The sequence below is a fragment of the Lithobates pipiens genome, unplaced genomic scaffold (assembly GCF_037356315.1).
Source record: "Lithobates pipiens isolate NorthernLeopardFrog02 unplaced genomic scaffold, aLitPip1_a1.2 Scaffold_16, whole genome shotgun sequence".
Taxonomy (NCBI): Eukaryota; Metazoa; Chordata; class Amphibia; order Anura; family Ranidae; genus Lithobates; species Lithobates pipiens.
The window spans coordinates 8,721,850-8,786,649 of NW_027507748.1; the positions used below are offsets into that span (position 1 = coordinate 8,721,850).

The 64,800-nt window shown below is 49.0% G+C and overlaps 1 protein-coding gene across 1 annotated transcript; it reads left to right on the forward strand.

Annotated features, from left to right (window-relative positions):
• The first annotated feature begins 9,291 nt into the window (after nt 1-9,291).
• LOC143981500 (V-set domain containing T-cell activation inhibitor 1-like) lies at nt 9,292-59,017 on the forward strand. Its single transcript, XM_077479368.1, has 4 exons — nt 9,292-9,492; nt 41,213-41,570; nt 46,662-46,940; nt 55,567-59,017. The coding sequence occupies exons 1-4, from the start codon at nt 9,292-9,294 to the stop codon at nt 55,608-55,610; spliced, it is 882 nt and encodes a 293-aa protein (XP_077335494.1). The 3' UTR covers nt 55,611-59,017.
• Nucleotides 59,018-64,800: the final 5,783 nt, after the last annotated feature.

A 64,800-nucleotide genomic window follows, 5' to 3' on the forward strand; every position in this document is an offset into this window, starting at 1 on the left:
CTGCTCACCTCTGTACCCCCCTCCATTCATAGCTCACCTCTGTGCCCCCTCCATTCACAGCTTACCTCTGTACCCCCCTCAATTCACAGTTCACCTCTGTGCCCCCTCCACCCACAGCTCCCCTCTGTACCCCCCTCCATCCACAGCTCACATCTATACCCCCCTCCATCCACAGCTCACCTCTGTACCCCTCTCCATCCACAGCTCACCTCTGTACAGCCTCCATTCACTGCTCACCTCTGTACTACCCTCCATCCACAGCTCACCTCTGTACCCCCCTCCATTCACAGCTCACCTCTGTACCCCCTCCATCCACAGCTCACCTCTGTGCCCCCCTCCATCCACAGCTCACCTCTGTGCCCCCCTCCATCCACTGCTAACCTCAGTGCCCCCGTCCATTCACAGCTCACCTCTGTGTCCCCTCCATTCACAGCTCACCTCTGTACCCCCCTCCATTCACAGTTCACCTCTGTGCCCCCTCCACCCACAGCTCACCTCTTTACCCCCCTCCATCCACTGCTCACATCTATACCCCCCTCCATCCACAGCTCCCCTCTGTACCCCTCTCCATCCACAGCTCACCTCTGTACAGCCTCCATTCACAGCTCACCTCTGTGCCCCCTCCATTCACAGCTCACCTCTGTACCCCCCTCCATTCACAGTTCACCTCTGTGCCCCCTCCATCCACAGCTCACCTCTGTACCCCCTCCATCCACAGCTCACCTCTGTACCCCCCCTCCATCCACAGCTCACCTCTGTACCCCTCTCCATCCACAGCTCACCTCTGTACCCCCCTCCATCCACAGCTCACCTCTGTACCCACCTCCATCCACAGCTCACCTCTGTACCCCCTCCATTCACAGCTCACCTCTGTACCCCCCTCCATCCACAGCTCACCTCTGTACCCCCCTCCATCCACAGCTCACCTCTGTACCCACCTCCATCCACAGCTCACCTCTGTACCCCCTCCATTCACAGCTCACATCTGTACCCCCCTCCATTCACAGCTCACCTCTGTAACCCCTCCATCCACTGCTCAACTCTGTACCCCCCTCCATCCACAGCTCACCTCTGTACCCCCCTCCATCCACAGCTCACCTCTGTGCCCCCTCCATCCACTGCTCACCTCTGTACCCCCTCCATCCACAGCTTACCTCTGTACCCCCCTCCATCCACAGCTCCCCTTTGTACCCTCTCCATCCACAGCTCACTAGTGATGGACGAACTTCCGACGGGACGTTTTGCGAACGCGGATCGCGAACGAGGCCGATCGTTCGCGAAACCGAACGTTCGCGGCGGGCCCCATTGACTTCAATGGGAGGCGAACTTCGCAGACCTACAGGCCAAATTTGCAGCCACAAAATAATTAATAGCTGTGCAAACATAGTCCCACCACATGGCCAATGACATAGCACATGTATGAGGTGAATCTGGGATCGACAACTACAAGCATTCTTTTTTTATATGGAAAATTGTTGTGACAATTAAGGACGGTGGAGCGCATGAGAGCACTGACATCAGCAGCGTGACATAAAGCAAAAGAGTAAAGCCTCGTTCGGACTTTGTACAAACTCTTCCGTGGACTTTTGTACGAAGGGTGTGGTCCACAAGTTTGTATTGCATACACACAATCGGATTTTTTTTTTACAACAAACACGAACGTAGTGACGACAAGAACCTTTGTGGAACTAATAGTAACAGCTACTGATTGAACTAACCCTCACTGCCTGACACACTGCTTCCTGCCTGTCCCTATATAAACTGACAAAACAGAGGAGACTGGAACAAAAACTGGAATAGCACTTCTGTGGACCTGATAGTAACAGCTAATGATGATGACTAAACTGACTCTCCCTGCAGCACACAGCGCTCTGTCCCTTTCTCTAAACTGACAAAAGACACTCAGGCTGCTGCAACAATCAGTAGCACAGCAAACCTATATACACCTAACACCTATACCAGTCCTGAAAAGAACTTTTTTGTACCAAATAGCTAGCGATTTGGGTCACTGTAATCTCTCCCTGCTCCACACAGCAACCTCTCCCTATAGTGACAGAAGAAAGAATGTAAAATGGCCGCCGGATCGGGTGTATTTATAAGTTAGGGGGAATGTCCAAGTGTCCATGTGCTGTAATGTCTCAATTGGCTGTCCTGTACCCCATGATTAATGTGTCATCATAGGTCAAAGTTCTTTTACACATTAAACACGAAAGTCCGCCGGGCGAACGACGCCAATAGTCCGCCGAACGAGCGGACCGCGAACGCCCGAAATTCGCCGCGAAACGACCGCCGGGCAAACCGTTCGGCCATCACTACTGCTCACCTCTGTACCCCCTCCATCCACAGCTTACCTCTGTACCTCCCTCCATCCACAGTTCACCTCTATACCCCCCCATCCACAGCTCACCTCTGTACCCCCCTCCATCCACAGCTCACCTCTGTACCCCCCCTCCATCCACAGCTCACCTCTGTACCCCCCTCCATCCACTGCTCACCTCTGTACCCCCCTCCATCCACAGTTCACCTCTGTACCCCCCTCCATACATAGCTCACCTCTGTGCCCCCTCACTTCACAGTTCACCTCTGTACCCCCTCCATCTACAGCTCACCTCTGTACCCCCCTCTATCCACAGCTCACCTCTGTATCCCCCTCCATTCACAGCTCACCTCTGTACCCCTCTCCATCCACAGCTCACCTTTGTACCCCTCCCCATCCACAGCTCACTTCTGTGCCCCCCTCCATACATAGCTCACCTCTGTGCCCCCCTCCATCCACAGCTCACCTCTGTACCTCCTCCATCCACAGCTCACCTCTGTACCCCCTCAATCCACTGCTCACCTCTGTACCCCTCTCAATCCACAGCTCACCTCTGTACCCCTCTCCATCCACAGCTCACCTCTGTACCCCCCTCCATCCACTGCTCACTTCTGTGCCCCCTCCATACATAGCTCACCTCTGTGCCCCCCTCCATCCACAGCTCACCTCTGTACCCCCCTCCATTCACAGCTCACCTTTGTACCCCCTCCATCCACTGCTCGCCTCTGTACCCCCTCCATCCACAGCTTACCTCTGTACCTCCCTCCATCCACAGTTCACCTCTATACCCCCCCATCCACAGCTCACCTCTGTACCCCCCTCCATCCACAGCTCACCTCTGTACCCCCCCTCCATCCACAGCTCACCTCTGTACCCCCCTCCATCCACTGCTCACCTCTGTACCCCCCTCCATCCACAGTTCACCTCTGTACCCCCCTCCATACATAGCTCACCTCTGTGCCCCCTCACTTGACAGTTCACCTCTGTACCCCCTCCATCTACAGCTCACCTCTGTACCCCCCTCTATCCACAGCTCACCTCTGTATCCCCCTCCATCCACAGCTCACCTCTGTACCCCCCTCCATCCACAGCTCACATCTGTACCCCCCTCCATTCACAGCTCACCTCTGTACCCCCTCAATCCACTGCTCACCTCTGTACCCCTCTCCATCCACAGCTCACCTTTGTACCCCTCCCCATCCACAGCTAACTTCTGTGCCCCCCTCCATACATAGCTCACCTCTGTGCCCCCCTCCATCCACAGCTCACCTCTGTACCCCCTCAATCCACTGCTCACCTCTGTACCTCCTCCATCCACAGCTCACCTCTGTACCCCCTCAATCCACTGCTCACCTCTGTACCCCTCTCCATCCACAGCTCACCTCTGTACCCCTCTCCATCCACAGCTCACCTCTGTACCCCCCTCCATCCACTGCTCACTTCTGTGCCCCCTCCATACATAGCTCACCTCTGTGCCCCCCTCCATCCACAGCTCACCTCTGTACCCCCCTCCATTCACAGCTCACCTTTGTACCCCCTCCATCCACTGCTCGCCTCTGTACCCCCTCCATCCACAGCTTACCTCTGTACCCCCCTCCATCCACAGCACACCTCTGTACCCCCTCCATCCACAGCTCACCTCTGTGACCCCTCCATCCACTGTTCACCTCTGTGCCCCCCTCCATACACTGCTCACCTCTGTACCCCCCTCCATTCATAGCTCACCTCTGTGCCCCCTCCATTCACAGCTTACCTCTGTACCCCCCTCAATTCACAGTTCACCTCTGTGCCCCCTCCACCCACAGCTCCCCTCTGTACCCCCCTCCATCCACAGCTCACATCTATACCCCCCCCCATCCACAGCTCACCTCTGTACCCCTCTCCATCCACAGCTCACCTCTGTACAGCCTCCATTCACTGCTCACCTCTGTACTACCCTCCATCCACAGCTCACATCTGTACCCCCCTCCATTCACAGCTCACCTCTGTACCCCCTCCATCCACAGCTCACCTCTGTGCCCCCCTCCATCCACAGCTCACCTCTGTGCCCCCCTCCATCCACAGCTCACCTCTGTGCCCCCCTCCATCCACTGCTAACCTCAGTGCCCCCGTCCATTCATAGCTCACCTCTGTGTCCCCTCCATTCACAGCTCACCTCTGTACCCCCCTCCATTCACAGTTCACCTCTGTGCCCCCTCCATCTACAGCTCACCTCTATACCCCCCTCCATCCACAGCTCACATCTGTACCCCCCTCCATCCACAGCTCACCTCTGTACCCCCCTCCATCCACAGCTCACCTCTGTACCCCCTCCATTCACTGCTCACCTCTGTACTACCCTCCATCCACAGCTCACATCTGTACCCCCCTCCATTCACAGCTCACCTCTGTACCCCCTCCATCCACAGCTCACCTCTGTGCCCCCCTCCATCCACAGCTCACCTCTGTGCCCCCCTCCATCCACAGCTCACCTCTGTGCCCCCCTCCATCCACTGCTAACCTCTGTGCCCCCGTCCATTCACAGCTCACCTCTGTGTCCCCTCCATTCACAGCTCACCTCTGTACCCCCCTCCATCCACAGCTCACCTCTGTACCCCCTCCATTCACTGCTCACCTCTGTACTACCCTCCATCCACAGCTCACATCTGTACCCCCCTCCGTTCACAGCTCACCTCTGTACCCCCTCCATCCACTGCTCACCTCTGTACCCCCCTCCATCCACAGCTCACCTCTGTACCCCCCTCCATCCACTGCTCACCTCTGTGCCCCCCTCCATACATAGCTCACCTTTGTGCCCCCTTCCATTCATGGCTCAACTCTGTGCACCCTCCATCCACGGCTCACCTCTGTACCCCCTCCATCCACAGCTCACCTCTGTACCTCTTCCATCCACTGCTCACCTCTGTACCCCCTCCATCCACAGCTTACCTCTGTACCCCCCTCCATCCACAGCTCACCTCTGTACCCCCTCCATCCACAGCTCACCTCTGTACCCCCTCCATCCACTGCTCACCTCTGTACCCCCTCCATCCACAGCTTACCTCTGTACCCCCCTCCATCCACAGTTCACCTCTGTACCCCCTCCATTCACAGCTCACCTCTGTACCCCCCTCCATTCAGAGCTCACCTCTGTGCCCCCTCCATCCACAGCTCACCTCTGTGCCCCCTCCATCCACAGCTCACCTCTGTTCCCCCTCCATCCACTGCTCACCTCTGTGCCCCCCTCCATCCACTGCTCACCTCTGTGCCCCCCTCCGTTCACAGCTCACCTCTGTGCCCCCTCCGTTCACAGCTCACCTCTGTGCCCCCCTCCATTCACAGTTCACCTTTGTACCCCCTCCATCCACAGCTCACCTCTGTACCCCCCTCCATCCACAGCTCACATCTTTACCCCTCTCCATCCACAGCTCACCTCTGTACCCCTCTCCATCCACAGCTCACCTCTGTACCCCCTCCATTCACTGCTCACCTCTGTACTAGCCTCCATCCACAGCTCACAACTGTACCCCCCTCCATTCACAGCTCACCTCTGTACACCCTCCATCCACAGCTCACCTCTGTGCCCCCTCCATGGACAGCTCACCTCTGTGCCCCCCTCCATCCACTGCTCAGCTCTGTGTCCCCTCCATTCACAGCTCACCTCTGTACCCCCCTCCATTCACAGTTCACCTCTGTGCCCCCTCCATCCACAGCTCACCTCTGTACCCCCCTCCATCCACAGCTCACATCTGTACCCCCCTCCATCCACAGCTCACCTCTGTACCCCCTCCATTCACTGCTCACCTCTGTACTACCCTCCATCCACAGCTCACATCTGTACCGCCCTCCATTCACAGCTCACCTCTGTACCCCCTCCATCCACTGCTCACCTCTGTACCCCCCTCCATCCACAGCTCACCTCTGTACCCCCCTCCATCCACTGCTCACCTCTGTACCCCTCTCCATCCACAGCTCACCTCTGTACCCCCTCCATCCACAACTTACCTCTGTACCCCCCTCCATCCACAGCTCACCTCTGTACCCCCTCCATCCACTGCTCACCTCTGTACCCCCTCCATCCACAGCTTACCTCTGTACCCCCCTCCATCCACCGTTCACCTCTGTACCCCCTCCATTCACAGCTCACCTCTTTACCCCCCTCCATTCACAGCTCACCTCTGTGCCCCCTCCATCCACAGCTCACCTCTGTGCCCCCCTCCATCCACAGCTCACATCTTTACCCCCCTCCATCCACAGCTCACCTCTGTACCCCCCTCCATCCACAGCTCACCTCTGTACCCCCTCCATTCACTGCTCACCTCTGTACTACCCTCCATCCACAGCTCACATCTGTACCCCCCTCCATTCACAGCTCACCTCTGTACCCCCTCCATCCACTGCTCACCTCTGTACCCCCCTCCATCCACAGCTCACCTCTGTACCCCCCTCCATCCACTGCTCACCTCTGTGCCCCCCTCCATACATAGCTCACCTCTGTGCCCCCTTCCATTCATGGCTCAACTCTGTGCCCCCTCCATCCACGGCTCACCTCTGTACCCCCCTCCATCCACAGCTCACCTCTGTACCCCCTCCATCCACAGCTTACCTCTGTACCCCCCTCCATCCACAGCTCACCTCTGTACCCCCTCCATCCACTGCTCACCTCTGTACCCCCTCCATCCACAGCTTACCTCGGTACCCCCCTCCATCCACCGTTCACCTCTGTACCCCCTCCATTCACAGCTCACCTCTGTACCCCCCTCCATTCACAGCTCACCTCTGTGCCCCCTCCATTCACAGCTCACCTCTGTGCCCCCCTCCATCCACAGCTCACCTCTGTGCCCCCTCCATCCACTGCTCACCTCTGTGCCCCCCTCCATCCACTGCTCACCTCTGTGCCCCCCTCCATTCACAGCTCACCTCTGTGCCCCCTCCATTCACAGCTCACCTCTGAACCCCCCTCCATTCACAGTTCACCTCTGTGCCCCCTCCATCCACAGCTCACCTCTGTACCCCCCTCCATCCACAGCTCACATCTTTACCCCCCTCCATCCACAGCTCACCTCTGTACCCCTCTCCATCCACAGCTCATCTCTGTACCCCCTCCATTCACTGCTCACCTCTGTACTACCCTCCATCCACAGCTCACATCTGTACCCCCCTCCATTCACAGCTCACCTCTGTACACCCTCCATCCACAGCTCACCTCTGTGCCCCCCTCCATCCACAGCTCACCTCTGTGCCCCCCTCCATCCACTGCTCACCTCTGTGCCCCCCTCCATTCACAGCTCACCTCTGTGCCCCCTCCATCCACAGCTCACCTCTGTACCCCCCTCCATCCACAGCTCACCTCTGTACCCCCCTCCATCCACAGCTCACATCTGTACCCCCCTCCATCCACAGCTCACCTCTGTACCCCCCTCCATCCACAGCTCACCTCTGTACCCCCTCCATTCACTGCTCACCTCTGTACCCCCCTCCATCCACAGCTCACCTCTGTCTCCCCCTCCATCCACTGCTCACCTCTTTACCCCCCTCCATCCACAGCTCTCCTCTGTACTCCCCCTCCTCCACCATCTCTGTACTTTCCATCCACATTCACCTCTGTACCCCCCTCCTCCACCACACCGCTGTACCCCCAATTCTCTGCACATGTGAATCCTCTTCTCTCCATGGTGATTTTTATCACCTGATGACACGGCAGTGCAACACAGTCTCTGCCTATTAGACCCGTAGCACAAAGCCGGAACACTTCACTTGGCTGTGTGCTACACAGGTCTGTCAGGTGGTGGTGGGGGGCAGGAGGAACAGGGAGGGCTGCTCTGTCATTCCCTGTCACTCCAGTCCGCACCTCCTGGCAGAGGGAGAAGCGGGATGAGCAGGCTCAAACACATGAAGCCCGCAGCTGTCCCTCTCTCTTTTCATATTGTGGCCGACACTTGGGACAGCAGGAGAGGGATTGGCTGCACCCGCTACTCTGGGAAAACTGCGGGCAGCGCAGGGCTTAAGTGGCAGCTGCTTTGGGCCCCACAGCAATGACAGGGCCCAGGGCAGCTGCCCCTTTTGCTTTGCGTTAAAGGCAGCTCTGCGATCGCCGCATGCCGGCTCGTTATCCTGAAAGACGTTATATGATGTCCAGTCAGGATAACAGAACCACCGCCTGGCTGTCATTCTGATATAGGCCAGGCAGGAAGTGGTTAAAGCACCTGAACATAATAAGCAAATATGGGGATTTAGTCACCCCATTATCCCCCCCAGTACTTCCAATTAGAAGTTATAGGAGTCCATTTAGTTCTCTCATAAAGAGGAGTGTATAGCTCCATGGTTGAGAAGTGGGATCTTTAATTCTATGAATAGTGCAGGACAGGGGTCAAGTCCTGGGTAAAAATGTGTGGGAACTCCCCCAAGACCCCCCCACTTCAAAAATAAAAGTGTGTGTGTGTAATATATAAATATATTATATACACACACAGTTTATATAATATGTACCCCATGTGTGGACACACTACAGGAGATGGTTAGAGAGTGTGCAGACATGATACAAGAGACAGTCAGAGAGTGTGTTGACATGATACAAGAGATGGTCAGAAACAGCAGACATGATACAAGAGATGGTCAGAGAGTGTGCGGACATGATACAAGAGTTGGTCAGAGAGTGTGCAGACATGATACAAGATATGGTCAGAGAGTGTGCAGACATGATACAAGAGTTGGTCAGAGAGTGTGCAGACATGATACAAGAGTTGGTCAGAGAGTGTGCAGACATGATACAAGAGTTGGTCAGAGAGTGTGCAGACATGTTACAAGATATGATCAGAGAGTGTGCAGACATGATACAAGAGTTGGTCAGAGAGTGTGCAGACATGATACAAGAGTTGGTCAGAGAGTGTGCAGACATGATACAAGAGTTGGTCAGAGAGTGTGCAGACATGTTACAAGATATGGTCAGAGAGTGTGCAGACATGATACAAGAGATGGTCAGTGAGTGTGCAGACATGATACAAGAGTTGGTCGGAGAGTGTGCCGACACGATACAAGAGTTGGTCAGAGAGTGTGCCGACACGATACAAGAGTTGGTCGGAGAGTGTGCCGACATGATACAAGAGTTGGTCGGAGAGTTTGCCGACACGATACAAGAGTTGGTCGGAGAGTGTGCCGACACGATACAAGAGTTGGTCGGAGAGTGTTCTAATGTTGTATGACACTAGTAATAATTATATTTATTAATTATTATTACTAGTCAACCAACATTAGAATTCTTCTATAGCCTATGGGCGGAGCATTTGACCATAAATGTCCGCTCGCGGCGATTGTTTTGTCGAATCTTCATGTTGAATCTTTTCTCTCTATGTCGAATAATCTTGGACTAATAGAGGTAAGGTTAGGCACATTCGACCACAGGTTTCGATGGACACCGATCGCTATTATCAGCGTCATCTCAAATCTCTTATCTATATCGAACTGCTGTCGCAACAAAATATGATAATAAAGCATTTGTTTATGTCAGATCTTTCGGTTTTCGGATTCTGCATGTCCGTTATCATTTGTTAAAACGATAACGAAAATACCCGAAATTTGGACGAAAACGAATGCAGATGTCTAATGGTCAGAGAGTGTGTTGATGGTTTAATACATAAGGCACAGAGGGTATAGATAGGCGCAGCAGCATTTGCACTTTTTTTTTTACTTTTTACTTTTTTTTTTACTTTAATTTGTGGGGACACAATTAGGTTGGATGCAGCCACACATTTATTAGCCCAGCCGTACGTTTTTTTTAGGTAGCGTGGGAAAAAATCTTTTTTGCCACTTATTTTATCTATTATGTCTCCTTTCTGTGGCTGTTGTATGATACTGGGGTTTGTTTCCGGTATTTACCATACATAATTGTTTAGTCAGTAAGACAATAGTCTGGTATCTGGAGGGTTCTCTGATGAGACTATAAAGGAATTTTAAATTGCTCTGATGTAATGGATGAGTTTCATTTACAAGAAAACCAATAAGACCAATAAATGCTCCTCCCACAGGAAGTTAAAGATTGCAGCTATATATATAAGTTACCAAGTATCTTGGCTTTCATTTCAGCTTTTAGAACATCGGTCCACACTTACCATTTAGGAGGGTGAGTCAGTTTCACTTTCATTCCCTATACAGGAATTCAATTAAGATACAATGTTACTCTTCACTCTCTTCTGTGTCTTTATGTCTTCTATGTCTTTATTGTATCACATGGCTTTATGTCTTCTATGTCTTTATTGTATCACATGGCTTTATGTCTTCTATGTCTTTATTGTATCACATGGCTTGTCTTCACATTAGCAGGACAATTCAGACTGCATGACCTACTATGGGGTGGTGACTGATGCAAAACGGGTGTGGTTTGTTATAGTTATGAATGGGGCTTAGCATAATGCATGGCTCACTTAGTAGTGGATACCATTGAAAATGGGTGTGGTTTATTATAAATAAGGTGTGGCTTAACATAATGCATGACCCACCAATGGGCGGATGCCAATGACAAATGGGTGCGGTTATTATAAATAAGGACATGGCTTGATATAATGCATGACCCACTAAGGGTTGGATGCCAATGAAAAATGGGTGGGGTTTATTGTAAATATGGACATTGCTTGACATAATGCATGACCCGCTAATTGGTGGATACCAGGCCTGGACTGGGACAAAAAATAGGCCTGGGCATTTTGCATTGAGCAGCCCATGACATGTTAACCAGCCCCTTCCCCACTCTCCTCCCTGACAGATCTAAGAGGGGGAAGAGGGAACCCACCAGAGGTGTGGGGGGGGGGGGTGAGATGGGACCAGGAAAGAGCATGGGGGGTTGGGGAGCACAGGGAAGAACCTTGAGCACAGGGGAGAGGCAGAGAACACAGGGAAGAAGAGGAGAACAAAGGGGGGCAGCGTAGAGCATAGGGGGAGGTGGAGAGCACAGGGGGGCAGTGGAGAGCATGTGGGGAGGTGGAGAGCACAGGGAAGACGGCAGAGAGCACGGGGGTGAGGTGGAGAGCATGGGGGGCAACGGAGAGCATGGGGGATGTTTAGAGCACAGGGGGGAAGCGGAGAGTGGGGGGATAATGTGGAACACACGGGGGGGGGGGCAGCGGAGAGCATGGGGGTGGCAGAGAGCATGGGGCAGAGGTGGAGAGCACAGGGGGCAACGGAGAGCACAGGGGGCAATGGAGAGCATGGGGGGCAACAGAGAGCATGGGGGATGTGGAGAGCACAGGGGGGCAAGCGGAAAGCGTGGGGGTGATGTGGAGAGCACAAGGGGGCAACGGAGAGCATTGGGGTGATGTGAAGAGCACGGGGGAGAGGGAGAGTATGAGGGGATGGCAGAGAGCATGGGGGGGTGGTGGAGAGTATGGGAGAATGGCAGAGAGCATGGGGGGAGGTGGAGAGTATGGGGGGATGTCAGAGAGCATGGGGTGGAGGTGGAGAGTATGGGGGGGAGGTGGAGAGTATGGGGGATGGCAGAGAGCATGGGGGATAGAGAGTATGGGGGAATGGCAAAGAGCATGGGGGGGAGGTGGAGAGTATGGGGGGGAAGTGGAGAGTATGGGGGATGGCAGAGAGCATGGGGGGAGGTGGAGAGCATTAGGGGTAGAGAGTATGGGGGAATGGCAAAGAGCATGGAGGGAGGTGGAGAGTATGGAGGGATGGCAGAGAGCATGGGGGGAGGTGAAGAGTATGGGGGGATGGTAGAGAGCATGAGGGGGGGAGAGTATGAGGGGATGGCAGAGAGCATGAGGGGTGGAGAGTATGGGGGGGTGGCAGAGAGCATGGGGGCTGGAGAGTATGGGGGGAGGTGGAGAGTATGGGGGGATGGCAGAAAGCATGGGGGATGGCAGAAAGCATGGGGGGTTGGAGAGCATGGGGGGATGGCAGAGAGCATGGGGGGATGGCAGAGAGCATGGGGACTGGAGAGTATGGGGGGGGAGATGGAGAGTATGGGGGGATGGCAGAGAGCATGGGGGGGAGGTGGAGAGTATGGGGGGATGGCAGAAAGCATGGGGGGAAGGGCAGAGAGCATGGGGGGATGGCAGAAAGCATGGGGGGTTGGAGAGCATGGGGGGTGAAGAGTGTGGGGGGATGGCAGAGAGCATGAGAGGTGGAGAGTATGGGGGGGTGGCAGAGAGCATGGGGGGTGGCAGAGAGTCTGGGGGGAGGTGGAGAGCCCAGGGGGAGCAGCAGAGAAAACCAGGATAGGAGGAGCGGTGGGGGCGGCTGCATATAGAAGAACAATTCTCTCCATCTTCCTCCTGCAGTCTCCTGCTTCTCCTCTCCATCTCGCAGGCATTCCACTACTGCAGGAGGAAGATGGAGAGAATTAATCTTCTATATGCAGCCGCCCCACCCCTCCTCCTATGCAGTTTACAGGGGGGCTGAACTCACGTTTTCTTTTCTGGCACTTCTCGACAGAAGACCGGCTCCATGTGTCTGCTCTGGCTCCTCCTTCCGGCACCGGCGGCTGACCTATACAGGCGGCCATGCAGCCGCGCAGAGGCCGAAGGTGTCTCATCTAGCTCCTCCCCCTGACGCTGATGGCTGAGCTTAACTGACCGAGGAGAGGCTGGATGAGTCAGCAAGGACTTGCAGCCTGGCGGCCCACAGGTTTGCCCTATGGCCAATCCGGGCATGGTGGATACCAATGATAATGGAGGGGGGGTATTTAAAAATAAGGGGTGACTTGACATAATGCATGACCCACTAAGGAGTGAATACCGCTGAAAAATGGGTGCGGTTTATTATAAATAGGCAAAAAGGAAGTTCTGGACAGCCGCACTCCGGAATATAGCCTTTTATTTGTAGAAAGTACAAGATACAAGCCACAGCAAAAAATGGGGCAAAAATGAGCTGACGCGTTTCACACTTAACAGTGCTTAGTCATAGCTACCCTACCACCACAAGCAGTGCAATATATATATATATATACTTACTAAAATATTTCAAATATGTGACTCCATGTGCGGTTAATTAATCTTCAGTTGAAAAAAAAAAAACCTTGATTCGCAAACGTGTTCAACGCGTGTGAGTTGGGGGAATGCACATGAATGTGTGAATTCAGTGCAAAGATGAGGCAAATGCTTTTATAATGTTTTAAATTTAATCTAAACCAACTAAAATAAAGTGTTTAAATAACTTATTTTGTTTTAATAAACTATGTCCAATAAATATGTGAACACCTGAATAGTTGGTGAATAAATGAAATGAAATAAAATTTAAAATGTGATAAAAATGTAGCATTTAAATGAAATAACTGGCTGTAGGATAATAATACATCTGTGTTCATAATAATAATGAAAAATATGTATATAAGTGTGCCAAGGTGTATGTAAATAAATTAATGAACAAGCGCTGTCTAACACCAACTGTGTGTGAGGAACATATATATATATATAATCTATCTATCCTGTGTGTATACTTTTATATGGGATCCAGATCTCTGTTGTTGTCTATGCAATAGGTATATCATGAAGTCACATACGTTCCAAAGAATTTATATAAATGTGCGTGTGTGTATATATATATATATATATATATATAAAATATTATATGTATATTTATATAAATTATATATATATATATATATATATATATATATATATATATATATTAGAAATATAAAAAATGTATATATATATATATATATATATATATATATATATATATATATATAAATATAAATGTGTGTGTGTGTATATATGTGTGTGTGTGTGTATATATATATATATATATACATAGATATATACACATATAAGCATAATCCTTGTTTGCACAACTAACTGTGGACGTGCTAGACTCAAAATATAAAATAAACACTTAACCACTTCAGCCCTGGAAGAATTTACCCCCCCCCCTCCCCTTCCTGACCAGAGCACTTTTTGCGATTCGGCACTGCGTCGCTCTAAGTGGCAATTGCGCGGTCGTGCGACGTGGCTCCCAAGCAAAAATTGATGTCCTTTTTCCCCCCCCCCCTTTTTTTCTTTTGGTGGTATTTGATCACCTCTGCGGTTTTTATTTTTTGCGCTATAAATAAAGAAATGAGCGATAATTTTGAAAAAAAAAAAAAAAAACGCAAGATTTTTTACATTTTGCTATAATAAATATCCCCCAAAAATATATAAAAAAAAACATTTTTTTTCCTCAGTTTAGACAGATGTGTATTCTTCTACATATTCTTGGTAAAAAAAAAAATCGCAATAAGCGTTTATTGATTGGTTTGCGCAAAAGTTATAGCGTTTACAAAATAGGGGATAGTTTTATGGCATTTTTATTAATATTTTTTTTTTTTTACTAGTAATGGCGGGGATCAACGATTTTTATTGTGACTGCGACATTATGGCGGACACGTCAGACATTTTTGACACATTTTTGAGACTATTGTCATTTATACAGCAATCACTGCTATACAAATGCTGTGATTCCTGTGTAAATGACACTGTGTAGTGAAGGGGTTAACTAGGAGGTGGCAGTGTAGGGGTTAAGTGTGTCCTAGGGGCGTGTTTCTAACTGTGGAGGGGTGTGGCTGTGTGTGACACATCACTGATCACCACTCCCGATCACAGGGAGCAGAGATCAGTGACTCTGTCACTAGGCAGAACGTGGAAACGCTTGTTTACATTAGCATCTCCCCGTTCTTCCTCTTCGTGAGGCGATTGTGGGTATCCCCATGCCGATCGAGTCTGCGGGACCCGCAATCCGACTCACGGAGCTTTCCACGGGCGCACACGCAAGCTGCCTCTTAACCACTTCCCGACCAGCGCACACACATATACGTCAGCAGAATGGCATGGACAGGCATAAGGGCGTACAGATACCTCCCTTTAAATTTGCCACGCATGCACCGGTCGGGACCTCCGTGAGTCCAGTCGCGGGTCCCGCGGACTAGATCGCCGTGGGAATACCCGCGATCCTCTCACAGGGGGGAAGAACGGAGAGATGCTAAAGTAAACAAGCATCTCCCCATTCTGCCTAGCAACAGTGACACTGATCTCTGCTCCCTGTGATTGGAGCAGAGATCAGTGATGTGTGCAACACAGCCATGCCCCCCCCCCACAGTTAGCAACATGCCCCTAGGACACACTTGACCCCTAAACTGTCACCTAGTGGTTAACCCCTTCACTGCCAGTGTCATTTACACAGAAATCTGTGCATTTGTATAGCAGTGATTACTGTATAAATGACAATGGTCCCAAAAATGTGTCAAAAGTGTTCAATGTGTCCGCCATAATGTCTCAGTCACAATAAAAATCGCTGATCGCCGCCATTACTAGTAAAAAAAAAAAAAAAATATTAATAAAAATGCCATAAAACTATCCCCTATTTTGTAGACGCTATAACTTTTGTGCAAATCAATCAATAAACGCTTATTGCGATTTTTTTTTTTTACCAAAAATATGTAGAAGAATACGAATCGGCCTAAACAGTTTTTTTTTTTTTATATATACATTTTTGGGGAATATTTATTATAGTAAAAAATAATGCTTTTTTTTCGAAATTGTCGCTCTGTTTTTGTTTATAGCGCACAAAATAAAAACCGCAGGGGTGAACAAATACCACCAAAATAAATCGCTATTTGTGGGGAAAAAAAAGGACGTCAATTTTATTTGGGAGTCACGTCGCTACGACCGCGCAATTGTCAGTTAAAGGGACGCAGTGCTGAATCGCAAAAAGGGGCTTGGTCCTTTGGCCAGCCAAATGGTCCAGTTGCTGAAAGTGGTTAAAGGGCCACATACAGGCAGGTACGTAATTCTGCCTGCACGAGTCCTTCTGGCGCACGAGGCGGTCGGCAAGCGGTTAAATATTTATCATCATATAAAAAAAAAAATGAATTAATATCCTATCCAATTAAACACTTATCATCATTGAAAAAAAAAAAAATCTATACATGTTATTATAATCAGAAAATTGTAAAAATATTTCATTTATGTATAAAAGAACTATATCATAGCATAGACACCAGATGAAAATATATATGTATACCGTATATACTCAAGTATAAGCCGAGGCACCTAATTTTGGCACAAAAAACTGGGAAAACGTATTGACTCGAGTATAAGCCTAGGGTGAGAAATGCGCTGCTACAGTAAGTGGAAAAGAGGGTCAACAATGCCCATTTGCAGCCTCACTGTACCCATTTGCAGCCTCACTGTGCCCATTTGCAGCCTCACTGTGCCCATTTGCAGCCTCACTGTGCCCATTTGCAGCCTCACTGTGCCCATTTGCAGCCTCACTGTGCCCAAAAAAAGAAATGCTCCAATTCTCCAATCTACATGTAGCACTGACTCCCGAAGGAGCGGCTGGTTTTGCTGGTTGATGGCCCAATAAACTGTAGAGACCGACACTTGAATCCCTTTTAGGAATTTTTATTTGCATAAATCGTTGAACAGAACTCAGTCTCTCAGTAGGGAATAGAGGGGATGGGTAGGAAAGCTCAGGTACTCTTGGAACTGCTGACACTTGAAATGTCTCTCTCTAGGTGATCCAGGGAATAGCCCTTCGCAACTGGATGTTTCATCTATCGGATAAATCCCCTTCTAGTGAATTTAGCAGCCAACAGTTGATTTAAGAATAGATAAGTCTCCGCCACAGACTTGGTTGTAGAACTTTAGATTAGAACAGAAAGTCTCTCACAGGAACTTAGTTATAACCGAAGATTGAAATTAGGAACTTTCTTACAGTACCAGTATCTTGCAGCCGGTCCGGCGATACCGTAAGAATGCGGATTCACTCTGTGTCCTTTCAGCTCAGCATCCAGGCTCTTACCGAGCAGCCAGCCTCCTGCATGGTCCTCTTCTGAAGAGTCCTCCCCTGGTTGCGTTTTCAGTTGCTGGGCCTCTCCAAACCCGAGACGGCACCGGACCACCTCGGAACCCTCCTTCCAGTTACTGTGCCTCGGGCTAGCCTCGGAAAACAGATGGATCCTCACCCCAGGCCATGAGGGCCTCTGGGGGCTGGTCAGGAGGACCAGGACCATGGAGTCAGAACATACTTCTGTATCAGAACCCAGAACCACGTGACCTCAGCACCTTAACCCCTTGCCGCCGAACGTACGCAGATGTGCATACTCGGCTTCCGGGGATGATGCCCGCACCTGCAGTAAGGTTGCCACCTTTTCTTCAAGCCAAACCCGAACACTTTTGCGGCATAGGGCAATATTTTGTTTATTTTTTCAGTAAACACTATAGGATTATAAAAGACCTAGGATATTTTTGGGTGCCCCAAGGAGAGTAGTAATGTAGCGCACAGATCGCACCAGTGGGTGCGGCCAAATTGCTCTTGCTTACATCATCAACCCACCCTTCAGTGATGCCAAACCTGACCTCAAACAGCCGCCCACAGCGGCAACAGATTTGTGTATGACTATCTGGGTTACTTGGGGAGCCACAGCCTGGTCTGAATAATGTGTCCGGGTTTCAGGTGGACTGAAACCCGGAAACATGATTCAAAACCCGAACTGCCTGAGTGAATCCTGGACAGGTGGCAACCCTAACCTACAGGCATCATCCCGGTACCATTTTTCAGAGCGGGCTATTGGCTTTCCAGCCATAACAACCGATGCGGCTAAAAGCCGCTCGGCTGTTATGCCTGAGGATTTCCCCCCCTTCTTCCGCCTCCCGCCGCTCTTACCTGGGCTCCCATTCAATCGGGACCACCGATAAACAATCCACAGCTTCTGGCGGCTAGGGAGGAACTGGAATTACGCCGTAAGCGGCTTCGTTTCAGTCTCCTAATTGTAAACACGGAAGCGACGTCATGGCGTCACTTCCCATTTACTCGGCTGCCAATGGCGCCGGATTTAAAAATATATACGGTATTCAGAATCGCCGAAAATGGCGATCTGAATACTTTGAAGTGTAAAGGAGGGATCGGGGGGTCTAAAAGATCCCTCCATAAAGAGTATCTGTCACCACCTATTACTGACAAGGGATGTTTACATTTTCTTGTGACAGCAATAAAAGTGATCAAATGTTTTTTTTTTTTTTAAACAATTTATTAATTTTAAAATAAATACTTTTTTTTTTTAAAGCACCCCCCCCCGTCGCCGCGAGCTCGCGCAGCAAAGAAAACGCTTACGTAAGTCGCGCCTGCATATGTAAACGGTGTTCAAATCACACATGTGAGGTATCGCCGCGATCGTCAGAGTGAGAGCAATAATTCTAGCACTAGACCTCCTCTGTAACTCTAACCTGGTAACCGGAATTTTTTTTTAAAGCGTCGTCTATTGAGATTTTTAGGTACCGTAGTTTGTCGTCATTCCACCAGTGCGTGCGATTATAAAGAGTGACATGTTTGGTATCTATTTACTTGGCGTAACATTATCTTTCACATTATGCAAAAAAATTGGTCTAATTTTACTGTTTCTTTTTTTTATTATTCATGAAAGTGTCCCCTTTTCCCAAAAAGTTGGGTTTAAAACACCGCTGCGCAAATACCGTGTGACATAAAATATTGCAACAATCGCCATTTTATTCTCTAGAGTCTCTGCTAAAAAAAATATATAATGTTTGGGGGTTCCAAGTAATTTTCTAGCAAAAAATATGGATTTTAACTTGTAAACACCAAATGTTAAAAATAGGTTTAGTCATGAAAGGGTTAAGATTGAGTTTGAGGAAGTGGTGACATCCATACTGATATGTCATTCAGTAAGTTGGAGATCTGTGAGGAGATTGAGGGTAGGGATGAGCTTCGAGTTCGACTCGAACATTGTCTGTTCAGCGAACAGTGAACAATTTGGGCTGTTCGCGGCAAATTCGAAAAGCCGCAACACCCTATACAAGTCTATGGGAGAAAATCACCCATCGCTGGATCAGATCAGCCATCGCTGGACCCCGGAGAGATGATCATCCATCGCTGGATAGCAAGAGTGGATTACCACCAATGGAATCTTTTTTGAATTTTTTTTATTTTTAATAAAGGAATTTTTCAAAAGTGTGTTTGTCTTATTTAACCATTTTTTACACTTTCTTTGTGAAATGGTAGGGGTACATTTGTATCCCCTTACCATTTCAAACGGGGAGGGGGTGGGATCTGGGGGTCCCCTTGTTAAAGGGGGCTTCCAGATTCTGATAAGTCCCCCGCCCGCAGACCCCCACAACCACCGGCCAGAGTTGTGGGGATGAGGCCCTTGTCCTCATCAACATGGGGACAAGGTGCTTTAAGGGGTCACAGACCAAAGCATCCTCCCAATGCTCAGGGCATGTGACCTGGTACGGTTCAGGAGGGGGGGGGCGCTCTCTCACCCCCCCCTCTTTTCCTGCGGCCTGCCAGGCTGCGTGCTCGGATAAAGGGTCTGGTATGGATTTTTAGGGGGAACTCCACGCCATTTTTTTTTTTTATTTGGCGTGGAGTTCCCCTTAAAATCCATAGCAGACCTGAAGAGTCTGGTATGGATATTTAGGGGGAACCCCACGTCATTTATTTTTTTTTTAATTTGACGCGGGGTTCCCCTTAATATCCATACCAGACCTGAAGGGCCTGGTAATTGAATTTGGGGGAAACCCCACGCTTTTTTTTTTTAATCAATGAATGTCAATGACTTCTCTGTATTACGGGTGCCGACAATTCATTATAGCCGTGAGTGATTTTAAATGACTTTTTTGCCTGACACTTTGTGCAGGGACAGATCTAAGCACGGGAAACATGCGCCCCTTCACAGGCATACTATAGACACCCCCCAGGTACGTAATTTAACCACTTCCCGACCGCCGCACGACGATGTACGTCGACAGCATGGCACGGGCAGGCATATGGGCGTACATGTACGTCCCTGCCTTCCCCCGGGTCGGGGGCCCGATCGGGCCCCCGCCCGGTGCCTGCGGCGGTCGCTATTCGTGCGGGAGAGATCCGGGATGAGGGGGCGGCCATTCATTCATGGCCACCCCCTCGCGATCGCTCCCGACGAATAGAATTGTCCGGTGACATCACTTCCTCTCCTGTAATGTAAACACAGGAGAGGAAGTGATGTAATCTCTCCTCGGTGTCGGTATTTTTCGTTCCGGCACCGAGGAGAGAAGATCGGTGAGTTGCACAAGCACTACACTACACAGTAGAACATGCCAGGCACACTCACACCCCCCCTTTACCCCCCTTTACCCCCCCAATTACCCCTGCCCCCCCAGTCACAGTGACACCAATGCATTTTTTTTTTTTGCATTGGTGTCATTTGTGACTGTAATGACTGTTAGGGCAGTTAGGGTTAGCCCCCTTTAGTTCTAATGTACCCCCCTAACCCCCCCCAATAAAGGTTTAACCCCGTGATCACCCCCCGCCGCCAGTGTCACTAAGGCTGGGCTCACATTGCAGCGGTTTATGAGAACGGATGTGATTCGCACCGCACTGCAGTGCAAATCACATCCGATCTCTGCGATTCGAGTTCAGCCATTCGCCGCACCCGCCGCACCCGCCGCACCCGCCGCAAATTCGCACGGGACCCTTTTTTTGGTCCGCAGCAGAATCGGATCGCATGGGTATTCACACCATGCGATCTGAGTTTGCAGATCACACTGCGATATGCGAACTGATCTGGGGGTGTCATTAACATTTCACTGACACTCCCAGCAGTTCGCATAGGGCAGTGTGAACTGCCGCCGGGAGGCATGCAATGCGGGAACCCGCCGCGGATTCGTGGCGTTCCCGCATCGCTCCAGTGTGAACCCAGCCTAATAAGCGATCGTTTTTCTGATCGCTGTATTAGTGTCACAGGTGACGCTAGTTAGGCAGGTAGGTATTTAGGTTCGCCGCAGCTTTTTATAGCGCCAGGGACCCCCATATACTACCGCATAAAGCCCCCTGATTGCCCCCTAGTTAACCCTTTCACCAGTGATCACCATATAACTGTTACAGGTGACGCTGGTTGGTTAGTTATTTTTTTATAGTTTCAGGGCACCCGCCATTTATTACCTAATAAAGGTTTAACCCCCTGATCACCCGGCGGGTGTCATTTGTGACTGTAATAACTGTTAGGGCAGTTAGGGTTAGCCCCCTTTAGTTCTAAGGTACCCCCCTAACCCCCCCAATAAAGGTTTAACCCCGTGATCACCCCCCGTCGCCAGTGTCACTAAGGCTGGGTTCACATTGCAGCGGTTTATGAGAACGGATGTGATTCGCACCGCACTGCAGTGCAAATCACATCCGATCTCTGTGCGATTCGAGTTCAGCCATACAGATAGTATGGCTGAATTCGTGTCGCACCCGCCGCAGAATATATAGCATGTACAAACACTCAAAAAGGAGGATTGGATTCTGGTGGTGTATGGGGGGTCTCCTCTATTAGTTTCGCAGACCAACCGCTTCTTCAGGAGGAAATTGTAACAATTAACATACAGGTCATTAACAACAATTATAAAAAATACTAAGGACATCATTTAGATAAACGTGTGTGAATACCTAAAAAGGGTATGGAGATCAACTCCCCCGACAATCAATGAGAGACAGAGCCAAAAAGAAAAAAACATATATAACAAGTGGCAGGGACCCTATATTCCCCCTACGGCGGACACAGGGGATTGGTGAAAACAGGTGCTGACAAAAAAGGAGATAACAATTTTTTTATATAAGTTTTTTGAATGAAAAAAGGGGAAACAACCCAACCTATACCCCCATTGATTGGTAATCACTTACCAGGTTTTTTAAGTTTATAAATGTATTGTTTCATTGTATAATACTCTAAGGTGCTTGAGTGGTTCCCATGGTGTACAATTTGGGTACAATAATCAATTTTGCCATAGGGAGTAATGTCGCGTACACACGTAGCCGACTATCCGGCGGACTTAGTCCGGCGGACTTCCTGCCGGACTGTCCGTCGGACTTTTCAGAACGGGATACTTGCCCACACACGGCAGTTTTTCAGCGGACTAATAAGGCGTACTAAGTCCGCCGTACTATCCGCCGTACTATCCGCCGTACTTTTGAAATGAACGGACTCGCCCACACACGCGGAGGAAAGTCCGCTCATTTCGAGCGCGTCTCCAGGTAGGCGGGGCCCGCGAAGGAGACGTCGCTGGTCACGCCACCTGGTATGGACTTAAAGGGGAACCCCAACGCCAAAAAAAATCGGCGTGGGGGTCCCCCCCCAGGTCCACATCAGACCCTTGTCCGAGCACGCTACCCGGCCGGCCAGGAAAGGGGACAAGCGAGCGCCCCCCCCCCCTCCTGAGCCGTACCAGGCCGCGTGCCCTCAACATGGGGGGCGCCTTGGGGAAAGGGGGACCAAGCGGCACCCCCACCCCAAAGCACCTTGTCCCCATGTTGATGAGGACAAGTGCCTCTTCCCGACAACCCTGGCCGTTGGTTGTCGGGGTCTGCGGGCAGGGGGATTATCGGAATCAGGGAGCCCCCTTTAATAAGGGGGGCCCCCGGATACCGGCCCCCCCCACCCTATGTGAATGAGTATAGGGTACAATGTACCCCTACCCATTCACCTGTGAAAAAAAGTACAAAAAAAAACACAACACAGGATTAAAATAGTTTATTGCACAGCTCTGGGGGTCTTCCGTCTTCGGGGGTCTTCTCACCGGACTCCTCCGCTATCTTCTGCTAGCTCTTTTACTAGCGGAGGAGCCCGGCTTTCTTCCTCACCACCGGCCTCTTCTTCCGACTTCGGGGTCTTGTCCCCCTCTTCGGTTCTTCTGCCGGGCCACCGCGCCTTCTTATAGCTCTTTTACAGGCGGTGGCCCGGTCTTCTGTCGCCGCCGCCACTGTCTTCTGTTCTTCTCTTCTTCTCTTCAGATGTTGCCCCGTCGCTCCCTCCGCTCACAATGACAGGGCCCCGGCATGCGGCGACTTATATGGGGACATCACCCGATGATGTCCCCGCCCAGTATGATGTCACAGTCCCAGAGGATGCTGGGACTGTGACATCATAATAGGCGGGGACATCATCCGGTGATGTCCCTATATAAGTCGCCGCGCGCCCGGTCCCCGTCATTGTGAGCGGAGGGAGCGACGAGGCAACATCTGAAGAGAAGAACAGAAGACAGTGGTGGCGGCCACAGAAGACCGGGCCACCGCCTGTAAAAGAGCTAGAAGAAGGCGCAGTGGCCCTATACCATGCATGGCGTTGCTTACATGCCGGAGAAAAATATTTGACTTACTTTTCCCTCCACCTCATGGGGTCTACACTAGTAGTACACTGTACTACTCCAAACCACCTCTACTGCAATCAACACAATAACTTGGTCAGACCATTGCCTCTATTGTCTTATCTGTAGCAGACTTATCATCTACCAGACATAAGCCTGTATGGCGATTGAACCCTTCTTCTGTTGCAACGGGAGGAGACCCAAAAAAAGGTCCTTCACGCTCGACTAATGTAGGGTCGGTTCAAGACCCCTTCATACTATGGAACGTCCATAAGGCGTTTATGAGGGGCATATTGGTACAATTGGTGGGGGGGGGGCAGAGAGAAGAGGCGGAGGCAGAAACAGCAAGAAGATCTCACAAAAAGAAATAACACTTATAGAAGGGCAAAATAAAACAATGTCTACACTCAGGGCCGTCTTTAAGGCAGGGCAAAAAGGGGCAGCTGCCCTGGGCCCTGTCATTGTTGTGGGGCCCAAAGCAGCTGCCTCATACTTGCCAACTATCCCAGTTTAAATTCCCTCGTCCCTTGAAGTTTTAGTCCTGTGCAGTGTCCCGATATCTCAGTGTGAAGTGTTGCTACTAATGCTGCTCAGCTCTGCCCTATTGTTGTGTACAGATGACTCACCTGCAGACCCTGTGTTTACATGTAAATAACCGTCATTCGTATGTAAATAGCAGCAACAGTAAGCAGTAATGATATGCTGTAACCTCTGGCAACCAATCGCAATCGCTGCCTGATCTGATAGAGTAAACTGATTTTAAGTCTAGCTGCTATTTATTGTATGTCTCAGAGGTAGAGAGCGAAATTGCATGGGGGGGCCCAAGAAAATTTTTGCCCAGGGTCCAATCTATATTAAAGACGACCCTGTCTACACCTACCCTTTCTAAAACGTTATTACAGCTTAGACATGACCTTAGACTACTATTACTTGATAACTTTGAAAAAAAAACTCCCGGCGTCTTAGCCCTTGTACACACGGGTCGGAGATTCCGACAACCAAATCCGTCGGATTTTGCCCTAAACTGTTGCATACACACGGTCGGACAAAGTTGATGGAAAATCCGACGTGATGACGTTATTTCGTTACGACGGGACTACATTCACGCTAGTTGTCAATAGCTTTGGTGTAGGAATTTGATCTGAGCATGCGTGGCACTTTATCCAATCGGAAATTCGATCGTGATGACGTAGAATAAGGAAGTTCATAGCCAGTAGCCAATAGCTGCCCTTGGCGTCGGTTGTAGTCTGTCGGACCGGCACACAGACACGAACGGATTTTTCGACCGGACTCGAGTCCATTGGAAAGATTTGAGAGCCCCCCGGAGGACACTGCAGGCTTGTCTGCCAGCCCCCCTCCTCCCCCGTCATACACAGATGATGAAAGGTCTTTCTGGGAGATATGCTGATCGCCCGTCCAGCACAGTGGATGGAGCCCAGGCCAACATGGATGAGTGCGCGGCCTGCAGCTTGGTCATGGTGAGTGAGAGGACCCCATCCCCCACACACCATTACATACCCCCTCCATCTCCCCCTGGGGACAGGGACCCCTTCTCACGTGGGGACAGGGACCCCTTTTCACGTGGGGACAGGGACCCCCACCTCCCCTGGGGATAGGGACCCCTTCTCACTTGGGGGCAGTAACTTCATCTGCCCTGGAGAAAAGGACCTCATCTCTTCTGGGGACGGGGACCCCATCCTGCCTAGGGACAGTCCCCCAATGGGGCACCTAAAAATTAAAAAAACAAATTATAAAAAAAAACTACTGATACCAGTGGTGGAACTACAGGGCTCACAAAGGTCATACCTGTGACCACACCCTGGAGTTCCACCGCCGGACTCAGAGGGAAGGGCCCTGGCTGGGGTTCAGGGGGGCCCTTCATGGTTTCTTGCATCGGGGCCCTGAAGGTTCTAGTTACGCCACTGGTCATATCCATCCTCTGTCTCCACCGGCAGAGACACTGCGGGGATCCCGGCAGCCTGACATTTCTTATATGAGGGGGGCGGGGCCACCCGTCACCGGCCCCGCCCCATCTGACGCAAGTGCATATTAGCCTTTAAAATTAGCACTTTTGATTTTGAATGTTGGAGTCCCATAGATTTTAATAGGGTTCTAAAGTTCACACGAAGTTTAGGTCTGTTCGCAGGTTCTGGGTGTTCGGCTCATCCTTAGCCGCGAGTAGTTTTAAATGACTTTTTTTTCCTTTAGAAATATCTGTGACAGACCTAGCCGGGACCGAGGCTCTTGGAGGGGACTGAATGCGAGCCTCTTGCTTTGTGATTATGGGCCCTGGCATTTGGGGGAGCGGTGCTCTTTGTGAGCTGTATGCTTGGGGACCCCTGAGGTGATTTTATTTGGATTTAGGTCAGTGCCCCCCCCCCCAAAAGACACACAGACTCTGTATATGTAAATACCATGTTAGCAATAGACTGAATCACACTGTTGAGACACAAACTCTTAGATGCTAATATCATCACCTCCAGCCACCTGTCTGTTGTCTTGTATAATGTAAATGAGTCTAGTCTGGCTTGACACAGATTCTAAAGAGTATTTCACCCATTATTGTTTTGTTGTTTGTGCTAATTAACTTGCAATTGAATGAAGGAGTTCAGTGTTGATTAGATAATTAGACCCCCTGTCAGGTTTTTATTGCTGTCTGTGTCCCTGCTAGGGCAATTCACCCTCTCTATTTGTCCTGGTGACCACGGCCACTATTATTGGTTGGGTATCCCCAACTATACCCAACCAATGTAAATAACTCTTTTCTGTAAAAAAAAAAAAAAAAATTTAAAAAAAATGTCTAAATATCCCTTCGGACAAAGTTATGGCCAAATTATTGGGCCCACAGCTAGAAGTGGGAAATGACTCCAGAGCAGTGGTTCTCAACCTCGGTCCTCAAGTACCCCCCAACAGTCCATGTTTTCAGGTTGTCCTTTATCTTGCACGGGTGCTTTAAATCAGAGTCAATGGCTTGGTATTTTGGACAGCTATTTTATCTTGTACACACGGGTCGGACATTCCGACAACCAAATCCAACGGATTTTGTCCGAAACCGGTGTTGCATACACACGGTCGGACAAAGTTGTTGGGAAAATCTGATCGTACGTAACGTGATGACGTTATTTCGTTACGACGGGACTACGTTCAGGCTAGTAGCCAATAGCTTTGGTGTAGGAATTTGATCTGAGCATGTGTGGCACTTTGTCCGATCGGAATTCTCTACACATGATCGGACAAGGACAAAATATTATAGCCCAGCTCTAAAACTTGGTCGGTCGGATATTCCGACAGAAACAGTCCGGCCGGATTATCCGACAACACGGTCCGATCGGACATTTTCTGTCGGAATGTCCGACCGCGTGTACAAGGGCTAAGAGAAATTCCCAAAACATGGCCTGCTGGGGGCACTCGAGGACCGAGGTTGAGAACCACTGATCTAGAGCTCTACTGCATAAATAAAAGAGGAAATGAAGTGAAAATGCTGAAACGTGATAGCACCTATTACTGTTTTCTTAACTTCTTGCCGACCAGCCGCGTGCAGTTTTACTGCGGCAGAATGGCACGGTCGGGGGCGAAAAACAACGTTGCCTTACATCGCTTCGCCTTTTGGCCACTAGGGGTGCTCGCGCGTGCCCATCTTGAGCCGATGCAAGGGCCCAGCGATAACCGCCGGGCACCCGCGGTCGCTCGTGACAGAAACGAGATCCGTGTGTGTGTGTGTGTGTGTGTAAACACACAGATCTTGGGTTCTTTCAGGGAAGTAGAGACAGATTTTGTGTTCATGCCAGGGGCAGACTGACAACTCATGGGGCCCCCCGGGCAATAGGAGATTATGGGGCCCCCAGGAAATCAGAGATTACGGGGCCACACAGTATACAATCACACAGTATGCACATACATGTACACACAGTATACACATACATGTACACACAGTATACACACACAGTATACAATCACACAGTATACACAGACATGTTTCTATTGGCTGAGAAGTTACTGGAGAGGAGGGGCAGCTATAATCTCAGGATTTTTAGACCAAAAGGATGTCGGTGAGGGGCATTTCAGAGACAGGTGTAAAAAAAAAACAACACATTTTTACATATTGTCCCTGGTTTTACTGAGGCTGGCAACCCTGATGGGGCCCTCTAGTGGCCAGGGGGCCTTGGGCAGTGCCCAAGTTGCCAAATAGTCAGTCCGCCCCTGGTTCATACCAGGGCTGGACTGGGACAAAAATTTGGCCCTGGACTTCATGCAGACCGGCCCACTTTAATTTTGGCAAACATGCAAAAAACAGTATATAAACTGTACACAATTGCACAAAAAAGCCCCTAGAGAGCCCCCCTCCTTACATCAGGGTCCCCAGAGAGCCCCTCCTTACATCAGGGTCCCCAGAGAGCCCCTCCTTGCATGAGGGTCCCCATATAGCCTTCCCCTTACAACAGGGTCCCCAGAGAGCCCCTCTTACATCAGAGTCCCTAGAGATCATCCGCCTCACATCAGGGTCCCTAGAGAGCCAACCCCTTACATCCGGGTCCACAGAGAGCCTCTCTCTTACATCAGGTTCCCCAGAGAGCCCCTCCTTACATCAGGGTCACCAGAAAGAGGGCAAGTAGTGGGCCAGGACCCTATGGTTGGGGACTCCTGGACTGGCTCGGGGCTATGGGCCCCAGATTCGGGGCTATAGCCCCAAAAGTCCCCCCCAGCGATGCCACTGGCTGTAACTGGAACCGGCCCACTGAGCCATTGGCCCACCGGGAAATTCCCTATAGTCCCTATGGCCAGTACATGCCTGGTTCATACTATGTATGAACACCGATCTCTCTCCCTCTCCCTCCCTCTCCCTCTCCATCCCTCTCTCCCTCTCCCTCTCCCTCTCCCTCTCTCTCCCCTCTCTCCCTCTCCCTCTCCCTCTCCCTCTCCCTCCCCCTCTCTCTCCCCCTCCCTCTCTCTCCCTCTCCCTCTCCCTCTCCCTCTCTCTCCCCCTCTCTCCCTCTCCCTCTCCCTCTCCCTCTCCCTCCCCCTCTCTCTCCCCCTCCCTCTCTCTCCCCTCCCTCTCCCTCTCTCCCCCTCCCCTCTCTCCTCTCTCCCCCTCCCCCTCTCTCCCTCTCTCCCCCCTCCCCCTCCCCCTCTCCCCCTCTCCCCTCTCCCCCCTCTCTCTCTCTCCCTCTCCCCCTCTCTCCCCCTCCCTCTCTCTCCCCCTCCCTCTCCCTCTCTCCCCCTCCCCCTCTCTCCCTCTCCCCCTCTCTCCCTCTCCCCCTCTCCCCCTCCCCCCCTCTCCCCCTCTCTCTCTCTCTCTCTCTCTCTCTCTCCTAGACAGTCCCATCCCCTCCTACAGTAGGAACACAGTTAACCCCTTCCCTGCCAGTGACATTTACACAGTAATCAGTGCATTTTTATAGCACTGATCACTGTATAAATGACAATGGTCCCAAAAATGTGTCAAAAGTGGTCCCTTGCAACATCGCAGTCCCAAAAAAAATCCCAAATCACTGCTATTACTAGTAAAAAAAAATAAAAATTAATAATAAAAATGCAATAAATCTATCCCCTATTTTGTAAACGCTATAACTTTTGCACAAACCAATCAATAATCGCTTATTGTGATTTTTTTTATTACCAAAAATATGTAGAAGAATACGTATCGGCCTAAACTGAGGAAAAAATGTGTTTTTTTGATAAAAAATGTTGGATATTTATTATAGCAAAAAGTACAAAATATTGTGTTTTTTTTTTAAATTGTCGCTCTACTTTTGTTTATAGCGCAAAAACTTAAAACCGCAGGGGTGATCACATACCACCAAAAGAAAGCTCTATTTGTGGGAAAGAAAGGACGTCAATTTTGTTTGGGTGCCACGTCGCACGACCGCGCAATTGTCAGTTAAAACAACGCATGGCTGAATCGCAAAAAAAAAATGGTCGGGTCATTGAGCGGCCAAATCTTCCAGGACTGAAATGAAGTAATCATCATAACTCTTCCGCCTAGAACTAACTCTGTGGGGGGGGGGTTATTTACTAAAAGCAAATCCACTTTGCACTGCAAGTGCGCTTGGAAGTAAAGTCACTGTAGATCCGAGGGGGGACATGCAAGGAAAATTAAAAAAAAAAACTGCATTTTAGCTCGCACGTGACTGGAGGATAAAATCAGCAGAGCTTCCCCTCATTTCAGATCTTCCCCTTAGATTTAGAGCGACTGCACTTCCAAGTGCACTTGCAGTGCAAAGTGGATTTGCCTTTAGTAAATAACCCCCCCACTGTGTGTATCATCCAGGAGGACAAGTCGCACCGCAGATTACTATGAAATTGCTTTTACAGGTGAGATTCTGAAGATTTATTAGAATTTTTTTAAACTTCTCTAAATGCTGATCATTTGTTTCCTATCTTTAAAAATAAAGGGCCAGTTTACTGCCCTTTAGACCCGGGGGGGGGGGGGGGGGGGGGTTGGGTTAGGGATGCCACCTTTTCTTCAAGTCAAACCCGAACACTTAATGAAGCAATTTTTTTTATAGTATAAACTATACATATATTTTGCTATTAAATAACATTTCTAATAATATGAAGTTAATAACAAGAGTCCCCCTTTACATCAGAGTCCACAGAGTCCCCCTTTACATCAGAGTCCACAGAGTCCCCCTTTACATCAGAGTCCACAGAGTCCCCCTTTACATCAGAGTCCACAGAGTCCCCCTTTACATCAGAGTCCACAGAGTCCCCCTTTACATCAGAGTCCACAGAGTCCCCCTTTACATCAGAGTCCACAGAGTTTCCCTTTACATCAGAGTCCACAGAGTTCCCCTTTTACATCAGAGTCCACAGAGTTCCCCCTTTACATATGAATCTATAGAGCTCCTCTTTTTTACATCTGATCTCGCAGAGTTCCCTTTCACTTTAAGGGAGAACTCTGGGGACTCTGACATAAGGGATGCTCTGGGAACCCTGATCTAAGGGGTAACACTGAGAACTCTGATGTACGGAGAGACCTCTGATGTAAGGGGGAACACTGTAGCCTCTGGTGTAAAGGGGAACTCTGATGTAATTGGTGCTCTGAGAACCCTGATTGACCTTAGTGTACTCACTCAGAGGCAGGAGACAGAAGGGGGAGACTTCAGTCACAGATAGAGATGGATGGTGAGCTCACTCACCCCTTGGCAGTTAGCAGTTCTCATCCATATGTATCTGAGGCTGCTCAACTTCAAATTTCTCGCCCCAAGTTTACTTTTCTGAGGCACAGCACCGTGGATTGGAGTGTGGGCAGACACAGAGGGGTAGGGGTGGGAGGAAGAGGTGCAGATCCAGCCCTCTCTCCTCTCCTGTCTGTGTGTGTGTTGTGGGGGGGGGGGGATTGTTAGTGTTGGCTTTGGGCAGTATGAAAGACACTCTCAGCCTAGACAACTGCAGCCAGCAACCCTGCCGGGAGGCCATAGTCTCGTCTGAATAATGTGTCCGGGTTTCAAGCAGTCTGAAACCCGGACGCATGATTCCAAACCCGAACTGTCCGGGTGAACAGGTGGCAACCCTAGGGGGGGTTGACTGTGGCCCATGGGAGATGAAAATGGAATATAGAATTATAGAATAATGCCCCATTGATAGTGGCAGTGAGAAGAATAATGCCCCATCTTTTGTGTGAGTGGAGGTATGGTTCCTCCTCATTGCTGTCAGTGGAAGGAGGAGTGTCTCGGAGGCCAAATAAAGGCAAGCAAAGGGCAGTATCAGGCCCCCGGGCCACAGTTTGGAGACCACTGATGGACTTAGTCCGGCAAACAATCCACCAGACTTTCTAACAAACGGACTTGGCCACGCACGGACACTCCGAAAGTCTGGCGATTTCCAACGCGATGATGTACACGTACGGCGGGACTAGAAAAAAGGAAGTTCAATAGCCAGTAGCCAATAGCTTTCTTCTCGTACTTGCTTCTACACATGCGTCATTCTTAGCCCTTGCACACAGGGTCGGAGATTCCGTCGGAATGTGTCCTATCGGACCGTTTTGTCGGATAATCCGACTGTGTGTGGTCTGCATCGGACTGTTTCCGTTGGAATATCCGTCGGACCAAATTTTCCAACTTGCTGGAAATATTTTCCAACAAACTGCTCCGATCGGACATACTCCGATCATGTGTAGAGAATTCCGATCGGACAAAGTGCCACGCATGCTCAGATCAAATTCCTACACCAAAGCTATTGGCTACTAGCCTGAACGTAGTCCCGTCGTAACGAAATAACGTCATCACGTCGGATTTTCCGACAACTTTGTCCGACTGTGTGTATGCAACAGTTTCGGACAAAATCCGACGGATTTGGTTGTCGGAATCTCCGACCCGTGTGTACAAGGGCTAAGTCCGCCGGACTAGCACACCGACGAAAGGATTGCCCACTGAAAGCGAAGTCCGGCGGACAAATTTTGAGTCAAAACTACTTTCTAAGTCCGCCGGACTTTACGATGGAAAAAGTCCGCAGGAGCCCGCACACACGATCGAATTGTCTGGCGTAATGCGGTCCGGCGGACACAGTTCGGTCGTGTGTACGCGGCATTAAAGTGGTTGTAAACCCTTACAACCAACTTTGACCTATAGGTAAGCCTAGATTAAGGCTTACCTGTAGGTCCAAGCAATATCTCCTAAACCTATACAGTTTAGGAGATATTTGCCCGAAAACGGGCACCGCTGTCTACGGCGCATGCGGCATAGACAGCGGCGCGCAGGCGCACTGAGCGCGGCATTCTCAGCGACGGAGCTGCCGCGCGTGTCGGCTCCCGTGCGCATGCGCAGGAGTGACGTCATTGCGGCTTCGCCGAATGACAGCGGCGGAGCTGCGAGACCCCACCAACAAGATGGATGCGGCGGACTACAGGGGACATCTTTCTCTCATCAGTCCACAGAATATTTGCCTAAAAGTCTTGGGGATAATCCAGATTTTTTTGGTAAATGTGAGATGAGCCTTTGTGTTCTTTTTGGTCAGCAGTGGCTTTGGCCTTGGAACTCTCCCATGGACGCCATTTTTGCCCCGTCTCTTTCTTATTGTTGAATCATCAACACTGACCTTACCCGAGGCAAGTGAGGCCTGCAGCTCTTCAGATGTTGTTCTGGGTTCTTTTATGACCTCCTTGATGAGTCCTCGTCGTGCTCTTGGAGTAACTTTTGTGTACCACTCCTGGGAAGGTTCGCCACTGTTCCAAGTTATCTCCATTTGGATAATGGCTCTCACCGTGGTTTACTGGAGTTCCAAAGCCTTAGAAATTACTTTGAAACCCTTCCTGATACATGTACATTACTTTGTTTGTAATCTGTTCTTGAATTTTTTTTAGATTGTGGCATGAGGTGTGGCTTTTTGTGACCTGTTATGCCACGTACACACGGCCAAAATTTCCAATGGAAAAAGTCAGATGGGAGCTTTTCATCGGATATTCCGACCGTGTGTATCCCCCATCGGTATTTTTCTGTCGGCATTTCCCACGGACTTTCGATTTTGAGCCTATTCTCAATTTTTCCATTGGAAATGCCGACGTTGAGTTTTGCTGGATGCAAGGTCCGGCCGTGTGTACATGGCATTAGCATTCTTCTCTTTGTCAGACAGCTTCTATTTATGTGATTTCTTGATTCAACCGGTCTGGCAGTAATCAGGCCTGGGTGTGGAAAGTGAAAATTGAACTCAGCTTTACAAAAGCTTGTGGTTAATCACAGTTCATTCGTGATTGCACATGGGAGGGGGCAATTACTTTTTCACATAAGGCCAGGGCAGGCTTGAACAGCTTTTTTCCCTTAATAAATGAAATAATTAAAAATGGCATCTTGGATTTACTCGGGTTATCTTTGTGTAATATTAAAATTTGTTTGATGATCTGAATGTCAGACTTCACCTACCTGACTGATGAGCCCGATATAGCAGGGGGAAGGCCTCCCTTACGTGTCTGGTTCACTCCCCCTGGTAGTATAGACAGGGGGCACAGGAGCACAGAGTGGTATGAGAGCCTGGCGGGTAACTGCAGGAGGAGAGGCCCAAAGGTCCAGGTGCAGGGGAAGCGGTGATCACTAGTCAGCTGGACACTGCACTGGCAGCAGATGCAGAGCAAGAGCTAAGCTGGCAAGTCCAATCACAGGCACAGTCAGCAACAGGTGGGCAGCGCAGTACAGAGGAGCAGGCAAGTTCAGAGTCCAGGTCACAGTCAGGGTTGGCAACAGGCGGGCAGCGTAGTACAGAGGAGCAGGCAAGTTCAGAGTCCAGGTCACAGCCGGGGTTGGCAACAGGCGGACAGCGTAGTACAGAGAAGCAGGCAAGTTCAGAGTCCAGGTCACAGCCAGGGCTGGCAACAGGCAGGCAGCGTAGTACAGAGGAGCAGGCAAGTTCAGAGTCCAGGTCACAGCCGGGGTTGGCAACAGGCGGGCAGCGTAGTACAGAGGAGCAGGCAAGTTCAGAGTCCAGGTCACAGCCAGGGTTGGCAACAGGCGGGCAGCGTAGCACAGAGGAGCAGGCAAGTTCAGAGTCCAGGTCACAGCCAGGGTTGGCAACAGGCGGGCAGCGTAGTACAGAGGAGCAGGCAAGTTCAGAGTCCAGGTCACAGGCAGGGTTGGCAACAGGCGGGCAGCGTAGTACAGAGGAGCAGGCAGGTTCAAGGTCAAAGACAAGCCGGGGTCGGATGCAGGCAGAAGACAGGATAATCCAAAGGGCAAGCCGAGTAATCAGGGGATCAGATGCTCAGACAAAGTAACAGGTGCTAGGATACAGGAAGCTGCAGATCGGACAGCACCGAGCAAAGTGCATAGACATGACCATCAAGGTTGCTCACTTCTTCCGCTGCTCTGTTAGGCAGTGGGGATGGACGGTGCATACACACACAGGAGCTTTTATCTGCCCCGGGGGTTTGCATGGACTGGTTCTGTCTTTGTCTATAGACAAGTTCCTGATCCAACAATCATCATTGTAAACACACAAGTCTTTATTCTGGTTAATAACCATGACACCCTGCACTTTGTAAAAATATTACAGGAAGATACTGTGTGTGTATATTTGGATAGTCTTTATTAAGCATTTGGTATCGCTAAAATTACTGTTGTAACATTTTTTTATGTTGTAGGTTGCAGTGGTAACCTACATACATTTCCTGTATGCTCAGCCCACAGGTAAGAGGCTATCTTAAGTTCTTAAACTATATTTCCAAATGTCATATCCATTAGCAGCTGGTGCTCAATATTTTGGGGAGAAGGGTGGTTAGGCATGACAAACAAACCTGCCCCCCCCCCCTCACACATCCACCACCCCTCACACCCAAAGGGAGACAGACGGGAAGGTGGCTCCTGGAAGCTGCCCCCGGCCCCCTCCCTCGCACTAGCACAACCGACCCGCCTGCCCGGACGGGTTGAACAGGAAGGCGGCCATCCATGTCCTTACGTTAGGAGGTGGTGCTGGATCTGGGGTAGGGCTTTTGGAAGCTGCCCCTCCACCTGCTGCACCTTGCCAAGGGAAGAGCCGGGCTGCTGCTTCTCCACCCGGCTGAACAGGAAGCAGGAGTTCTAAGTCTCCCTGACCAATCGGGTCTCAGGACCCGCTTCCTGATTTGCCAGCAGGAGAAGCAGGAAGAAAGTAGCAAATATTAAAGCGGAGGTCCACCCTAAAATGGACCTCCGCTCATCGGAATCCCCCCCCCCCTCCGGCGCCACAATCGGCACCTTTCAGGGGGGAGGGGGGTGCAGTTACCTGGATAATCCAGGTAACTGCACCCACTTCCGGGCTAGCTCTCTGCGGAAAGGGGCGTACGTTACGCCCCTTTCCGCAAGCGCCCGCCCCCTTCAGCAAGTGCCCCGCTGCCTGCTGGGAAACACACAGCTCCCAGAGGCAGCGGGGACCGTCCGGATTGCGCCGCGCGGCTCGCGCATGCGCAGTAGGGAACCGGGAAATGAAGCCGAAAGGCTCCATTTCCTGATTCCCATACCCAAGATGGCGGCGGGACCCGGCAGCCGAGCGAGCGATCGGCTTCGGGTGCCGACATCGCGGGCGCGCTGGACAGGTAAGTGTCACTATTTAAAAGTCAGCAGCTGCAGTATTTGTAGCTGCTGGCTTTTAAAAAAAAAAAAAAAAACGCGGAGTCCCGGTGGACTCCCGCTTTAATTTTGCTAATTTTACACAACTGGGTTGACTCAGGGCGCAGTGCTCTGTGCCCCGAGCCCACCCCTTCTTGAAGCCAATTGGAGCCTCAGGCTCTAATCACGTGCTTCAAAAAAGAAGAAAAAAAATCATTGAACTCCATGTGTCCGACATCCTGCATGTAGATTAGGGGCCGGGTGCATGGCTTAGGGGGGGCAGGGCCCCTGTGCCCCTAATAGAGCGGCAGCCACTGGTCATTTCTATTCTCAAACATACTCATTACAGAGATAGTTTGGGCTGTAACTCGATGTAAATTAATCCCTGGACAGTTGAATGGGAATTAAACCCCATTCACACTTGTGTGACTTGTCATACGACTTTGGACATTAAAGTCGCATGGCATGTCTTTCCCCCTGTTTTCCTATGATAACCATTCATATATGTGCTACTTAAAGTCGTAGCGACTTCAAAGTAATTCATGCACTACTTTGGTCTAGCTTTCATGCAAATTGAGGGCCATAGACTTCAATGTCAACCCTCAAAAGTTGCATGAAAGTTATACCTGAATGTTTTACATGTAAGCCCTTGTACACACAGTCGGAGAATCCGTCGGAATGAGTCTTATCGGACCGTGTCGTCAGATAATCCGACTGTGTGTGGTATGCATCGGACTGATTCCGTCCGAATCTCCGTCGGACCCAATTTTCCAACATGTTGGAAATATTTCCCGACCAACTGGGCCGGACGGACCTAATCCGATCATGTGTAGAGAATTTTCATCGGACAAAGTGCCACGCATGCTCAGATCAAATTCCTACATCAAAGCTATTGGCTACTTAGCCTGAACGTAGTCCCATCATAACGAAATTACGTCATCACGTTCTGAAAGATCGGATTTTTCGCCAACTTGGCCCGACCGTGTGTATTCAACAGTTTCGGACACAATCCGTCGGACTAAATCCGACGGGCAAAATCTGACGGATTTGGTTGCCAAAATCTCCGACCGTGTGTACGTGGGCTAACAGTGGGGTCCGAAAATTGTAATATGAAGGAGAAGGGATCTCACCGCTCCAGGAGCACACATGCAGGCTGTAAACTGAAGCCACAGGTGCTGGCTATTACCACTAGCAACAGACGATAAACAAGCTTTGGACTGCAGCACTCTTCAGAAGACCACTTTCTTTTATTGGAAAATCACATCACAGCTCAACAAACACAACGAACAAGGAAAAAATTGCTGATGAATAAGCACTACAGCTAGTGTGAAACGTCACCAATTTTTCCTTGTTCGCTGTGTTTGTTGAGCTGTGATGTGATTTTCCAATAAAAGAAAGTGGTCTTGTGAAGAGTGCTGCAGTCCTGAGCTTGTTTTTCGTCCGTTAACAGTGGGGTCCGAATTTGCAGAAAGACAACAAGTCAGATCCAAGTTGCATCCATTCAAAGTTGCATCCAAGCTGCCGCAACTTTGGAATCCAGTCCGGGCCCAAGTATGTTCCTTACTGGAACTGTCCTTCCAATACTTAGGCCCCATTTACACACGTGCGACTTGTCATGCGCCTTTGTACCCCAAAGTCGCGAAGACAACTCACGCCCCATGTTTCCCTATGAGTGACGTTCATATCTATGCGACTTAAAGTTGCAGCAACTTTAAAAGTAGTTCCTCCACTACTTTGGTAGTGGGAGACGTAAGAACCACACGCCACCTGAATGAGAGCATAGCAACCAACAACAAGGACAATGAAGGCAGGCGCCTTTAGAGGAGCTGTGAAAACAAAGTGCAGCAAGAGCTCCGGACAGAGAGGAGAAGCAGCCAAAATAATACAGTCAACCAATGTGCCTGGAGCGCTGGTTTTGCTGCCATATGACCCAAAACCATCAATGCCATGTTAGGCAAGTATGGCGGTCTGCAGGGGCGTAACTATAGGGGGTGCAGCAGTTGCGACCGCAACCGGGCCCTGTGAGGCAGGGGGTCCATGCAGCCCCCTCTACATATGGCTGCTCTTTAGTTGTGCATTACCCGCATGACCTGTGTCCTCAGCCAGCTCCTCAGAGTACCCCTCTCCTGCTCCATGCATTGCCGCTCAGTCCGATGTCTGTTCTCCCCAGCCAGAGTCCTGCCCACCCCGAGTCCGGCCCACACTGCACTGCATACTTCTCCTTGGTAAACAAACTTTAAGCACACAGATGCAGTGCAGCCCTATGAGGGTCGGCTCCCCGGAGGACACTGCAGGCTTGTCTGCCAGTCCCCCCTTGGTCATGGTGAGTAAGAGGACCCCATCCTCCACACACCATTACATACCCCCTCCATCTCCCCCTGGGGACAGGGACCCCTTCTCACATGGGGACAGGGACCCCCACCTCCCCTGGGGACAGGGACCCCTTCTCACCTGGGGGCAGTAACTTCATCTGCCCTGGAGAAAAGGACCTCATCTCTTCTGGGGACGGGGACCCCATCCTGCCTAGGGACAGTCCCCCAATGGGGCACCTAAAAATAAAAAATAAAATAATAAAAAAAACTACTGATACCAGTGGTGGAACTACAGGGCTCACAAAGGGCATACCTGTGACCACGCCCTGGAGTTCCACCACCGGACTCAGAGGGAAGAGCCCTGGCTGGGATTCAGGGGGGCCCTTCATGGTTTCTTGCATCGGAGCCCTGAAGGTTCTAGTTACGCCACTGGCAGTCTGTAAAAATATATGATGGGAGGTGTTTTATTATATCTATATCTTAAATACAAAAAAATATATATACCTGTTGGTCTTGCCATAAATCCAATATTATCCAAATATTGAGAAGAGCAGGGGGTGTTCTGTAGTCCTTTCCTGTTTCTGTTCTAATAATACAGTAAGGTGAGTGGGTGTTGTCACCCTAGGACAGGTCACCAGGTGAAAATAACCATGAAAGAGGCCTGAAAAAAAAAAGAAAACCAATGCAGCCACCATGCCTAAGGTCAGGGGAGCTGCAATATATGGCATTTTTGTTCTTGTGCTCAAACTAATCAAATCTTGATGACTCTATGTGTAAAGTATAACCCAAAGGAACCAATCATAATTCATCCTGCTTTTGTGTGGCTTTAGTTAATTAAAATATATCTATACTAAAAAAAATATATATATTTTTTAAGTTATGGATTGAGTGGGGAGGATTAAAACTCTTGTCACGTTTTACTGCAGCTCCGTTGGGTTGGGTGATTCACTTCCTGTATGGACAATAGGTTGTCCCCGGGACAGGAAGTGAGGGTAAATCTCCTGGGAGTCCTGGTCAGCAGAAAAACCTGACAGGGGTTCTAACCTTTTCCCAGTCTTTCCAACAACAAAATAAAAAAAAGTTTTGCCTTTTTAGATCTGCTTTAAATTCTAATTGGTTGCCATGTGTTACAGAACTTTCAGCTAATTCTGTTCCTAGGCACCAATGAGCACAATGCTGCTGCCTATGGCTTTGGATAGAAGACCACATTGTGTCCTTCCTATAGGCTAAGTTCCAGGCAGATGATAAAAGGCTACACCTTAAATCAATGTATCGATTGATTCACGAAAAATGCTAAGAGTCCATTCACACAGGGGCAACACGACTTCCAGCGCGACTTTAGGAGGCAACTTGGACACGACTTGAGTGTAAATCTCAGCGCGACTTGAAGTTGCCTCCTGGGCGCGGGACTTTGCCAGTGGCCAATCACATAATAATCAGCTCTGTGGGAGGGAGGGGTTTGCCTTGAAAAAAATTTTTTCTTCTTGGAAATATGCTTTAGTTAAGACAGGGGACCCGACTTGGAGGCAACTTCCATTGAAATCAATGGGTACAAGTCACCCAGAAGTCGGATTGAAGTCGTACAGGAACCTTTTTCTGAAGTCGAAGCGACTGCTGTAGTGTACATTAAGACGGCTCCATTCACTTTTTATTACCATTAATTTTCTCAACCGTGCGACTTGGGGGCGGCTTGAAGTCAGATCCCAGGTCGCCCCGGTGTGAACCGACTCTTAGTTGTGCAGATTGTTATGTACAGTATATCTAGACGGTTCTGAGCAAATATCGATTTCCTTCCTGATTCATCTCCACACTTGAGATCTCATCATCTAATGTGTGGTAATGATGGAATTATATTTTTTAAATTCCAAAAGGATTATAAATCTAATGACGCTTTTTGTAAGAAGTGGAATGTGGAATTTCAGCTGTAGGTAGATGCCGGTAGACTGAATCCCTGCCTGACTTCTTTTATCTCCCGGGAATTAGGAAGACTTTTCTATTATAGTTTCCACTTCTCCAATTCCAACCGACAAAGGAGACAGAAACCACTCATATCTTTCAATATAGAGAAGGAAGTGACATCACCCTTTCTGGCCAACATACACCCTTTCTGGCTGCTAGGCAACAACTTTTCTGAGCACCACCATACATACACCCTTTCTGGCCACCATACAGCCTTTCTTGCCACCATACACCCTTTCTTGCCACCATACACCCTTTCTGACCACCATACACCCTTTCTGGCTTCCAGGCAACAACCTTTCTGGCCACCACCATACACCCTTTCTGGCTGCCAGGCAACAGCCTTTCTGGCCACCATACACCCTTTCTGGCCACCATACACCCTTTCTGGCCACCATACACCCTTTCTGGCTGCCAGGCAACAGCCTTTCTTGCCACCATACACCCTTTCTGGCCACCATACAGCCTTCCTGGCCACCATACAGCCTTTCTGGCCACCATACAGCCTTTCTGGCAACCATACACCCTTTCTGGCTGCTAGGCAACAACCTTTCTGGCCACCACCATACACCCTTTCTGGCTGCCAGGCAACAGCCTTTCTTGCCACCATACACCCTTTCTGGCCACCATACACCCTTTCTGGCCACCATACACCCTTTCTGGCTGCCAGGCAACAGCCTTTCTTGCCACCATACACCCTTTCTTGCCACCATACAGCCTTTCTTGCCACCATACACCCTTTCTTGCCACCATACACCCTTTCTGGCCACCATACACCCTTTCTTGCCACCATACACCCTTTCTGGCCACCATACACCCTTTCTGGCCACCATACACCTTTCTTGCCACCATACACCCTTTCTGACCACCATACACCCTTTCTGGCTGCCAGGCAACAGCCTTTCTGGCCACCATACACCCTTTCTGGCCACCATACACCCTTTCTGGCTGCCAGGCAACAGCCTTTCTTGCCACCATACACCCTTTCTGGCGAAAAGGCAACACCCTTTCTGGCCACCATACAGCCTTTCTGTCCACCAGGCAACACTCTTCCTGGCCACCATAAACTCTTCCTGGCCACCATACAGTCTTCCTGGCCACCATAGACTCTTCATAGCCACCATGCACCCTTTCTGGCTGCCAGGCAATAGCCTTTCTGGCCACCATAAACCCTTTCTGGCCATCAGGCAATATCCCTCTTGGCCACAGAAAAATGTACCTCCTGACCACTGTATAATATCCTCCCTGGCCACAGGACAATATCCTGAACCTCCACCATTTTCAAGGAATCGGCCAGGCGGAATTCAAGTCCTTCCCTCCATTGTCTGGTTGTGTATTACACGTGCTTTATGTGTGGTTTGTTGGTTCAGCTACTACGGGTTTGATACAAAATTGAAAATGATCATATATACTGAATGTACACATTTCTTAGTGTTATAACAGAAAAAAATACTAACCGTTACACAAATGTACCAAATGGAGATCACGTGAGAGATATTTAGATTGAGGCTGATTGTACGAAGGATTCATTTTTAGCAAATATTTCTACTCTCCTCCACAGATAAGACTGCCGTGGTTGCTTCTCTCTATGCCACGGTCACCCTCCGGTGCACATTTCCCTTTATACGTGGACGGGAAGGTCTGTCAGTGGTCTGGGAGAAGAATGAGCGGGATGGAAGAAGACTGATTGCACACAAGTTTATAGATGGCCGGGATAATCTCAAAGATCAAGATTTAAGCTACACGGGACGCACAGAATTGTCTGAAGATTTCTCCTATGGAACAGCAGACCTGACACTGCGAGAGGTCACGTTCAATGATGAAGGAACTTATTACTGCAGAGCAGCCAATGGAAAAGGTCATGGGGACAAGAAGGTGGACCTAACCATAGGCAGTAAGTTCTGCTCCACCTAGTCTTTGGCCTAAAATCCAGAGCTTTTCTAGCTTCCCATTTCATCAACTCTATACCGTTTTATATATGGCTGCGGATTGTGGGCCCACCATGATAGTGGTGTGTTTAAGTCGCAGTATTCACCAGAGCACCCTGATGTGATGGGCAGAACAGTTCCCAGGTTACGGCCCTCAAATCAACCCTTGTATGCTACAGCTGACCAGTTCACAAAGGAAGTAGGGATCTTGGAGGTACTGAGGTACACACAGGAGTGGCACTATGGAATAGCAGTACTTAGAAAACTGGGGTGCTATAAACATGGAAAGGCAGCTTTCATAGTTTCATAGTTAGTAAGGTTGAATAAAGACACCAGTCCATCCTGAGTGAGTGTCTACAATTGTGCCTATCCCTGTACATTGCACACTCACATTTGTCCCTACAATCCAAGGTCCCCATTCATATACTAGGGGACAATTTTGGACAGAAGCCAATTAACCTACCTGCATGTCTTTGGATTGTGGGAGGAAACCGGAGTACCCGGAGGAAACCCACGCAGGCACAGGGAGAACATGCAAACTCCATGCAGGTAGTGTTGTGTTTGGGATTTGAACCAGCGACCCTTCTTACTGCTAGGCGAGAGTGCTAACCACTACTCCACTGTGCCGCCCACAAGGCAAGGGTCTTTGGGAGCACTGAGATGCTGGGATCACAGCAAGGCAGGAATCCGTCTCGTGCAGCACTGAGATGCTGGGATCACAGCAAGGCAGGAATCCGTCTCGTGCATCGGTGGGATGCTGGGAACACAGAAAGCTCACTAGAAGTTCAAAGACACATACTGTAGGTGCAGGAAAGCTAGAAGCTCACAGGGCGTATACAAAACACACAGTGCTGGAATGCAGGAAGCTCTCTGGGAGTGTACGAGCTTCTCAGATGTTAGAAATTTGGAACATTTGTGGTAGCATAAATTCATGGAAACACTTATACGGGGGGGGGGGGGGGGCACTCAGTACTACTGGAGCACACAGAGGTACTGGAGGTCACAGAACTCTGGGGATCACTGAAGACATATGAAGTGGTACTTGGAAGATACAGATGTAGCTGGAGATGCAAGGAGACTGGAATGCTGGAGAGAGATGGAGTACACAAGGGTCACATGGAAAACAGGGTTACTTGGAACTTGGGGTCACAAGGAACTAGAAACACTCTAATGCCGTGTACACACGACCGGACTTTTCGAGGGACTAGGTCCGACGGTCTTTCCGACTGACTTTCGGCGGAGTTCCGACGGACTTTCCGAATGAACGGACTTGGCCACACACAATCACACCAAAGTCCGACGGATTCGAACGTGATGACGTACGACCGGACTAGAATAAGGAAGTTCATAGCCAGTAGCCAATAGCTGCCCTAGCGTCGGTTTTTTGACCCTTCGGACTAGCATACACACGAACGGATTTCTCGGTCCGGCGGAGTTCCGGTGGAAAAATTTAAAACATGTTTTATTTTTAAAGTCCGCCGGATTTTTGGCAAGCAAAGGTCCGATGGAGCCCACACAAGATCTAATTCTGTTCCGTCGGACCTTTGCTGTCAAAAAGTCCGGTCGTGTGTACGCGGCATTAGTAAAAAACTCAGAATACTCTTGGAGGAACTTTCAACACTCTCAGGGTAACTGAGAACACTCTCACGATAGCTCAAAAAACTCTTCAGGTAATTGAGAACACTCTTATGCCCCCGTACACTTGATCGGATATTCCGACAACAAAATCCATGGATTTTTTTTCCAACGCATGCTGGCTCAAACTTGTCTTGCATACACACGGTCACACAAATCTCGTTGTAAATTCAACAAGTACGACAAGCCAAGAAAAATGAGGTTAAATAGCCAGTGCGGCTCTTCTGCTTGATTCAAAGCATGCGTGGAACTTTGTGCATTGGAATTGTGTACACAAGATCGGAATTTACGACAAATTCTGATGGAAGATGTCTGATGGAGCCTACACATGGAATTTCTGACAACAAGGTCCCATCGAACATTTTCCGTCAGGAAATCCGACTGTGTGTACGGGGCATAAGAATAACTTGGAATTTTCTTAGGGTAATTTAAAACATTCTTTGGGTTATTTGGAACACTCTCTGAATAACTGGTAACTCAGAATTCTCTTGGCATAACTTGGAACTCGGAAGTCTCTTGGAGGGGGGCCTTAGAACATTCTCGGGGCAACTTGGAACGCTCTCAGAATAACTTGGAACTTAGAATTTTCTTGGTGTAACTTGGAGCTAGGGATTCTTTTGGGGTAACTTAGAACACTCTTGGGGTAACTTGGAACTCAAATTTAATTTGGGGTAACTCAGAACACTCTCGGGGTAACTTGGAACTCTCTTGGGGTAACTCAGAACACTCTCGGGGTAACTTGGAACACTTTCAGAATAATTTGGAACTCAGAATTTTCTTGGGGTAACTCAGAACACTCTCAGAATAACTTGGAACTCAAAATTGTCTTGAGGTAACTCAGAACACTCTCAGGGTAACTTGGAAGTTGGAACTCAGATTTCTCTTGGGGTAACTCAGAACACTCTCGTGATAACTTAGAACACTCTCAGGGTAACTTGGAACACTTTCAGAATAATTTGGAACTCAGAATTCTCTTGGGGTAACTCAGAACACTCTAAGGATAACTTGGAACTCAAAATTGTCTTGGGGTAACTCAGAACACTCTTGGGGTAACTTGGAAGTTGGAACTCAGATTTCTCATGGGGTAACTCAGAACACTCTCATGATAACTCAGAACACTCTTGGGGTAGCTTGGAAAACTCTCAGGATAGGGTGAAACACTCTCAGAGTAACTTGAAACCTAGAATTCCCTTAGAGTAATTCAGAACACTCTTGGGGTAACTGGGAACTCTGTTGAGGTAACTTGGAACACTTTCAGAATAATTTGGAACTCAGAACACTCTTGGGGTAACTCAGAACACTCTTGGGGCTAACGTGTAACACTCTCAGGATAACTTGGAACTCGAAATTGTCTCTCATGATAACTCAGAACACTTTTGGGGTAGCTTGGAAAACTCTCAGGATAGGGTGAAACACTCTCAGAGTAAACATAGAATTCCCTCAGAGTAATTCAGAACACTCTTGGGGTAATTTGGAACTCGATTTTTCATTTGGGGTAACTCAGAACACTCTGGGGTAACTTGAAACACTCTCAGGATAACTTGGAACTTGGAATTCTCTTGGGGTAACTCAGAACACTCTCAGCGTAACTTGGAACACTTTCAGAATAATTTGGAACTCAGAATTCTCTTGGGGTAACTCAGAACACTCTCAGGATAACTTGGAACTCGAAATTGTCTTGGGGTAACTCAGAACATTCTCTGGGTAACTTGGAACTCAGGTTTCTCTTGGGGTAACTCAGAGCACTCTCATGATAACTCAGAACACTCTTGGGGTAGCTTGGAAAACTCTCAGGATAGGGTGAAACACTCTCAGAGTAACTTGAAACCTAGAATTTCCTCAGAGGAATTCAGAACACTCTTGGGGTAACTGGGAACTCTCTTGGGCTAACGTGTAACACTCTCAAGATGACTTGGAACTCGAAATTGTCTCTCATGTCAACTCAGAACACTTTTGGGGTAGCTTGGAAAACTCTCAGGATAGGGTGAAACACTCTCAGAGTAAACTTAGAATTCCCTCAGAGTAATTCAGAACACTTGATTTTTCATTTGGTGTAACTCAGAACACTCTCTGCATAACCTGAAACACTCTCAGAATAATTTGGAACTTGGAATTCTCTTGGGGTAACTCAGAAAACTCTCAGGATAACTTGGAGCCCACACAGATTATCCGTCAACGCGGTCCGATCGGACATTTTCCATCGGAATGTCCGACCGTGTGTACAAGGGCTTAGAGCTTGTTTCAATCTACTCTACAACCACCACCGTTTTGGAACCTCACGCAGATGGAGTCTCACCAGAATATGACCCATGGTTCTCAAAGGGGCTGATTTATTAAAACCGGAGAGTGAAAAATATGGTTTAACTCAGTACAGAAACCAATCAGCTTCCAGTTTTTTTTTTTTTGTCAAGGCTTAATTGAACAAGCTGAAGTTGGATGCTAATTGGCTGCTATGCACAGCTGTGCCAGTTTTTGCACATTCCAGTTTTAGTAAATCAACCCTACAGAGTCCAAACAGGCTCAGTATATAAAGACACAGCCACAGCCTGCTCACTTTTTATGCTCCAAGCTCACTCATATTGTAGTAGGGTTAAAAACCAATATTTATTTAATAAAAGGTGTGGTTGCATGAATCCAGAAGACAAAATTGCACGTAATAGTAAAAAATAAAGACGGTGGATCCCCAACATTTGGTTTTTGCCTGTGTGTCTGATATCCCTTCCTCAACATGTTTCGTCATGTGACTTTTTTTCCCAAGAACAATTGAACACAACATGAATACAACTGCTGCAAGGCCATAGAGTTTTGGACGTGGACAAATAAACAAATACATAAATAAAATAAATACATAAATAAGTGATTCAAGTTTTAGTGGGACAAGAACCCTAAACTCACAGCCAATTTCACACTAAAGTATTTTAGAATGAAGAACCTAAATGCACAAACGAAGAGCCAGTCAAAGACCTGAGACCATCTGAGAATCTGAGGCAAGTCTTGAAAGTTGCAATTCTAGCAACAGTCTCAATACTACCTAAAATAGGTATACCAATGTAGAGCTGATACCCCAAGGAGAACTGACCCCAAGGAGCTTAAATTGCAACCAAAGCTGGTTCTACTAAGTATTGACTTCATTAAATTAATAAATGTCATCTAATTTTAGTCTGATTAACTTCTTCATTGCAATAAAAAATGTCACCCTGGAGTACCCTCCCCCTGGGGCTTTATTTTACTGCATGTTATGACAAAACAGAGGGGGGGCTGGCAGTGGAGAGGACTTTCTGAAAGGGACAGTGCTGGAGACACGTTGGGTTATTGGGTACCTACAGCAACCCCTGTTATATTCTTAAAATGAGTGGTCAACGTATTTAAACAAAATGTAAATCTGGAGCTCTTTTGTAACGTTAACTTTCTTTTATTTTTAGATTTAAATGCAGCAGAGTCAACAGTTACTGTCATTCACATTGATGGGAAGCGGCGTCTGAAGTGTATTGATATCGGTGTGTTCAGGAATCCCTGGGTCAGGTGGTACAATGAGCATGGCGCGGATCTGTCCGAACATGGAACACGGACGATAACTGACATCGGTAATGGGCGGAAGATGGTGGAGTCCGTGTTGAACTTGGATGTGGAAACGGGTAAACCGTACTTCTGTCTGGTGCAAGAGGGGAGACTGAAGAGGACCGCCCGAGCTGTGATATCAGGTATTATGTCTTAACAAAGTGCAATGTAATGGGGGAATTAGAACAAAGGAATAGAGAAAAAGACCAGAGGAGCAACCAGAAGACCCAAACACAGCCAGCACAGATATGAAAATGTCTCTCGAGGAAACATTTTTTTTTGTTTTGGCTTTGGATAGAGGGGGAAGGATTAAGCTCTCTGTTTTTATTCCTATCTGCGTTTCCATTGGGAAGATCCACCCCTTTCTTTGTACTGGTGACCATTGTCAACAAAAAAGAAAGTGAGGGGAAATCCAAAATGTTAGCCCTTGTACACACGGTCAGACATTCCGACGGAAAATGTCCGATCGGACCGCGTTGTCTGATAATCCGACCGTGTGTGGGCTCCATCGGACTGTTTCCATCGGAATATCCGACCAACAAAGTTTTAGAGCAGGGCTATAAAATTTTCCGACTTTGTCCGATCGTTTGTAGAGAATTCCGATGGGACAAAGTGCCGCGCATGCTCAGATCAAATTCCTAGACCAAAGCTATTGGCTGCTAGCCTGAACGTAGTCCCATCGTAACGAAATAACGTCATCACGTTCTGAACGATCAGATTTTCCGACAACTTTGTCCGACCGTGTGTATGCAACAGTTTCGGACAAAATCCGTCAGACGAAATCCAACAGATTTGGATGTCAGAATGTCCGACCCGTGTGTACAAGGGCTTAGAGTTGTCCCCAGTATAAGAGGAGAGGGGAACTCTTTCAGTGGGGGCACTTGTAACAGGGACAACTGTCCAAGAGACAAATTCCCATCACTAATTTTGTTCTAGCTAGGGTTGCACCGATACCAATACTAGTATCGGTATTGTGCCAAAACCAAGCATTTGTATGGGTACTTGTACTCGTGCAAATGCTCCGATGCTTGACCCGATTATTAGGCAGCCTCATGGGGTGATCGGTGCGGCGGTGGGTGGAGTTACAAGCATCGATCTCCCTGATATGCTTTTCTGACAGCCAATTCTCCTCCTCTCCCTCTCGCGGCTGTCAGGGAAATTGGTGTTTGTAACAGCCCCCGCTGCTGCTCTGATCACTGCCGGCTGTCCCCCTCTGTGCTCCCCGTGTCCTCCTCTGGGTCCCCCTGTGCCCTGCCTGGCTTTCTGTTTCCTCCTCCAGGTCTTGATCCATTTTATCCTCCGGGTCTCCCTATGTGTTATCCTCTGGGTCCCCCTGCATCCTTCCCAGCTCTCTGGCACCTCCTGGGGGTCCCCCTGCGTCCTTCCCAGCTCTCCAGCTCATCTTCTGGGTCCCCGTGTGTCCTTCCTGGCTCTCCGGCTCATCTTCTGGGTCCCCGTGCGTCCTTCCTGGCTCTCCGGCTCCTCCTCCGGTCCCCCCATATCCTCCTTCAGTCCCCCATCATCCTCTGGGTCCCCCTGTGTCCTCCCTGGCTCTCTGTTTCCTCTTCCAGGTCCCGATCCATTTTATCCTCCGGGTCTCCCTATGTGTTATCCTCTGGGTCCCCCTGCATCCTTCCCAGCTCTCTGGCACCTCCTGGGGGTCCCCCTGTGTCCTTACCAGCTCTCCGGCTCATCTTCTGAGTCCCTGTGCGTCCTTCCTGGCTCTCCGGCTCATCTTCTGGGTCCCCGTGCGTCCTTCCTGGCTCTCCAGCTCCTCCTCTGGTCCCCCCATATTCTCCTTCAGTCCCCCGTCATCCTCTGGGTCCCCCTGTGTCCTCCCTGACTCTTTGGCTCCTCCACCAGTTTCCCCCTCCCCCCCCCCCCCCCCCCCCCGGATCTTTCAGGATGGAGAGCGGAGGAAAGAGCTGGTAAATCTGTTGAATGAACAGAGTCAGTGATTGCTGCCTCTGTCCATTCATCATAACTGAAACATTGTAACCTGTGTTTACGATGCTTGAGTTTATGAATGGAGAGAGGAGTCTCTGTCTCCTATTCATTCATTTTCAGTAAGGGACTGGGGAATCTGTGTCCTCAGTCCCTTTCCCTGCCTCAAAGGAGAGATGTCAGGGGTTTGTTTAGACCCCTGATATCTCACTAAAGCCCCCTGTGATGGATCCTATCCCACACTCTGCTTGAGTGCTACCATCAGTATATCCCGCTTCCTCCAGTCTGACCATCAGAGAGGTATATAATTATAGCTGCACTGAATACAAGTCTAGCCGAAAATAGCTTGTAAAATCTTGAATGATTTATTGGACAGAATACAGCCTTTTTATACACTTTTAACACAAGGGGTTAGATAATGAGGTAGGGCTGCTCATGGATACTCCCCCCTCCCCTATAGCAACAACTTAAAAGACAATTACATAATTAACATGTCAATTAACACAGCCCTTAAGGCAGACTAGTTGACCAGGGTACCTATTCGTACTCTACCCACTTGCAAAATGTTCTCCCAGCCTGGGAAACAGGGTCTTAATAAGCTCTGCCTGACTCAAAATGGCCACCAGAGTCACATGGGGCAATGCCATTGCGGAAGAGTGCCACCTGCAGTGGAGAAAGTAGACTGCACCTGCCTACACCCCCCCCCCCCCTCTCTTTATCAGATTCTGTCCTCGACATCACAACAACATGGAAACAACAATAACAATGAGGAAAAAAGCACTATCCATGTATGGTTAAGGCAGAGACATAGTAATTTGCAGGAAGTTGTCTGCAGTTAGATCACAAAGGGCGCTGGCTCTCAGCTCTCAACGGCAGACAGTAACTTGAGGCCCCTCAGGTGGCAGGAGACATCTTCTATTTTCTGCCTGTACTAACCCTGGCCTGTTTATTGACAGCATTTCTGCCTGCCGCCTGGACCGATCCTCCACACCTTTTTATTCACACTTTTGGATGTGGGAGCTTCTTGATGGGCACTTTGTAGCTTGTAATTGTCACTTTTTTTTGCACTTATAAAGAGATACGCCTCTATAAATTGAATATATTGACTTACATGTGATGATCTATGTGGCGGCTGCATGGGATTTGCACAGTACGGGTGTGCAGGGTGTGTCTGGGCTCAGGTCAGATCTCTGGTGGGAATTACTCCGGTTGGGAAGGCGGGAGGTATTGTCATCTTGATACATTGTAGAAGATAACTAGAAATATTTAAAAATAACACATTTTCAGAGAACAAATCTCATTCTTCAGTTACAGATAAAATACTGAAATGGCAAAGTACAGCATGCAATAAATAATCCTTTTTTTTTTATTACAATTTCTTTGTTGACATCCATTGTGGAATCTCAGTTCCACTTCCTCAGATGCACGATCTTCTAAGAAACAAGATGTGGTGCTTCACCACAAAGGAGAACTTGCAAAATAAAACCACTTTCCTTATTTTTACTGTAAACAAGGTGGCAAAAGGGGAAGTTTCATTCAGGGGCGTACCTAGAGCATTTGGCACCCGGGGCGGATCCTATATCTGGCACCCCCCCACCTTAAAATGTAAAAACACCCCACTGTGCCCCCTGCATACCTCTGCATCCTTCAATATCTTTTTGTCACTACTGTGTACCCCCCTCTCCACAACTGCACCTCTGGACCCCTTTAAATTACACAGCACCCTGCACCTCTGGACCCCTTTACATTACACAGCACCCTGCACCTCTGGACCCCTTTACATTACACAGCCCCCTGCACTTCTGGACCCCTTTACATTACACAGGACCTTGCACCTCTGGACCCCTTTACATTACACAGCACCCTGCACCTCTGGACCCCTTTACATTACACAGCCCCCTGCACTTCTGGACCCCTTTACATTACACAGCACCCTGCACCTAAGGACCTCTTTACATTACACAGGACCCTGCTCCTAAGGACCTCTTTACATTACACAGCCCCCTGCACCTCTGGAGCCCTTTACATTACACAGGACCTTGCACCTCTGGACCCCTTTACATTACACAGCACCCTGCACCTCTGCACTGCACCCCTTTACATTACACAGCCCCTCACAGCTCTGGACCCCCTGCATGTTACACAGACCCCCTACAGTGCAGACTTCCCTCCCTACCATACAGACCCCCCATCTACAGTACAGCCCCCCCTACAGTAAAGACCCCCCTACAGTACAGAATCTTCCCCTACAGTGCAGACCCCCCTACAGTACAGAATCCTCCCCTACAGTGCAGACCCTCCTACAGTACAGACCCCTCCACCCTACAGCGCAGACCCTCTTACAGTACAGAATCCTCCCCTACAGTGCAGACCTTCCTACAGTACAGACCCCTCCACCCTACAGTGCAGACCCCCCTACAGTACAGAATCCTCCCCTACAGTAAGAACTCCCCTACAGTACAGACCCGCCCCCCCTCACAGTACAGACCCCCCTACAGTGCAGAATCCTCTCCTACAGTACAAACCCCCCTACAGTGCAGAATCCTCCCCTACAGTACAGACCCCTCCCCCCTACAGTGCATACCCCCCTACACTGCAGACCCCCCCTACAGTGCCGAATCCTCTCCTACAGTACAGACCCCTCCCCCTACAGTGCAGACCCCCCCTATAGTACAGACCCCTCCTAAAGTGCAGGACCCCTCCTACAGTGTGGACCCCCCTACAGTGCAGGACCCCCCTACAGTGCAGGACCCCCCTACAGTGCAGGACCCCCTACAGAATCCTCTCCTACAGTACAGACCCCCCTACAGTACAGACACCCCTACAGTGCAGAATCCTCCCCTACAGTACAGACCCCCCTACAGTACAGTATCCTCCCCTACAGTACAGACCCCTCCCCCCTACAGTGCATACCCCCTACACTGCAGACCCCCCTACAGTGCCGAATCCTCCCCTACAGTACAGACCCCTCCCCCTACAGTGCAGACCCCCCCTATACTACAGACCCCCCCTACAGTGCAGGACCCCTCCTACAGTGTGGACCCCCCTACAGTGCAGGACCCCCTACAGTGTAGAATCCTCCCCTACATTAAGAACTCCCCTACAGTACAGACCCCCCCCTCACAGTACAGACCCCCCTACAGTGCAGAATCCTCTCCTACAGTACAGACCCCCCTACAGTACAGTATCCTCCCCTACAGTACAGACCCCTCCCCCCTTCAGTGCATATCCCTCTACACTGCAGACCCTCTACAGTGCCGAATCCTCCCCTACAGTACAGACCCCTCCCCCTACAGTGCAGACCCCCCCCCTATAGTACAGACCCCTCCTACAGTGCAGGACCCCTCCTACAGTGTGGACCCCCCTACAGTGTAGGACCCCCTACAGTGCAGGACCCCCTACAGAATCCTCTCCTACAGTACAGACCCCCCTACAGTACAGACACCCCTACAGTGCAGAATCCTCCCCTACAGTACAGACCCCCCTACAGTACAGTATCCTCCCCTACAGTACAGACCCCTCCTCCCTACAGTGCATACCCCCCTACACTGCAGACCCCCCTACAGTGCCGAATCCTCCCCTAAAGTACAGACCCCTCCCCCTACAGTGCAGACCCCCCCTACAGTGCAGGACCCCTCCTACAGTGTGGACCCCCCTACAGTGCAGGAATGGAAGTGCAAAAATGGCGCAACGCGACCACAGAGACAAGGGGATTATTGCGCCGGGCCCCCGGATCACTGAGCCGCCAGGTGTCACTCCACTCGGGTGCTGCTCGTACCTCCCCCCCAATGCCGCCCACTGCCAGTGCCTCGGGCTCTCTCTGTGTGGGCTGCAAACCCGAGGCGTGGCGCGGTCTCTTCTTCAGTTGCGGAGGGGGGGGGGGGCGCTGGCCTGACACCCCCCCCCCAGTGTGTGGCATCCGGGGCGGCCCGTCTGCCCCCCACTTAGTACGCCACTGGTTTCATTAGATGTATACACTATATTACCAAAAGTATTGGGGCACCTGCCTTTACACACACATGAACTTTAATGGCCTCCCACTCTTAGTCCATAGGGTCCAATATTGAGTTGGCCCCCTCTTTGCAGATATAACGGCTTCACCTTTTCTGGGAAGGCCGTCCACAAGGTTTAGGAGTGTGTCTATGGGAATGTTTGACCATTCTTCCAGAAGAGCATTTGTGATGTGAGGTCAGTCACTGATATTGGATGAGAAGGCCTGGGTCGCAGTCTCCGCTCTAATTCATCCCAAAGGTGTTCTATCGGGTTGAGGTCAGGACTCTGTGCAGGCCAATCAAGTTTCTCCACCCCAAACTCCCTCATCCATGTCTATATGGACCTTGCTTAAAAAAAAACAAAAAAACTGATTGCTGTAACTGATTATAAAGTGTAAGCTGGAGTTTGACTTCAGTTTGTTAGTGTATCTAAATCTGCCAATACATGTAACACTACACTCCCCCACCAGACTAAATGTCCAAAGGTTCTCCCTGTGCTCCTTCATCCACAGTGGGGCGCTCTAATAAAGGAGCTGTGTTACTGGCCAGATCACCAGATGAAAACAGAGGGGGGGGCGGGGGGGAGCCAAAAAAAAGTGAATGCAACCGCCACATCTACTGATCAGTAAGCTACAATATATGAAATTTTCTAGTTTTGGGTTTACATCCATATTTATTTTATTTATTTTTTGAAGAGGAGGTCCGCACTTATATGATTCTTCCTTTTCTTTCAAATTTCTCCTTTTGATCTCCTGCGTTTGGTCCCCGAGCTGCTGGGACCCCCGTCTGTTTGTAGGTGTCTCCTTTAGCATAGCGAGCTTCGGGTTCCCAGCTGTTGTGTGCATCCATAGACAAACACAGCAACCAGTGAGCCATGCCCCTGCTCCCCCACCCCCCTTCTCCGAGTAATCTGACCTTATGGACACAGGAGCTTGTCACTCAATGGTCTTCAGTACCCTCCGCTACACCTGGAAGATCAGAGGAGGTTCCAGCATCGGTTGTCTTGGGGCCAATTGTGGTCACAAGGGACCCCGGGTAATTTGGGGATGAGGGGTGTAGAACAGTACTGGGGCATTTATTTTTTATTGTAATGCAGATAATGCCTAGCATTTAGTACTACTATAAATACTTCCATAATTTATCCAAAGAAAATATATCATACTTCCTTACTCTTCCTTAGTGGGCATGTAGGAAGGTGCAGTCTACCTTCTTCACTGTAGGTGGCGCTCGTCTGCAGTGGTACTGCAGTTGGAGATGAATTCAAGAGAAACACAGTTCCTCTATGGTTTCCTGGGCCACTGGGGAAGCTATCCAGTTGAATGCTGCCATGTCATGTGACTCTAGCAGCCATCTTGGGTCAGGCAGATCCTATTTAAGACCCCGGCTCCCAGGTTTGGCACTCGTACCCCACCTGGTAGAGACACAACTAGTGACAGGGAAAGGTTTCTGATGAGGAGGGAAAGCATAAGGTTTGCAACTTCTCTGGACATCTTCCCATTTGGGGGCAAGATGGCCAAGCAGCATTCTGCCCCTCCTATCAGGCGCTGTCAGTTCGGCTGAGACTGGTTCTCTACATGCTGATGGACCTGTGAGTGTTCCCGGTTGGGTTGCCTTCCAGGTTTATTGTGAACTGTCTTTGTATTATTCCAATACAAGTTCTTTCGGTGCACCTCACCTACCCTGTTTCCCCTAAAATAAGACCTAGCGTGATTGTCAGTGATGGCTGCAATATAAGCCCTACCCCCCAAATAAGCCCTAGTTAAAGTCCTTGTAGGTCTTATTTTCAGGGTAGGGCTTATTTTCAAGTAAACAGGGTAGGGCTTATTTGGGCGGTAGGGCTTATATTGCAGCCAACACAGACAATTACGCTGGGTCTTATTTTAGGGGAAACAGGGTACATGCAAATGGCTCAAAGTCGCTGTAAGTCCTTCATTATTATTATTATTATTATTATTAGGATATAGGATTTATATAGCACCAACAGCTTATATAGAGCTTTACAATATAAAAGGAAGACAGTACAGTTACAATACAATAAAATACAAGAGGGCTAAGAGGTCCCTGCTCAGAAGAGCTCACAATCTAATAGGTTGGGGCGGGTGGTACAAAAGGTTGTAACTGTGGGAAATGAGCTGGCGGAAGTGGTAAAATATTAGTTGGAGGTGTGATGGGCTTCCCTAAAGAGTTGAGTTTTCAGGGATTGCCTGAAGGCAGCTAGAGTAGGAGATAGCCGGACAGATTGAGGTAGAGAGTTCCCAAGCACGGGAGAGGCTCTGGAGAAGTCCTGGAGATGGCCATGGGAGGAGGAGGACTGTAACCTACTACTCTGTGTGCCCGGATTGTGCCCTGTAATTGTAAAATAAGTCTCTGTTGTACTAGATTGATGCCCTGTGCCTCTGTACTTATCCCTAGATGTGCCCTATTGCCACCCTGTTATATTTTGCATGTCCCTCAAGCTGTTGGAATTATTGCCCTGTGGCCTTCCCTTATCTGACTCATTGTTTTTTAACCCCCCCTCCCCCCAAAATAAAGAACCCCTTGGTCAGGGGCCCTAAAATCCCTTTTACTCTCCATGCGGGTTCTTTTTCACTCACGCCACAAGAGGTTCTCATAAGTTCCTTCACATTCTGCCTGGAAGACGGAGAGTGACGTCACCGGGGCTCTATGAACAAGCTCCAAGTTCAAGGTAGTAAATGGGAAGGAATGTCATTTGGTCTTGCAGAATGGGTTGGATTTGGAGGAATTACAATATTCATGTATGTTTTATTAAAGCTCAGTTATGGAGAATGTTTGGATGAAGATGAGACATTTACCATAATGTTTTGTTTTACAGATGGGAAAACGATCAGCGTCCCTGAAACAAAACTTCCAGAGTAAGAAGCAACCACATAAAAAGAAAATCCTCCTCCTGATGAGGTCTCCTCTTCTGTGACCATCTCCCTGATGAGGTCTCCTCTTCTGTAACCATCCTCCCGATGACACCTCCTGCTGTGTGACCATCTTCCTGATGAGTTCTCCTCCTCTGTGACCATCTCCCTGATGAGTTCTCCTCCTCTGTGACCATCTCCCTGATGAGTTCTCCTCCTCTGTGACCATCTCCCTGATGAGTTCTCCTCCTCTGTGACCATCTCCCTGATGAGTTCTCCTCCTCTGTGACCATCTCCCTGATGAGTTCTCCTCCTCTGTGACCATCTCCCTGATGAGTTCTCCTCTTCTGTGACCATCCTCCTGATGACACCTCCTCCTCTGTGACCATCTCCCTGATGAGCTCTCCTTCTCTGTGACCATCCTCTAGGGATGAGCCGAACACCCCCCGGTTTGGTTCGCACCAGAACTTTCGAACGGACCGGAAATTTGTGCGACCTTTAGAACCCCATTGAAGTCTATGGGACTCGAACGTTCGAAATAGAAAGTGCTGTAAAGGCTAATATGCAAGATGTTGTCCTAAAAAGGGTTTGGGGACCTGGCTCCTGCCCCAGGGGACATGGGTCAATGCCTAAAATGTTTTTAAAAAAGGCAGTTTTTTTGGGAGCACTGATTTTAATGACGATTAACCACTTAACAACCGCCCATAGCTGATTAACGGCTTCAGGGTGGTTGTTTAACTCTGAGAGGCCATTAATTAACGGCCTCCCAGAATTCTGCTCTCGCACGCCCCCTGGGGCGCGCACACGAGAGCATCCGTGACTGCCGGGTCCAGTTGCCCCCTGGTGCATCACGGATCACGGTAAACGGCCGCTCATCGCGGCCGTTTACCACGTGATCGCTCCGTCAAATGACGGAGTGATCACTTGTAAACAAACCAGCGTCATGTTATGATGACGGTTCCTCCCTCCCCCTCTCTGTACCGATCGGTACAGTGGAGGGGAAAGAGATCGGTGTCAGCAGCGCTGTGGGCTGCATCTGCAGTGCCCACATCGCTGCTCACCGAATTTAACCCCTCCATATCCTGGCAATACTCTGCAATACCAGCTAATACACTGCAATGCCAGCTAATACTCTGCAATGCCCACCAATACTCTGCAATACCCCCCAATACTCTGCAATACCCCCAATACTCTGCAATACCTGCCAATATCCGCCAATACTCTGCAATACCCGCCAATACTCTGCAATACCCGCCAATACTCTCCAATACCTGCCAATACTCTGCAATACCCGCCAATACTCTCCAATACCTGCCAATACTCTCCAATACCCGCCAATACACTGCAATACTCTCCAATACCCGCCAATACTCTCCAATACCCGCCAATACTCTGCAATACCCGCCAATACTCTGCAATACTAGCCAATACTCGCCAATACTAGCCAATACTAGCCAATACTCTGCAATACCCGCCAATACTCTGCAATACCCGCCAATACTCTCCAATACCTGCCAATACACTGCAATACTCTCTAATACCCGCCAATACTCTCCAATACCCGCCAATACTCTGCAATACTAGCCAATACTCGCCAATACTAGCCAATACTAGCCAATACTCTGCAATACCCGCCAATACTCTGCAATACCCGCCAATACTCGCCAATACTCTGCAATACTAGCCAATACTCTGTAATACCCGCCAATACTCTGCAATACCTGCCAATACTCGCCAATACTCTGCAATACTCGCCAATACTCTGCAATACCCGCCAATACTCTGCAATACCCCGCCAATACTCTGCAATACACTGCCAATACTCTCCTATACCCCGCCAATACTCTGCAATACCCTGACATAAATTGCCATACCCAGCCATACTTGAAGATACCCTGCAATACTCAGCCATACTCGGAGATACCCAGCCATACTCGGTGATACCCTGCAATACCCAGCCATAGACGCCCCCCACCCTCGACGCCCTCCGGTGCTTCTACCAACTCGCCAATACGATCAAAGCCAGAATCTTTTTATTTATTTATTTATTTATTTATTTATTTCAGGCTTCCCAGCCTAGAGGTAAATGTGGGGTCTTATTGACCCCATATATCACTGTAAAGAGGACCTGTCATGCCATATTCCTATTACAAGGGATGTTTACATTCCTTGTAATAGGAATAAAAGTGATCAAAAATTTATTTTTGGGGAAAAAAATGTCAAACTAAAATAAATAAAGTAAAATGAACAATAAAAAAAATAAAAAATTTAAAGCGCCCCTGTCCCCATGTGCTCGCATGCAGAAGCGAACGCATATGTAAGCCCCGCCCACATATGAAAACGGTGTTCAAACCACACATGTGAGTTATCGGCGTGAACGTTACAGCGAGAGCAATAATTCTAGCCCTAGACCTCCTCTGTAACTCAAAACATGTAACCAGTAAAAAAAAAAAAAATATGGGGATTTTTAAGTAGCGACATTTGGCGCCATTCCACGGGCATGAGCAATTTTGAAGAGTGACATGTTAGGTATCTATTTACTCAGCATAACTTCATCTTTCACTTTATGCAAAAATTGGGCTAACTTTACTGCTTCTTTTTTTTTTTAGCACAAAACAGTTTTTTCCCCCAAAAAAATGCGTTCGAAAAATTGCTGCGCGAATACCGTGTGAGATACAACCACCATTGTATTCTTCAGGGTCTTTGCTAAATAAATATATATATATATATATATATATATATATATATATATATATATATATAATGTTTTGGGGTTCTATGTAATTTTCTAGCAAATAAATGATGATTTTTACATGTAGGAGAGAAATGTCAGAATTGTCCTGGGTGCTCCAGAACGCCTGATGGCGCTCCCTGCATGTTGGGCCTCTGTATGTGGCCACACTGTGTAAAAATCTCACACATGTGGTATCGCCGTACTCGGGAGTAATAGCAGAATGTGTTTTGGGGTGTCATTTGTGGTATGCATATGCTGTGTGTGAGAAATAAACTGATAATATGACAATTTTGTGGAAAAAAAAAAGGAAAAAAAATCTTGATTTTGCAAAGAATTGTGGGAAAAAATGACAAATTCAAAAAACTCATCATGCCTCTTACTAAATACCTTGGAATGTCTTCTTTCCAAAAAGGGGTCATTTGGGGGGTATTTGTACTTTTCTGGCATGTTGGGGTCTCAAGAATTGAAATAGGCCGTCAGTACTTCAGGTGTGATCAATTTTCAGATATTGGCACCATAGCTTGTGGACTCTATAACTTTCACAAAGACCAAATAATATCCACCAATTTGTACTTATTTTTACCAAAGATATGTAGTGGTATAAATTTTGGGCAAAATTTATGAAGAAAAATTACTAATCTGCTAAATTTTATAACAGAAACAAAGAAAAATTCATTTTTTTTTACAGAATTTCCGGTCTTTTTTCTTTTATAGCACAAAAAATAAAAAAACGAGAGGTGATTAAATACCACCAAAAGAAAGCTCTATTTGTGTGAAAAAAAAGGACAAAAATTTCATATGGGTACAGTGTTGCATGACTGAGTAATTGTCATTCAAAATGTGAGAGCACCAAAAGCTGAAAATTGGTTTGGTTATTAAGGGTGTTTAAGTGCCCAGTGGTCAAGTGGTTAAAGTGAAAAAAAAGTGAAATATTCCTTTAAATATGGTGCCTGGGGGGTGTCTGTAGTATGCCTGTGAAGTGCCATCTGTTTCCCGTGTTTAGAACAGTCCCTGCACAAAATGACATCTAACGGAAAAAAAGGAATTTAAAACTGCTTGCGGTTTTAATGTTATATCTGGTTCCGACAATATGGATGAAAATCATTGAGAAAAATGGCATGGGTAGCCCCCCCCCCTCCCTGCCCATTACCAGCCCCTTTGGGTCTTGTACGGATATTAAGGGGAACCCTGTACCCATATTAAAAAAAGGAAAGGCGGGGTGCCCCCAGGCCCTATATACTCAGAACAGCAGTATACAGGCGGTGCAAACAAGACAGGGACTGTGTAGGTTTGTTGTGTTAAGTTGAATCTGTTTGTAATTTTCAACTGGTACATTTTAAAAGTGTAGCTCCAGTCAAAAAAACTATTTTTAAGCTTTTTGGAAAACATAGGGAAGGGTTATCACCCCTGTATAATTTGTTTTGTCGTCCATCTTTTTTCATCTCACTTGCTGTTGTCTCCTTCCGTTTGCAAGTAGGAGACGTTTGTAAGTTGGATGTTTGAAAGTAGGGGCCTGCCCTATATGCTCTGCAGAAATGGCGGAACAAGGTGTTGGTGTTGCCACAACATTGTAAGCCCTCAAAGTGACTCTTGATGGGCGCTGGAGCGCCCTGCTGTGAACGATTATATCAAGAATTGTAATTACATGCCATTGTTGAACAGTGGTAGAAAAATTGGGCCTTTGGTGGTTGTTGTGCTGGTGCCACAACACTATAAGTCATCACAGTTACTCTCGGTGGGCACAGAAATGGGCCCTGCTGTGAAATATTATATCAAGAATTTTAATTACATGCCCCTGTTAAACAGGGGCTGAAAAATTGGGCCTTAGGCACTGGTGCAGGTGCCACGACACTGCAACCTCTCCCAAATACTCTAGTTGTAGTGTAGGAATGAGCTCTGCTGCAAAGCATTGCTTCAAAAATTGTAATTAAATGCCCCTGTTAAACAGGAGCTGAAAAATTGGGCCTTAGGCACTGGTGCTGGTGCCACGACACTGCAACCTCTCCCATATACACTAGTTGTAGTGCAGGAATGAGCCCTGCTGCAAAGCATTGCTTCAAAAATTTTAATTAAATGCCCCTGTTAAACAGGGGCAGACAAATTGGGCCTTAGGCACTGGTGCTGGTGCCACGACACTGCAACCTCTCCCATATACACTAGTTGTAGTGCAGGAATGAGCCCTGCTGCAAAGCAGTGCTTCAAAAATTTTAATTAAATGCCCCTGTTAAACAGGGGCAGAAAAATTGGGCCTTAGGCACTGGTGCTGGTGCCACGACTCTGCAACCTCTCCCATATACTCTAGTTGTAGTGCAGGAATGAGCCCTGCTGCAAAGCATTGCATCAAAAATTGTAATTAAACGCCCCTGTTAAACAGGGGCAGAAAAATTGGGCTGGTGGCATCACCCAGAACCGAAAATGTTCTTCCAAGATATCAGCGGAGGAGGAAGAGGATAGACAGTCAACATAACAGGACAGTCACTCAGCATCACCATAGGCAGTCTTGAAGGGATGTGATATTTAAAAAAAAAATATTCGGTTACATCAGCTTCAGGTGCTTGGTAGCTATGGGTGATCCAAGACTGATTCATCTTTATGAAGGTCAGTCGATCAACTGAGTCTGTGTACAGGCACACCCTGTGATTGGTAACAAAGCCACCAGCAGCACTGAAGGTGCGTTCTGAAAGATAGCTGGATGCAGGACAGGCCAGTAGCTCAATTGCATACTGTGCAAACTCTGGCCAGTGATCCATCCTCAAGACCCAGTTAGCCAGAGGATTTTTGGTGGGAAAGGTGTCCAAGTCTGACCTTGCCCCTAGGTATTCCTGCACCATGTAAATCAGACGCTGGCGATGGTTGCTGGAACCGATCATACCTTGGGGCTGCGGACTAAAAAATTGTCTGAATGCATCGGTCAGACGGCCACCTTCTCCACTGCTCCTTCTGACCGATGCCTCAGCAACACGTTGTCCGGGATCAGGAGTTTATAACCTCCCAGTCTCTGGGAACGCGTTGCACAGACCTTTCTGCAAGGCCTCCCGGAGATGTCTCATCCTCTGCTCCCTCTGCGATGGCAAGATAAGGTCGGCAAACTTACCCTTGTACCGTGGATCAAGGAGAGTGGCCAGCCAGTAATGGTAATCTCTCCTTGATCCGAAGAATACGAGCATCCTTCCTCAGGCTTTGCAGGATCAGGGAGGCCATGCAGCATAGGTTAGCTGAGGCATTCGGTCCGGAGTCCTCTGGGTCACTAAGGACAATATGATCTGCAGCTACCTCCTCCCAGCCACGTACAAGTCCACGGGTTTCTTGGGACTATAAATCATCCCTACAAGACTGCTGCTGCTGAGGTGGACAAGAGCTACAGTGTCACTGATGCATGCACTGTCACTGCTCACCATCCTTGTGGCCTCCTCAAATGGTGACAGGACAGTGCATGCATCCCTGATCATGCCCCACTGGCATGGTGAGAAAAAACCAAGCTCCCCCGACCCTGTCCTGGTGCCGTAGTCGCACAGGTACTCATTGATGGCCCTCTGCTGCGTGTGCAGCCGCTGCAGCATGGCCAACGTTGAGTTCCACTTGGTGGGCATGTCACATATAAGGCGGTTCTTGGGCAGGTTCAACTCCTTTTGGAGCTCAGCCAGCCGAGCACAGGCATTAAATGATCGGCGGAAATGCACACAGACTTTCCTGGCCTGCTTCAGGACATCCTGTAAGCCCGGGTACCTGCCCATGAACCGCTGCACCACCAGGTTAAGGACGTGAGCCACACAGGGCACATGGGTCAGTTGTCCCTGTCGGAGGGCGGAGAGGAGGTTGATGCCATTGTCGCAAACCACCAATCCTGGCTTAAGCTGGCGTGGCATCAAACACCTCTCGGCCGGCCCCTGCAGAGCTGACAAAATATGTGCTCCAGTTTGGCTCCTGTCCCCCAAACAAACCAGCGCAAGCACGGCATGGCATAGTTTTGCCTGCGTACTTGCGTAGCCCCTTGAACGCCTACGGAGCACCGCTGGTTCCGATGACAGAGCACTGGAAGAGGCCATGGAGGAAGAAAAAGAGGAGGGGGTGGAGAAGAGAGGTGTGTCACAAACAGTAGTAGCATTTTGGAGGCGTGGTGGCGGAACAACCTCCAACACTACTGTACCTTGACCTGCATCCTTCCCAGCTGCCAGAAGAGTGACCCAATGGTCAGTGAAAGACAGGTAACGTCCCTGTCCATGCCTGCTGCACCATGATTCAGTGGTGATATGCACCTTACCGCTGACCGCCCTGTCCAGCAAGGCAAGGACATTGTCTTCCTCATGCCGGTAGAGAGCCGAAATCGCCTTTCGTGTGAAAAAGTGGCGTTTGGGGACCTGCCACTGAGGAGCCGCACATTGTACAAACTCACGGAAGGGGGCCGAGTCTACCAACTGAAAAGGCAGCAATTGAAGTGCTAGCAATTTAGCCAAGCTAGCATTCAACCGCTGGGCATGTGGATGGCTGGGAGTGAACTTCTTTCGATGGTCCAGCAGCTGGGGCAGGGAAATTTGCCTGCTATAATCGGACGTGGGTGTACTGCTAGCAGATTGCCCGCAAGCACTTGGCTGTGACACACCTATTTCTACACCTTCATTCCTCTCAGCACAGGTTTCAGAGAGGACTGAAGCTCTAGTGGGGTTGGAGATCCCAGCTGATGAGGAGCAAGGAGAGGTCCGCTTTGTTCTTTGGTGTGGGTCTTTGAGGTATGTTTGCCAACGAGCTGCATGGCAGGTCAACATATGTCTGGTCAAGCATGTGGTGCCTAAGCGGCTGATGTTTTGGCCACGCAAGATACGCTTGAGACATATGTTGCAAATAGCAGCGGTGCGATCTGATGCACTCGTTTAAAAAAAGGCCCACACCAAAGAACTTTTAGAATAATGCGCAGAGGCAGCGCCCTGCACAGGCGGAGCTCTGCGGTGTGATTCAGTCGGTGTGCTGCCCCTAAGCATCCTGCCTCGTTGGAAATGTGCCTCCTCCTCTTCCTCTTCCTCTCTCCTACCAGGCACCCATGTGGAGTCAGTGCCCTCATCATCCCCTCCCTCTTCATCACTGGAGCAAACCTGGCAGTATGCTGCAGCTTGTGGAACATGACTGCCAGATTGCTGTCCTTCTTGAGCATCCCCTCTCTCTGCACTCATGCTACTGCCTACCTCTAGCTGAGTGTCATCATCAGAGCCTACAAAACACTGGGCATCCTCCTGGAGCATGTACACAACACTGTGCTCAAAGAGTTCAGGGGACACCTCAGAAGGACGTGGTGGGTCTAGAGAAGGAGTCACTGATGATAACATTGAGACGAGGGAAGAGGATTCGTTGGCAGCTGCTTTGCTAGTACCCTGAGCCTGGGTGAGAGAGGATGAGGGGGATGAAGAGGGCTTCGTCATCCACTCTACCAGGTCTTCGGCATGATTCGGCTCAACACGTCCAGCTACCAAAAATAAGGACAAGTGTGTCCCATGGCCATGTGCTGATGACGATGCACCGTTTCCACGACCAGCACTGTTGTCTATAGACACAGAGCCCGCTTGCCCTCTTTTATCGGCTCGTGCCTGTCTGCCTCTCCTTGTTGGCCTTCCAGACATGGTAATGGCCTGAAGGGAGATGGGAAAACCAGCAATTGGGTAGTGTATATTGTGCTGGAGGCACACAACACCCACTAACTCCTGTAGATGCCTTTATTATAGAACAACAGGAATTAAAGTGTAGATACAGGTGTATACTGTGCTGTGCTGGAGGCACACAACACCAACTAACTCCTACAGATGGCAGATGGCTCAATTAGAGAAGAGCAAAAAAGGTGGATAATGGTGTATACTGCACTCAGGTCAAACAGACAACACCCACAAACTCCTGCAGATGGCTGAAAGCTCAATTACAGAAGAGCAAGAACGCTAAATCGGTGGATAACGGACAGTGTATACTGCGTTGAAGTACAGAGAACACCCACTAACTCCTATAGACGCCAACACACTACACAAGGCCGCCGCGCTGGTGGCCTTATATAGTGTGGGGCGTGTACTACACAGCCTAAGCTATGATTGGCCACAGGCACCCTGTATACAATAAGGAGGATGTGGTATATGCCAGGGATATTCAATAAGGAGGATATGGTATATACCAGGGACATGCAAAAAGGAGGATATGGTATATACCAGGGATATGCAATAAGGAGGATGTGGTATATGCCAGGGACATGCAATAAGGAGGATATGGTATATACCAGGGATATGCAATTAGCGGACCTCCACCTGTTGCCAAACTCCCAAAGTCCCATCATTCCTCTGCCTCTGGGTGTCATGCTTGTGGCTGTCAGAGTCTCGCTATGCCTCATGGGACTTGTAGTTCTGCAACAGCTGGAGGTCCGCTAATTGCATATCCCTGCAATATACCATATCCTCCTTAAATAGGGGCACATGGATACTGAAGAAGCATATTGCCC

Bases quoted from the DNA above. Each gene is read 5' to 3' on its own strand.
- LOC143981500 (XM_077479368.1), top strand. From the start codon at position 9,292: ATGATACAAGAGTTGGTCGGAGAGTGTGCCGACACGATACAAGAGTTG. The intron at 9,493-41,212 runs GTATGACACTAG...ATTCATTTTTAG, and splicing joins TCGGAGAGTGTTCTAATGTT to CAAATATTTCTACTCTCCTC. The intron at 46,941-55,566 runs GTATTATGTCTT...TTTGTTTTACAG, and splicing joins CGCCCGAGCTGTGATATCAG to ATGGGAAAACGATCAGCGTC.